Source organism: Euphorbia lathyris, chromosome 5, assembly GCF_963576675.1.
Source record: "Euphorbia lathyris chromosome 5, ddEupLath1.1, whole genome shotgun sequence".
Classification (NCBI taxonomy): domain Eukaryota; kingdom Viridiplantae; phylum Streptophyta; class Magnoliopsida; order Malpighiales; family Euphorbiaceae; genus Euphorbia; species Euphorbia lathyris.
The window spans coordinates 57,331,549-57,403,637 of record NC_088914.1 but is presented as its reverse complement, the minus strand read 5'-3'; the positions used below and the strand labels follow the sequence as shown (position 1 = coordinate 57,403,637).

Here is a 72,089-nt window from a genome sequence, read left to right as displayed (position 1 = left end):
CATTATGATAATTTCTTAATATTTTTCTAGTCATTGTTGATATTGGATGTATGGGGAAAGTATATTTTTGATGGCTTGGTGATGTTTTGCTTACTTATGCTCTTTCTTTCTCTTTTGTCGATGTGTAATTGCAAAAAGACCATCAATCTTTGACGATTGACTGTTGAAACATAGGTGTTAAGGAAAAACTTATGGAAGCTACAAAAGAGCTTCAAGATGTTTTAACTACTAGAACAGAGGTTAGTCTTACAAATAGTTGTCATTACTGTACTTGCTTAGCATATTATAACTATTTACTGTGTGTCAAAGGAGCTCCAATTGCTGCTTCTATTTCATTCTGGTTATCATTCTTTATGTTGATTGCTTATGTGATGTTTGGTAAGAAGTTTGAGCATACTTGGGATGGATTTTCCTTTGATTCTTTCCAGTACGTTCTTACTCGATTGAAACTTTCCCTTCCTTCTGCTGCAATGGTGTGGTAAGTATTCATGCTATACTTACCGATAATCTACTACACAAATTAAGACTTAATACATCACAAACCCCTGAACTTGTACAATTTATGTTGTTTTGGCAGTTTGGAATATTGGGCATTTGAAATTTTGGTGTTGTTAGCAGGAGTAAAGACTCAACCATAACTACCTCACTCGTTGCTATATGGCTCATTTCTTTCACTTCCTTTTCTTCCATAAAAAAGCTGAAATACTTGGTACAATTCATCATTTTCACTCAATTTTTTGCAACTGACAGAAAGTTCCATTCTTTTGTTTTTAATGTAAGGTATTAAAATGACATGATTGTATCAAGTATAGAAGTCAAATTTCAGCTTTTTTTCTTTGTTTTGTGTTGATTTTCAGCTATTAGACATACTGCCTTGTTCATTTGGATATGCAGTGTGAATACAGAAGCTATAGCCTTCAATTTAACTTATGGCCTAAGTGCTGCTGCAAGGTTTAATTCTACCTAATTCATACTTTCTTGAATTCATAATAATTTAAGCTAATTTATGAGTGACATTACAGCACAAGGGTGTCAAATGAGTTAGGAGCAGGCAATCCAGAGAAAGCTAAGGGAGCCATGGCAGTGAGTCTTAAGCTTTCACTGATTCTTGCTCTGTTGATGGCGTTGGGTCTAGCACTTGGTCACACCTTCTGGGTTGGTCTTTTCAGTGATAGCAATACAATAATAAAGGAATTTGCCTATTTCACACCATTTCTTGCAATTTCAATTACACTATTATCAATACTGGTCTGTTAAGTGAACTTATTCTCAATTGGCATTCTGATTGTTGCCATTCTTTTATTTCATTACATATTATTCTTATGGATATCCACAAATATTACTATATGTTTGTAGGATGCAATCAATATCAAAGAAACTTTACTGTATTCTCCCTTGATTCCGTGTTGTTTGGGCAAGTTAGAACACTAGTATTGATGTTATATATAAATGGGGTAATTAGGAGTTACAATGAGTGCAGTGAGAGTGCTAATGAGGATATGTTGATTTTCTTTTTTCAGGTGGACTTAGCAACTCGAGGTCAGGTTTGATAACCTGCTTTCAAATTTTGGTTTTCATGTGGTAGCATGAAACAGTCACCTTAAAGCACATAGCTTCTAATACTCTATCGTTTCTCTAATTTCAGAGGACCTGGTGGCCACTGCTGGCAAGCTAATGCAGGCAGCTCAATACCATTGGGTGGAACAGGTTTAAATGTCAGGTCTCTGTTGTTTTAAATTTCCCATTTAGTTATTTGCTGATTCATTATGTTGATTAGATTATATGTATAATTTACTAACAGCTTGTTGAAGTTGCAGTCCGCAATCCAAAGAAAGATGAGATTCTGGTGAAATTAGAAGCAACTAGTCTAAATCCATTTGATTGGAAAATTCAGAAGGGCACAGTGCGGCCTATCTTACCTGTAGATTCCCCTGTTCCTGGTAACTCTATTTTCTTGCTCATTACTTTCCTAAAACTTATTAAAATGCTCATTCACTTGGCTCTCTGTTCCTCTTAAATTGTTGGTTACATGTCTGATCCTGAAGTAGAGTCTGTATATGTTGTAAGGAAACTCCTCTCTAATAAAATTTCCTAATTTGGTTTCCATTTTGGCAATATACGCCCGAAACCCAGTACAACATGTTTCTAGGTATTTTCAGTACATACTGAATATAGGAACCCAGTACGACATGATTCTGGGTGTTTCTGATTGAGAAATTAAAACTATTGGAAAAGAATTCGTGATTATACTGATATTCATGTCCTCCGTGGTGGCCTAGTAAGTTGTACCCTTCATTCTTTTTGTCTATTCTTTCTTCTCACTGTTAGTGATTGGGAAGTATATACTCCTCAGTCATTAAAGTAGTTTATTATTGTTAATTACATCCACACAGGGAAACTTGAGCTGCATATATTTGATTGCGAAAACTTTAGCTATATGTAAAACATTTTAGGCTTTCAAACATAAATGAAAAGAAAGTATATATATGATAACTGGGTAGATACATTTAAATGCAAGAAATTAATATATAGTTCTGACCTCTAACAGAATACTTTTTACAATCAGGCGTTTATATGTGAAAGCCTTTGCAATCAGAACCTATTGATGAAAGAGCAGAGTCTCCATCCCCTTTGACCTTGGATGCCCACTTTGAGTTGCAACGGAGCTCACGAATGTGACAGCCCCTAATTAATTCTCCTTTTACTCGTGTTGCTAACACCTAAAAATCCCTCTTTCCCATAGACATCATCTTTTTGTTGACATGCACAATTTTTTTGGTATTTAGCTCTATTCTTCATAGATTTCCATACTTTGACTACTTAATAGAATTCTGATTTCATTTTGTAGGATTTCCTAATACTTGTTGAATGTGATTATACCTTATTTGCTAGAGTGTAAAAATTATACCTTCAATCTTTGATATGTTAATGAGATGATTTCATTGGAATTTATGTGTTCTTTTAACATGTCTGAGAGTTGAATGTATCTAATCTAGAGTAGCTCTCTTCAATCCAAATTATTATAAATATTTTTAATTAGATGATTTAACTATTATAAATATTTTTAATCATTATAAATACTTCTAATGAGTGTATTTTTAATAATTATAAATACTTCTAATGAGTATTTTTTTAATCATTATATAGTTTCTAGTAAGGGTAAATGTCCACTCACTATAAGTTAATAATGAGTGGAACTATTCCGCTCATTAATACTTTTAGTAAGAAGGGCTTTCTCAAGGGGAAAATTCCGCTCATTAAAAACCATTAATGAGTGGAACTAAAGTTTTAGTGATGGTATTTCCCATCATTAAATCCCCTTTTTCTTGTAGTGTATTTAGTTATTAATGAGAAATATTTAATAAGGGGTTTTATGTATCCACATTATATTTATAAAAGAAATGCTTTTAATGAACAATTTATTGTATCATCATTATTATTTTTCTTATTATAAAATAGTTTTGTTGTAATATTGTAATTAATTTTTTGCATAGAAACTGAAACCATGTCTATAATGTTAGTTGTTACAACTTACGGTAGACTTCCACTAATTGTGTATATAAACATATACATTAACAATAATAAACATCAGTTGAGGTTTTCACTTTTATAAAAAGAAACACATTCTTCAACATCTTCTACACGAACAAAATGTTTGATTTTGAAATTGAATTCAACAAGAAAATTGGATGTCTTGTTTACATAATTAAATTAATCGAGCAAGTTTTCCTGCATCCTTTGACTTTGGGATAGGATCATCTGCTTATCAGGTATATAACTAATTATAATATTCATTTTTTTTAAACCAAATATTCATTTTATTAAGATGTCATTATGTATTACTCCACATAAGTTTAATATTTTTTTTATTGAATAGTATGAAGATGCAACAACTAAAGACGGGAGATGACCATGCATATGGGATACCTTCATTAAAAAATCCTCAGGTTTCATATGTTTTTAATCAAACCTAAACTGCTCAAACTTTATGATTATTTAAAAAATGTATATATTTTTTTAATATAAAATTTGGATATGGTGCAGGTTCTGTAGCTAACCACAGTAATGCTAGTATTACCACGGACGAGTATCATAGATACAAGGTAGATATGTTGTTTTTATACGTCATAAATATATTTCTTAATTAATCTAATAACATACATATATATTTCACCAGGAAGATGTGCGTATACTGAAAGACATAGGTTTTGATATTTATAGATTTTCCATCTCTTGGTCTAGAGTTTTACCTAGTAAGTTTACCGTTATATATTTTTATTTATTAGCTATTTTGAAAAAAAAAGGGTTACTTTTTCTAACTTTATTTCTCTTATATTTTGTACAATAATTTAGAAGGAGGGCGACGTGGAGGAGTAAATAAAAAAGGCATCAACCACTATAATAAACTCATTAATCACATATTATCAAAAGGTTTAATAGCAATGTCTCTTTCCCTTATTAATATATTTTATTTACTTTGCAATTTTAAATAATACATTACTAATTTTAAAGTCTAATATTTTGGTTAGTTCTAGGAAACAATTTCTATTTCCAATTTGTGTATTAAAAAATCAAAATAGTTTCTTTTTCATTTCTTTTTGTAGTAATCATTATTATATATCGAATAAGTGCAAAATATTTTTTTATTAAAGATTATTATATTTCAAAATTTTATTTAAATTCAACAATATAAATACATTATTGTGATAAGAATTATTATTTATAAAATTATTAAAAACTATAAATAGTAAAATATATGAAAACCAAAAGAACATAATATATATATACATACACACGTGGGAGTGACTAAGTAAAAAACAAAAAAAAAGAATTAAAATATATGTGAATAGTGGTCGTATAAAGTATAAAATGTGTTAGAGCATAAAATATGACAAAAAAAAGTCTTATTTTCTAAATCCTCAATTGAGCAATTTATACAACTAAACAAAAAGTCATGCCTTTCGATTTCGTTGAAAATATTTCTTAGAAAATGGCCATCTTTTGCATAGCTAACAAACCTTAGACTGTGCTTTAATCTTTGATATATTTTCACTTTATTTGACAAATTTTGACACTTAAATTTTATAAATATTTTGCATAAAATATTAAGATAAACAAGAACTCATGTTTAAAGACTTTTCCATAAATTGACCTTTATTTCTTCCAGATGTCATTTAGAAGGAAACAAATATATTAAATAATGAATACTTGTTTATTTTGAAGGTATCAAACCGATTGTAACTCTATTCCATTGGGATCTTCCACAAGTTATAGAAGATCAATATCAAGGTTTTCTAAACCCTAAAATTATGTAAGTACAATTTTAAATATGTGTATGAGAAACGATGCTTTAATTATTTGTGTGAGAACTCGTAATTCATATTGTCCTATTATATGACAGTGATGATTTTCGTGATTATGATGTATGCTCAATTTTTATGTGTGGATAAATAAAAAAAGTCACTTTATGATACTTAAGTTTTATATTAATTTATAAATTATACCTCTATATGAGGACCAATTGGAATTCCATTTCGTTCACCTAAAGTAAGTAATTTCTTTGATTAGAAAATAATAAGGTAATTTTAGTGAAGAAAAAAGTTGATTTACATACTTTTAATATCGATACAAGCGTTAGTGATGTAGTTCAAATTTTGAGTTCGACAAGGAGTATCAGCAATATATCTCGCAGTATAGTAATTGATTCCGATGAAATCATAAGATCCTTTAATCGTATTGGATTCCTCCTTAGTAAAATTTGGTAATCTTTTTCCCACATTAACAATTATTTCTAGTGGGTAAGATCCAGAATATAGTGGCTCCATAAACCTTCAACAGAACAAAAAAGTAAATTCAGTTCCATTTTATTTTATTTTGATATACATATCCATATTTATATATATTCAAACATAAATAAAAAATAAATAAATACATACCTACCATATGTAAATGCAAAACCTCGATCTGTTGCCAGTTGGTCTTTTTGTGAATTTGAGTATGACACCATCCAGTTAGTATTTAGTGAAATTCCAATTTGACCTTTTTTGGAAATCTACAAAGTTTTAATTGAAAGAAATTAAATAAATTAATAAATATTTTATCATTTTATGTTTGTGAGTCTATTAAGCATGTTAGGTTTCCATAACTTAAATAATTAAGATGTTATTAGTAGAGTCTCGTACAATGGATTATTTATTTTATGATTTCTCTTTATGCTTGCATTCTAAGGATTTTTTTTGGCAAACAAGGAAATTATTATCAATTATGCTATAAAATTATAGTTTTACGAGTATTTATATTTGAAAAATGATTATTTATTTTAGTTACACATTAATATTCAGAATGAATATAGATTTCACCTGATATTTTTCTTTATATAGTTTGACCGCGACAGTATGAGCAAGGAGTAGATGGTGTGCTACTATGTATAGTTCAACACTGGAATCACCTGCAGAGCATCTTGAACGATTTGAACATCTAGCTGGAGCAAACGTTGCACTTGCATAACCTTGTTGTGCATACATCATTGGCTCATTTATAGTGACCCAAAGCTTTACTCGATCGCCAAATGTATTAAAGCACAACCCAACATAATCACGAAAATCATCACTGTCATATAATAGGACAATATGAATTACGAGTTCTCACACAAATAATTAAAGCAGATTAATATGAATAGTCGTTTCTCATACACATATTTAAAATTGTACTTACATAATTTTAGGGTTTAGAAAACCTTGATATTGATCTTCTATAACTTGTGGAAGATCCCAATGGAATAGAGTTACAATCGGTTTGATACCTTCAAAATAAACAAGTATTCATTATTTAATATATTTGTTTCATTCTAAATGACATTTGGAAGAAATAAAGGTCAATTTATGGAAAAGTCTTTAAACATGAGTTCTTGTTTATCTTAATATTTTATGCAAAATATTTATAAAATTTAAGTGTCAAAGTTTGTCAAATAAAGTGAAAATATATCAAAGATTAAAGCACAGTCTAAGGTTTGTTAGGTATGGAAAAGATGGCTATTTTCTAAGAAATTTTTTCAACGAAATCGAAAGACATGACTTTTTGTTTAGTTGTATAAATTACTCAATTGAGGATTTAGAAAATAAGACTTTTTTTGTCATATTTTATGCTCTAATACATTTTATACTTTATACGACCACTATTCACATATATTTTAATTCTTTTTCTTGTTTTTTACTTAGTCACTCCCACGTGTGTATGTATATATATATTATGTTCTTTTGGTTTTCATATATTTTACTATTTATAGTTTTTAATAATTTTATAAATAATAATTCTTATCACAATAATGTATTTATATTATTGAATTTAAATAAAATTTTAAAATATAATAATCTTTAGTAAAAAAATATTTTGCACTTATTCGATATATAATAATGATTACTACAAAAAGAAATGAAAAAGAAACTATTTTGATTTTTTAATACACAAAATGGAAATAGAAATTGTTTCCTAGAACTAACCAAAATATTGGGCTTTAAAATTAGTAATGTATTACTTATTTAAAATTGCAAAGTAAATAAAATATATTAATAAGGGAAATGGACATTGCTATTAAACCTTTTGATAATATGTGATTAATGAGTTTATTATAGTGGTTGATGCCTTTTTTATTTACTCCTCCACGTCGCCCTCCTGCTAAATTATTGTACAAAATATAAGAGAAATAAAGTTAGAAAAAGTAACTATTTTTTTTTTCAAAATAGCTAATAAATAAAAATATATAACGGTAAACTTACTAGGTAAAACTCTAGTCCAAGAGATGGAAAATCTATAAATATCAAAACCTATGTCTTTCAGTATACGCACATCTTCCTGGTGAAATATATATGTATGTTATTAGATTAATTAAGAAATATATTTATGACGTATAAAAACAACATATCTACCTTGTATCTTTGATACTGGTCAGTGGTAATACTAGCATTACTGTGGTCAGCTACAGAACCTGCACCATATCCAAATTTTATATTAAAAAAATATATACATTTTTTTTAAAATAATCATAAAGTTTGAGCAGTTTAGGTTTGATTAAAAACATATGAAACCTGAGGATTTTTTAATGAAGGTATCCCATATGCATGGTCCTCTCCTGTCTTTAGTTGTTGCACCTTCATTGTCACGTCCGTGTTCAAAAATATCACTTATAATTTATATTTTAAAATCATAATGTTAATGCCTTATATCTATATGCGCGTACATCTTTTCTTCCTAAAATGAAATTGGATCCAACTGGTGATTTACCAGTTTAATAAAAGTAAATCACCATATGCATAATTTATTCATTAAACAAGTCTTAATTAATTAAGTACTAACTACTATTTTTAACCAAATTGTTAATTATTTTCATAGATCAAAAGTAGAGCCACTGTCTATTCATATCTAAATAAGTATGGTATGAAGGAGTTCTAAAAATATCTAAAAATTAAGTTAGCTGTTCCTTATATCAATTTGAGCAAAAATGCATCAAAGAAACACTTAAAAAGCAACAAAAGAGATCCGGGTTATGATAGATATATATAATGAGATTATTAGAGGGGAGAGAAATTTAAATTTGGGGGAGAAAGGGGTGCATTTAGGAATTTGGGGGGAAATAAAAAGAAAGGAGTTTCTCTCTCTAAGAAAGGGACCGTTCATCTATCTCAACGGAAAAAGAAAAATCTTTCATTTTTAGGAGACCCTTCCCACTCATTTCCATATTCTCCATTGATGCTTACGGAACAACCAGGTTATTGGTTTTTGTGGTCACTGGCATTTGAATCTGTCTTTCTCTCACCATTGCCGAACGGTTTTGTGAGGTTTTCGCTCAAGGTTCTCTTACTTTGAAGAACTTTCAGACTATTTCACTTAGGGAAAACGGAGCAACTTACTCCGATTTACACTTCCGGCGGGGTTTGGCAGAGGTTCCAACCCTCCCAAAGGGTTAATGGTTATCGGTTATATCCTCGGGACTCCTAATGGTCAGGATTAGAACATGCAACATGATTTCCAAAGGTAAATTGTCTCCATTCGCGAGTTCTATGATTTCTTCTTTTCTAAGATCTTTGCTTACAGTTGCCTACTATGTTATTATTCTCTGAATTCTTGGTATGTGGCTGTTCCATTTGGCGTTCGGATTAAAATAGGAAGGAGGAGGAAGATGACCTCCTATACTGGTTTTAAAATTTATTCTGCAGATTTGAGCTAGTTGGGATTTTTCCCCAAATTAGAGATAAATGTGTTTTCCAATGGTTGTTTTCTTCATTTATTTAAAATTGATAAAAATGGTTTGTTGTTGTTCCTGTTGTTTAAACTGGTTTCGTTTGATAGAAATCGTTTTATATTTGAGTTATTCCGTTTGTTAAATCGTTTTAGATTTGAGTTGTTCTATATGATTAAACTTGGTAAAAATCGTTTTAAAATTGAGATATTCCGTTTGGTAAAACTCGTTTTAGATTTGAGTTTTTCCATATGATTAAACTTGGTAAAAATCGTTTTAGAATTGAGTTATTCCGTTTGGTAAAACTCGTTTTAGATTTGATTTTTTCCATATGATAAAACTTGGTAAAAATCATATCAGACTTGAGTTATTTTGTTTGATAAAAATCATATTAGGCTTAAGAGATTCATTTGGTAAAAAGAAATCGTGTTAGAGTTTTGCGGAAATCGGTTGATAAAATTATTCGTATAGTAACAAGAGTCTTCTTAGGTGTTTGAGTTAGATTCTTTTGGTAAAAGGGTCATTTTAGAACTTGAGTTGGATTGATTTGGTTAAAAGAGCTGTTTTAAACGTGTTAGGTTGTTTTGCCTGGTAAAATGAGTTTGGCTAATTGAAAAAAATTCATAAATAAATAATATGGATAAAATAAACGTAATACCTCAAGGTGATCATACTATATGATTTAATGAAAATAGAAGCTTGTTTGAATAGGTCACATGGATATTTCATTACGATAGAAGTAGGTTGTGCTGGATGAGAATTTATATTATAAGAAAATGGAAGTTTTAGAAGACTTCTAAAATGAATTAATATGAGGTATTTTAGTGCCAATTATAAGAATTCTAAAGGATAAGATATGTGAACAAAAAGGAAGGAGAAATAGGGTCATTCCGAAAATGTGAGATTTCTGTACTATAAGAATTAAACAGTATAAATTGCAAGTCGTTGAGCTTGCATTATTTGAAGGAAATCGAAATGAGGTAGAACTAATAGATTGGTTACTTAAAGATTGGCGGAAGTATATTGAATAAGAGGATGTTCTTACTAGAAATAGTTTCTATCATGAATTAAAATATTTTATCAATGTAATAATGAAGTTAAGTTGAATATGAGAAATATAACCATATTAGATCATTTAAAACTCTAGAGAACTACGTGGCTTTGATTCCCTATTTGAAAATATTGGGATACGTAGGAAGCTTGATAATGGTATATTATCATATCCAAGCCAAATAGATACTTTAATTTAGAGAATTTAAGGAAAAATATTTATTTAAGTTTATTTGATTGTTAGATTAGACTAGTAAAGATACAAGTGTTAAAATTATTGTATTCGTGCGGTGGGACTAAATTTGTGATAGAAATATAGATTTTATAACATTATAGAGAGAATTCGAGTTTGAGAATAAAAGAACGATTAGAGAGCAAAAATAAAGGAAATTAGTTATAGTTTGGTTTGCCTTCGATCATGGTATTATATTAGGTATTTGTAACTTCTCTCTATCAGACCTGATGCCGTTTAGGGTCGGGTGTGACATTCATACTATTCAATAAAAAAAATATTAAACTTACGTGGAGTAATACATAATGACATCTTAATAAAATGAATATTTGATTTAAAAAAATGAATATTATAATTAATTATATACCTGATAAGCAGATTTTCCTATCCCAAAGTCAAAGGATGCAGGAAAACTTGCTCGATTAATTGAAATATTATTTTCATTCCCACAAGCTATAGTGGAAATGTCACGTTCGTATCCAAAAATATTATTTATGATGTGAGATTAGACTATATAATATTTTCAAAATCATTGATTAACTAGTTAGGTGTTAAAAGTGTATATTGAGAGTTATTTCTATATCAAGAGTTATATCAATTATTTAAAGTCATAAGATCAATTTGGAATTTATAAATTTGGATCATTACTATATTGTATTGGTAAATTGTATTAAGTAAGATTTTAGAAATGTCAAAGTAAAATAAAAATAAAATAAACGACAACTTTCTTTTTAGTAGAAGTATAATGTCCTGAATTTTTTTATGTATTCATTATATTTTATAATGCAAAATTTATTTTGTGAATTTTTATTTTTCATGTATATAGTATAAATTTATATAATGTGCATGTGTCACTTAAGATTAAATTTATTCTACATATATATATGGTATAAATTTTATATTGTGCCAAGTAGATGGCATATGTCATTTAAGAAATCAATGATCTAACATGTGTCATTAAAACATGAAATGTTATGGCATGTGTCATTTAAGAAATCAATATTATAGCATGTGTCACTTATGGAAACATCTTCATGGAAGTAAAAAAAAAATCATTTTTAGAAAATGATTAAAAAGGAGAGATAGGGAAGTTTTTCAAAGGTTCTCTGGGAGAGGTATAAAAAAAATAGATAAATACTAGAAACCATGAATTACAAGAGGAAGAAAATTCATATCCTTCTTGCTTTTCTTCTTAAGAGGATTCTTGGTGGTGCTAAAGGATCATTCATTTTTTTTTATAAAACCCAATCTTCTTAAATCTTTGTGGGGTTTAATTCCGTGCTTGTATACGGCGGTGGAGATCCGAAGTCTTTCACGGGGTTTTTCTCGGAACTCCTAGTGGTTCGAATTGAACATGCACTACGGTGTTCAAAGGTAAAATTGTATTTAGGTTCCTGTTCTTGATTTCTCATGTTCTGAGATTTATACTGACATAGTTTCCTGATATATGATATATGTTATTATTGTCTGAGTTCTTTGATCGAACCGAGAGCGCGGGTTCTTGAGGTTTTCTGTTTGGGGTTCGGATTGAAATAGGATGAAGGAGGAAGATGACCTCCTCTACTGATTTTCTGGGATATTTTTTTTCTTTCAGATTAGGAACATGGTTTTCTTTGTTTAATAACATGAGTTGCTACAGTAATTGAGTTGGTTCTTGGTTGTGAGTTATTCTTGTGTTTGGATCTGATGCTAGCTGCAAAATACTATGTTTGTCTTGAAATTAAGTATCCTTTTTAATCCGAGTCAGCTTATTAAGAATTTTGGAGAGTAGTTTTCACGAGTAGAAAAAAATGAGAAACAGGCAACATTTCTTGTGCTTATATAATTACAATATAAGTAGTTTCACATAATTAAGTACTATAAAGAAAAATATTGTTTTTTTGACTGAAGGCTAGGACGGAGACGAGAACCCAGACATCCCAACTAGGTTGGCACCCCTAGGACTCGACTAACCCAATATTATTAAAAAAGAATAAAAGAATACAAAGAGGGAGAGTCTAAACGGAACGAAAATGAGAAACATTACAAAGGTCTTCAAAGATAAAATGTTTGCAAAAATGTGGTGTAGATGGGCACCAAATTATATCAGATGTCGTGACCCCATATCTAGCCAGACAGTCAGTGGATTGATTTCCTTCCCTGAAGATGTGCGTAATCGCGATGTCCATTGCCGAACAGCGGGCGAGACAGAGGAGCCAATCCTGTCGAAGCTCCCAGGGAATGTTCACCGATTTGATGCGGAGAAGCTGTATGGCAGTCGCAGAATCGGATTCGATCCATAGCCGATGCCAATTCTTTTCCCACGCAATTTCAATCGCGAAAGTAATGGCTTTTAGTTCTGCAAACAGCGTATAAGAGTTCTGAATTGGGAACGCAAAGCAACCCCTTGGAAATCCTCTAGGAGTTCGGAAAACTCCCCCAGTACCTGCAGCTCCTGGCGAGCCCAGGGCCGAACCATCTATGTTTACCTTTACCCACCCCGCTGGAGGGGGTATCCAGCGCACATGAATGTAGCTTGGCTCGGGCGGGGGCCTCGGTCTGTCAACCAAGAGACCAGGCCAAGCATGTCGACCTTCATTGAGTAGGCCCTGTAAGCGCGACTTCGAGTTTTGGATTGAAGGGAGTTCGCCCTTAAAAATGGCATCGTTTCTGAGGCGCCAGATGAGCCACGGGCAAGTGACGATGGCAAGATTCTAGACCCTCCCCACAGAGCGACGTGAGACCAGTCCCTGTAGGTCGCTGAAGAAGTCGTTAACAGAGCTAGCATGCGGGATTGTGATATTGAAGGCTTCTATAATAGAACCCCATAAAGTTGCACTGTATTCACAAGCTACGAACAGATGATAGACATTTTCAGAACTGATTTTACAGAGCTCGCACCTCGAGACCATAGCAAAACCTCTAGCCTGAAGGACATCTTGGGTTGCCAATTTCCCATGAACTAGCTTCCAACAGAAAATGGACCGGCTTGGCGGTATGAACTTTCGCCAAATGTAGTTTCCCCAAGATATAAGGGCGGTTGTAGGCATCAACTCCTTATAGCAATCCCTGACCGTAAATGTGCCGTTTTTTGCAGGCATCCAGACACATTTATCCTCGTCATCCAATCCCCTTTGAATAAGCATGACATTGGACCGAACCTCCGGAGGGAGATAGTCGATATTAGACCAGAGATTGTCAGCCAGAAAGTCACTGATCGGACTGACCAAGTTAGTCTGTAGCCTTGTCGGAATATGCAACTGATCTGCGATAGGTGGGTCTATCCATTTGTCAGTCCAAAAATTCAGATTGGAGTCCGGACCAATCCACCAATGAATTTGATCAAAAATTCTGTGATAGGAAGATTTGCAGGAAGACCAGATTGAGGAATTAGTGATGAAACGCTTTGCTTGGCCGGAAGGGTAAAGGAGGCGGGATCGGAGGAGAGTAATCACGAAAGACTCACCTTGAATGAGCTCCCAACAGAGCTTACCAAGCAGTGCTAAGTTGCCTTTGTCAAAATTCTTAATGCCCAGGCCGCCACTTTTCGTGTTTCTGCAGCAAACAGACCAAGGCACCGTAACCATCTTCCTTTCATCCCTGTTGCCAGTCCAAATGAAATTTCTAACTGCCTGATTGATCCTCTTAAGCAAACTCTTTGGCCACCTGTAAACCATAAAAGTGTGAATTAGAGCCCCTGTCAGAGCTGATTTCACAAGTGTTAGTCTTCCCGCCATTGACAAACTTTTGCCTTTCCAATGTGCGAATTTCCCCAGAAAATGATCCATAATTGGTGTCAGATGCCGCGCTTTGGGAGCACCTTGGAACAGAGGTACCCCAAGGTACATAAAGGGTAGCCGAGTGATTCTGATTCCCAGAGTAGAAGCCATATGGTGCGCTCGGACACTACTGATCCCATTGCCAAAATAGATTGCCGATTTTTCCCAGCTCACCTTTTGACCAGAAATTGCTCCGTAAAGCTCAAACATCTCACGAAGCGCCCTCATATTCCTTTTGGTTGCTTTCCCGAACAGAAGCATGTCATCGGCATAGAGCAAGTGAGAAGGGAAAACAGACCTGTTCGAATAAGTCATGGGGGCAAACCGTCCATCCCTCACAAGCTTGTTTAACCATCTGCTGAAGAAATCCTCAGCAATGCCGAATAAGATTGGCGAAAGTGGATCACCTTGCCTGACCCCGCCCGAGCAACCGAAGTACCCGTAGCTGCTACCACCAATGAGAATTGAAATTCTGGAGGAGGCCAGCATATTAAGGATCCAATCATGAAATTGAAGCGAGAAACCAAAGGATTCCATTACAGTCAAAAGAAAATTCCAATCAACTGTGTCGAAGGCCTTTTGAATATCTACTTTTACAGCCATGTGACCCCCAAAGCATTTTTTGTTTAGCAAGTTGATCCCTTCGGAGGCCGCAGCTATGCACTGGTGGATGCTCCTCCCTTTTATGAAGCCAAACTGATTTTCAGAAACAATTTTCCCCGATACTGTGGCCAGCCTGTTAGCTAACAGCTTTGAAATGATCTTATAAGAGAAATTACTCATCACAAGCAGTCGGAATTGTGATATCTGATTTGCTCCGTTAGTCTTAGGTATCAATGCCATAAGGTTTGAGTTTAACCCAGGTAAGATGCAGCCTGTATCAAAAAAATGGATTACCATGTTACAAACATCAGAGCCGACAATATCCTAGAAATGTTGGTAGAATAGTCCGCCAAAACCATCAGGCCCAGGTGCGCTTTCTTTATTTAGACTGAAAACAGCTTGTTTAATTTCTGAGATATCCGGCTTCTTAGTAAGGAACAGATTATCCTCATGCGAGACCAGCGCCGGGATCAGATCAGAGACCCGTCCAAGGTCGAGGTTAGCCGTATCGCTAGAGAAAAGAGTGGCGAAGTAGGCTGTGATGTGGTTGGAGATGACATTAACATCAGATGTAAGCGCGCCATCCACCAAGAGATTTTGGATGCCAGCTTGCGTTTTCCGGATTTTAGCTGTTTTGTGGAAAAAGCTAGAGTTTCTGTCACCCGCAGATAACCATTGGACCCGACTTCGCTCCTTAAAAAGTAGTTCCTGCTTGTATAGCTGTAAATCAAGATCAGACTGAGCCTCAGCTTCTCTAGCGTGACGGCTTGCGGAATTGCCCAATTCGGAAATTTCAATTTGAATCTGATGGAGAAGCTCAGTAGCAGAACTGATATTAGCTTCAACCCTGCCGAAGATGTTTATGTTCCATTCTCTGAGGAGAGGTCGTAGTGTCTTCAATTTATGACAGAGGAGTTGAGCCGGAGGCAGAGAGACGTGTGAGGAGCGCCAGTGTTCTGAGATTACCGCTTTGAGAGATGGATGAGTAGTCCACATAGTCAAAAATCTGAACAGTGATCGGATATGTGCCTAGGGAGGGCAGAGCAAGCAATACAATCCCAGAAATCTAGAATAGCTTCATTAATTAGAGCCCGATCCAGCTTGCACTCTACATGGGCGTTGCCCTGTCGGCCATTTGTCCAGGTGAAATAGTACCCCGAGGCTTCAACCTCCAGAAGACCACCCTAGGTGATGAAATTTCGAAAATCCATACAGGCACTGGCAGATGGCCTGGAGCCAGTTTTTTCATGAGCTCCCGTTACCGTGTTGAAATCCCCCACAACCAGCCACTTTGCATTTGGGAGTCGCAGCAGGCTATCCTAGAGCTCCCTCCTACCATTCACAGTATTCTTACCATAGACAAAGGATAAAGAGAAAATGGTGCTAGCCAAGTTTAAACAAATAAAGATGTGCTGCTCAGCACTGTCAATCAGAGAAACCACACCAGAAAAGCCAGTAGAAACGAAAAGCCACATAGAGTTGCACAAGTTACTATTAACAAAAGAAAAGCCCAGTGAGTGCCAAAAATTACCATGAATTCTGTCAAAGCTGACCATAGGTTCCGAAAGGCAAAGGAAATCCGGGCGGTGTATCTGACAGAGCAACCTCAGTGCTTGCTGCGTTCTTGGGTTTGCAATACCCCTGCAGTTCCAAAAGAGAGCTATCATTGATAACGGGATGGTGGACGGCTCCTTCTCTTAGAGCGGCTTAGGATGCTAGGCGGTGAGGAAGCCTTTTTTGTTTTTTTTTGACTGTGTTCCAATGTTCCTCCGTACCGGTTATCTGTAACAGTGCCTAAGCTGTTGGATCAGTACAAACAAATACGCCTTCCTCCGTATCGGATGTGAGGAAATTAAGGGGCTTGGACAAATCTGGCAACGGAACCGTGAAGTCCCTGCTGTAGCGGGTGCCATCATCCTCAGAATCACCCCATTTCGGAGCTGCTTGGTTGCTTGATTCCGGGATATCCATGGAGGCCAGGATTTCAGATTTGTGCAGGACCATTTGTAGGTCAGCGGCTAAGGGGCAAGGTTCCTTATTCTGTGATTGTTGCTGCAGGTTAGGCCGTTCTTTCCATACTGGCTGCCTAGAAACCGAACGACTTCTAGGTGGATTGGGGAGTCTTGTTTCCCGATTTGGGATACCAAAGGCCCTGTCCGTACCCATGTTTTTGTTAGGGTTATGACGACACTACGCCGCCGAGTGTTCGATAGCAGAACAGATGCTGCAGAGTGCCGGAAGGCGTTCATATTCAAGTTCAACCCAATGCATAAGTGTATCAGTGTCCACACGGAGTTTTGTTTGTAGAACTTTAGCTAATTCAACATCAATCAAGACTCTAGCATAGTGTCCGAATTCCCCATTGACTGTATTTTGATCAAATTTAATAGGAATACCCACAGCTCTCGCAATACTTGCTAGGATCCTAGGGTCCCAAAATTCCCATGGCAGGTTATAGAAACGAACCCATACCTGAGCTGATGTGGCTTTGTGCGATTCTGGGTTGAATCCCGGCGTCCATGGGGAGAAACGCATAGTGCCTAGCTTAAGATAAAGTGCTCCAGTTCCCCAGATTGCCTGTATAGAGATCGCGGACGGCATTATGATATGGTAGAATCCCTTGCCTAAGGAAATTAGTTTCCAATCCATGTTCTGTTGCCAGATTTGGTTCAATTTGATTTTCAGGTCTGAATGTTTCCAAGGGGTATCTCCTTTGGCGAGGACAAGTCGGCCGATCACTGAGTGCTGACAAGATTTAATTCTCTCATCATAGATAGATTGTTGAATCCGGATTGCTTTAAAACCCCCTTCGTCTGAAACCTTGGCAGCAGCCGGCTCCGGGATCAGAGGGATAGAGCTTGCGACTGCTGCAGCAAATGTTTTTCCTGCGGCTGCGCGTGTTTTCTCAGTTTGGGCTGGGGGTCGCCCAAATTGATGCGCAATATTGGCATCTGAAGAGGGAACAACTTTTTCGAACGATTTGCATGAGAAGAGGTGGGCGATTGCAAAATCTTCCAGTGTCGGAGAAGGCATGATCGGAGGCGGAGGAACGCGGCGGCGGCTAGGGCTCACATATTCCTTTCATTAGAAAAACAAGAAAGAAAAATATTGTTATTAAGCAAAAGGACTATAAACAATTATTTATTTATATTATAGTTTCAAAATGATATTATTAGTAAAAGGTAGGATGCTGAAAATTTATCTTAAATGCATTATTATTAATGTGGGACTACAAAATTTTAATAAAAGCGGTTCTTTGGTAAAAGAGGCGTGTTAGACCTTGGGTTAATTCGTTTTGTAAAAGAGCCGTATTAGACTTGGTTAATTCGTTTGATAAAAACAGTTCAGTGATAAAAAAAATGGTCGGGTTAGACTTGGAATTTGATTCGTTTATGAATCAATATGTATATATGGGTCATTTTAGCACGTTGGGATGATTTTGAATATAATCGGGTATATTTGATAGAATGAGTAGTTTTAGAATTTAAAATTTTGAAATTATATCCTATGGTGAAACAAAATGGTTTAAACCTTGGTTGAATTGGTTTGGTAAAAAGAGTCATTTATGGAGTAAAATGAGTTCGGTTAGTAACAAATTCTTTAAATAAATAAATTAAAATCGTATATATATATATATATCCTAGTGAACATAAGTAGTGAGAATGGGGTTAAATATGTATATACCGTGAATAATTTAATTCGAAAAATGAATTGCATAAACAATTTATCATTTCAAGTAAGTTATGGAGATATAAGGGTAAATGAAAAATAAACGGTGTGTAGTAAAATCTAAGAAGAACTACGTGGCTTTGATTCCCATTTTAAATTTTAAATGACGTTGCGTTTGGGATACGTAGGAAGCTTGAAAGAGTTATCAAGTCCAAGCCAAATAAATAATAAAATTTAGATAATTTGTGATAGAGTTTCTTACGAATTGTTAAGAAATTGGTTTAAGATATATTCCGTTCATGCCCGATGCCGTTAAGGGTCGGGTGTGACAGGAAACTAGTAAATGGGTAATTATGTAAACAAGACATCCAATTTTCTTGTTGAATTCAATTTCAAAATCAAACATTTTGTTCGTGTAGAAGATGTTGAAGAATGAGTTTCTTTTTATAACAAGTGAAAACCTCAACTGATGTTTATTATTGTTAATGTACACATTTATATACACAATTAGTGGAAGTCTATCGTAAGTTGTAACAACTAACAATATAGGACCTCTTATAACATGTGTGGGTCCATGTTACACGTGTCAAAATATGTATGGAAGGTCCTCCATTTGACATGGAGAACCCGGTGCTTCTAATAATTTGCCACAATATAGACATGGTTTCAGTTTCTATGCAAACAATTAATTACAATATTACAACAAAACTATTCTATAATAAGAAAAATTATAATGATGATACAATAAATCCTTCATTAAAAAAATGAATTTTTTTATAAATATAATGCGGATAAATAAAACCCCTTATTAAATATTTCTCATTAATAACTAAATATTTAATTTGGCAAAAACTTAAAAAAACTTTCCGCATAATGTTCTCCAAATCACTACAAAGAAAAACACACACATATACCAATAATTTTTTAGATGCATTTTTATAGATCGTCATTATTAAAAACATTAAATAATTTGTACATAATCTTATGCCCCTAACGCATATCTCTATCTATATATAAAAGTTGAGTTCAAAACGAATTATGTGAACATACCATGTCAGCAATAGATGAGTTGTAAAAATTATAAAATCTATTATAGTGAAACACACAGTTGATAACAAAATATCACACTAGATATAAAATTACAGGTAAAAAAATAAAAAAATGTTAATTTTTTTAAGTAGATTTTTACCTGTATTTTATATCTAGTGTGATATTTTTTTATTTTTTTACCTGTAATTTTATATCTAGTGTGATATTTTGTTATCAACTGTGTGTTTCACTATAATAGATTTTATAAAAATTTTACAACTCATCTATTGCTGACATGATATGTTCACATAATATGTTTTGCACTGAACTTTTATATATAGATAGAGATATGCGTTAGGGGCATAAGATTATGTACAAATTATTTAATGTTTTTAATAATGACGATCTATAAAAATGCATCTAAAAAATTGTTGGTATATGTGTGTGTGTTTTTCTTTGTAGTGATTTGGAGAACATTAATGAGGAAAGTTTTTTTTAGTTTTTGTCAAATTAAATATTTAGGTATTAATGAGAAATATTTAATAAGGGGTTTTATGTATCCACATTATATTTATAAAAGAAATGCTTTTAATGAAGAATTTATTGTATCATCATTATTATTTTTCTTATTATAGAATAGTTTTGTTGTAATATTGTAATTAATTTTTGGCATAGAAACTGAAACCATGTCTATAATGTTAGTTGTTACAACTTACGATAGACTTCCACTAATTGTGTATATAAACATATACATTAACAATAATAAACATCAGTTGAGGTTTTCATTTGTTATAAAAAGAAACACATTCTTCAACATCTTCTACACGAACAAAATGTTTGATTTTGAAATTGAATTCAACAAGAAAATTGGATGTCTTGTTTACATAATTACCCATTTACTAGTTTCCACTATAGCTTGTGGGAATGAAAATAATATTTCAATTAATCGAGCAAGTTTTCCTGCATCCTTTGACTTTGGGATAGGATCATCTGCTTATCAGGTATTTAACTAATTATAATATTCATTTTTTAAAACCAAATATTCATTTTATTAAGATGTCATTATGTATTACTCCACATAAGTTTAATATTTTTTTATTGAATAGTATGAAGGTGCAACAACTAAAGACGGGAGAGGACCATGCATATAGGATACCTTCATTAAAAAATCCTCAGGTTTCATATGTTTTTAATCAAACCTAAACTGCTCAAACTTTATGATTATTTAAAAAATGTATATATTTTTTTAATATAAAATTTGGATATGGTGCAGGTTCTGTAGCTGACCACAGTAATGCTAGTATTACCACTGACCAGTATCATAGATACAAGGTAGATATGTTGTTTTTATACGTCATAAATATATTTCTTAATTAATCTAATAACATACATATATATTTCACCAGGAAGATGTGCGTATACTGAAAGACATATGTTTTGATATTTATAGATTTTCCATCTCTTGGTCTAGAGTTTTACCTAGTAAGTTTACCGTTATATATTTTTATTTATTAGCTCTTTTGAAAAAAAAATAGTTACTTTTTCTAACTTTATTTCTCTTATATTTTGTACAATAATTTAGAAGGAGGGCGACATGGAGGAGTAAATAAAAAAGGCATCAACCACTATAATAAACTCATTAATCACCTATTATCAAAAGGTTTAATAGCAATGTCCCTTTCCCTTATTAATATATTTTATTTACTTTGCAATTTTAAATAAGTAATACATTACCAATTTTAAAGCCTAATATTTTGGTTAGTTCTAGGAAACAATTTTTATTTCCAGTTTGTGTATTAAAAAATCAAAATAGTTTCTTTTTCATTTCTTTTTGTAGTAATCATTATTATATATCGAATTAGTGCAAAATATTTTTTTACTAAAGATTATTATATTTTAAAATTTTATTTAAATTCAACAATATAAATACATTATTGTGATAAGAATTATTATTTATAAAATTATTAAAAACTATAAATAGTAAAATATATGAAAACCAAAAGAACATAATATATATATATATATATATATACATACACACGTGGGAGTGACTAAGTAAAAAGCAAGAAAAAGAATTAAAATATATGTGAATAGTGGTCGTATAAAGTATAAAATGTATTAGAGCATAAAATATGACAAAAAAAGTCTTATTTTCTAAATCCTCAATTGAGTAATTTATACAACTAAACAAAAAGTCATGTCTTTCGATTTCGTTGAAAAAATTTCTTAGAAAATGGCCATCTTTTCCATAGCTAACAAACCTTAGACTGTGCTTTAATCTTTGATATATTTTCACTTTATTTGACAAATTTTGACACTTAAATTTTATAAATATTTTACATAAAATATTAAGATAAACAAGAACTCATGTTTAAAGACTTTTCCATAAATTGACCTTTATTTCTTCCAAATGTCATTTAGAAGGAAACAAATATATTAAATAATGAATACATGTTTATTTTGAAGGTATCAAACCGATTGTAACTCTATTCCATTGGGATCTTCCACATGTCACGTCCGTGTCTAAATTTTTAGATATTATAATTATTAGGTGTGTGATTTTTATTTGGTGCTATAGGAAAAGTTTGGAGTTAATTTGATGGTTTTATGTGTAAATTAAAAGTTAGGATAATTTTTAAAAGATTATAGAAAGATGAAGGATCAAATGTGATATTTGTCAAATTATTCTCAAATGTTCCAGAGAGAGTATATCAAATACTCGATCATCATCAACAATTTCATTTCATTTCTTTTTCTTTTTCTTTCATATTTATCATCAGTTTTCTCTGAACCGTTTCTCCACCGTTTCTTTGATTTACGGATATTCGACCATCCGAATCACTCGAAATTGGAATCATAGCATCCTTATATATAGATCTAAGTCCTAACCGAAAAGTTTTTGAGTTTCGGCAGTGTTTGGAGGGAAACGTCTTAGACAGAATTTAGACGAGAATTGAACGGGTGTATTTTCTTCAATTAATAGCCAAGGTAAGTAACTATCAACTATATTTTGAGTTTTATGTATATAGATATATATACAATCAAAGAGTTTCAGAAAGTGATATTTAAAGGTTATGCAGGAATTTTGTAAATTGGGGTTTTTCATGATTTTGCTTTTTATTGTGAAATTACGGTTCAAATGAAGCTATTGATTATGCTTCTATGTGAATTTCAGATTTTACTTGATTACGTTGATTTAAGGCTTAATTTGGTTGATTTACATATATACATATATGTTTTTGGTTTCAATATATATCTATATTGAACAAAATGAATTTGATGATTTCTTACGAATTGTTTTTGGATTGAGAAATCTGTTGCGGTTATTGTTGTTATTATTTTGGATTGAAGTCCAAATATGATTTTTATGATACAAAATGGCTAATTGAAGCCTAATGATTTATGGTTATGAAATAGTTTGTGAAAGGAAATTTGAGCACGTTATGATTTTATGAATTTATATCCATCGAGAGTTATCCGGATCGGTGGTTTTATATTTGAAGACCATGTTCAGTGAGGGACATGGCATGTGTACACAGTCTGAAGACCTATTGGGTATGGCAGCGAAGTGTTGGGTAAGACCATATGGGATAGGCAATGTTAAGAGACGTCTCGACTATATATGTGATTATGGATTGATACTTAAGGGGAGAAACTCGAGGATGGATACAATGTTTTAAGTTCATTTGGATTATGTTTTCGGTTCTGATTGATTTTGATATAAGGTTTTACGTTTGCTTGATTACGAGTTGGGTTGATAAAACATTTATTTGATTACAAGTTGGTTTGATAAAAGATTTATTTGATTATGAAATGGTTTGATGAAACGTTAAGTTTTGAGTATATTTGAGAAGTTTTGATTAAATCCCTTTATAAATGTATATATACATCTATGTTAAGTAAAGTTGGTTTTTATAGTTGATAATTTCTTACTGAGATTTTTGTCTCACGTTGTTTTTAAATGTTTTAATGTTTTTAGGTAAGAAAGTACAAGATATAGAGAAAGTTACCGACCGATTAGGCGAGGTTTGGAAGTTGGCTGCTTATTGTGAGAATTATGGTTAGAACTTTGGTAGTTCAATTGTAATATAATGGCGTTGGATAATTTGGAGACTCTTAAGTATTGATTATGATCTTTCTATTTCACGTCCGATGCCGATTGAGGTCGTTTAGGGTCGGGTGTGACACCACAAGTTATAGAAGATCAATATCAAGGTTTTCTAAACCCTAAAATTATGTAAGTACAATTTTAAATATGTGTATGAGAAACGATTATTCATATTAATCTGCTTTAATTATTTGTGTGAGAACTCGTAATTCATATTGTCCTATTATATGACAGTGATGATTTTCGTGATTATGCTGAGTTGTGCTATAATACATTTGGCGATCGAGTAAAGCTTTGGGTCACTATAAATGAGCCAATGATGTATGCACGACAAGGTTATGCAAGTGCAACGTTTGCTCCAAGTAGATGTTCAAATCGTTCAAGATGCTCTGCAGGTGATTCCAGTGTTGAACCATACATAGTAGCACACCATCTACTCATTGCTCATGCTGCCGCGGTCAAACTATATAAAGAAAAATATCAGGTGAAATCTATATTCATTCTGAATATTAATGTGTAAATAAAATAAATAATCATTTTTAAAATATAAATACTCGTAAAACTATAATTTTATAGCATAATTGATAATAATTTCCTTGTTTGCAAAAAAAAAAATCCTTAGAATTCAAGCATAAAGAGAAATCATAAAATAAATAATCCATTGTACGAGATTCTACTAATAACATCTTAATTATTTAAGTTATGGAAACCTAACATGCTTAATAGACTCACAAACATAAAATGATAAAATATTTATTAATTTATTTAATTTCTTTCAATTAAAACTTTGTAAAATTCACAAAAAGACCAACTGGCAACAGATCGAGGTTTTATTTTTACATATGGTTGGTATGTATTTATTTATTTTTATTTATGTTTGAATATATATAAATAAGGATATGTATATCAAAATAAAATAAAATGGAACTCAATTTACTTTTTTGTTCTGTTGAAGGTTTATGGAGCCACTATATTCTGGATCTTACCCACTAGAAATGATTGTTAATGTGGGAAAAAGATTACCAAATTTTACTAAGGAGGAATCCAATACGATTAAATGATCTTATGATTTCATCGGAATCAATTACTATACTGCGAGATATATTGCTGATACTCCTTGTCGAACTCAAAATTTGAACTACATCACTGAGGCTTGTATCGATATTAAAAGTATGGAAATCAACTTTTTTCTTCACTAAAATTACCTTATTATTTTCTAATCAAAGAAATTACTTACTTTAGGTGAACGAAATGGAATTCCAATTGGTCGTCATATAGAGGTATACTTTATAAATTAATATAAACCTTAAGTATCATAAAGTGGCTTTTTTATTTATCATGCTACTCTTTATGATAAAAATATTTCAAGAAATAAAGAGTAGCATGATAAATAAAAGTAACCGACGATGGAGGGGATGAACATTAATCTACTTAAAAAAATTAAGATTTTTTTATTTTTTTACATGTAATTTTTATATCTAGTGTGATATTTTGTTATCAACTGTGTGTTTCACTATAATAGATTTTATAATTTTTACAACTCATCTATTGCTGACATGGTATGTTCACATAATATGTTTTGAACTCAACTTTTATATATAGATAGAGATATGCGTTAGGGGCATAAGATTATGTACAAATTATTTAATGTTTTTAATAATGACGATCTATAAAAATGCATCTAAAAAATTATTGGTATATGTGTGTGTGTTTTTCTTTGTAGTGATTTGGAGAACATTATGAGGAAAGTTTTTTTATGTTTTTGCCAAATTAAATATTTAGTTATTAATGAGAAATATTTAATAAGGGGTTTTATTTATCCGCATTATATTTATAAAAAAAATGCTTTTTTTTAATGAAGGATTTATTGTATCATCATTATAATTTTTCTTATTATAGAATACTTTTGTTGTAATATTTTAATTAATTGTTTGCATAGAAACTGAAACCATGTCTATATTGTGGCAAATTATTAGAAGCACCGGGTTCTCCATGTCAAATGGAGGACCTTCCATGCATATTTTGACACGTGTAACATGGACCCACACATGTTATAAGAGGTCCTATATTGTTAGTTGTTACAACTTACGATAGACTTCCACTAATTGTGTATATAAATGTGTACATTAACAATAATAAACATCAGTTGAGGTTTTCACTTTGTTATAAAAAGAAACACATTCTTCAACATCTTCTACACGAACAAAATGTTTGATTTTGAAATTGAATTCAACAAGAAAATTGGATGTCTTGTTTACATAATTACCCATTTACTAGTTTCCTGTCACACCCGACCCTTAACGGCATCGGGCATGAAGGGAATATATCTTAAACCAATTTCTTAACAATTCGTAAGAAACTCTATCACAAATTATCTAAATTTTATTATTTATTTGGCTTGGACTTGATAACTCTATCAAGCTTCCTACGTATCCCAAACGCAACGTCATTTAAAATTTAAAATGGGAATCAAAGCCACGTAGTTCTTCTTAGATTTTACTACACACCATTTATTTTTCATTTACCCTTGTATCTCCATAACTTACTTGAAATGATAAATTGTTTATGCAATTCATTTTTCGAATTAAATTATTCACGGTATATACATATTTAACCCCATTCTCACTACTTATGTTCACTAGAATATATATATACGATTTTAATTTATTTATTTAAAGAATTTGTTACTAACCGAACTCATTTTACTCCATAAATGACTCTTTTTACCAAACCAATTCAACCAAGGTTTAAACCATTTTGTTTTTCCATAGGATATAATTTCAAAATTTTAAATTCTAAAACTACTCATTCTATCAAATATACCCGATTATATTCAAAAATCATCCCAACGTGCTAAAATGACCCATATATATACATATCGATTCATAAACGAATCAAATTCCAAGTCTAACCCGACTATTTTTTTATCACTGAACCGTTTTTATCAAACGAATTAACCAAGTCTAATACGACTCCTTTACAAAACGAATTAACCCAAGGTCTAACACGCCTCTTTTACTAAAGAATTGTTTTTATTAAAATTTTGTAGTCTCACATTAATAATAATGCATTTAAGATAAATTTTCAGCATCCTACCTTTTACTAATAATATCATTTTGAAACTATAATATAAATAAATAATTGTTTATAGTCCTTTTGCTTAATAATAATATTTTTCTTTATAGTACTTAATTATGTGAAACTTCTTATATTGTAATTATATAAGCACAAGAAATTTTGCCTGTTTCTCATTTTTTTCTACTCGTGAAAACTACTCTCCAAAATTCTTAATAAGCTAACTCAGATTAAAAAGGATACTTAATTTCAAGACAAACATAGTATTTTGTAGCTAGCATCAGATCCAAACACAAGAATAACTCACAACCAAGAACCAACTCAATTACTGTAACAACTCATGTTATTAAACAAAGAAAACCATGTTCCTAATCTGAAAGAAAAAAAATATCCCAGAAAATCAGTATAGGAGGTCATCTTCCTCCTTCATCCTATTTCAATCCAAACCCCAAACAGAAAACCTCAAAAACCCGCGCTCTCGGTTCGATCAAAGAACTCAGACAATAATAACATATATCATATATCAGGAAACTATGTCAGTATAAATATCAGAACATGAGAAATCAAGAACAGGAACCTAAATACAATTTTACCTTTGAACACCGTAGTGCATGTTCAATTCGAACCACTAGGAGTTCCGAGAAAAACCCCGTGAAAGACTTCGGATCTCCACCGCCGTATACAAGCACGAAATTAAACCCCACAAAGATTTAAGAAGATAGGTTTTATAAAAAAAATGAATGATCCTTTAGCACCACCAAGAATCCTCTTAAGAAGAAAAGCAAGAAGGATATGAATTTTCTTCGTCTTGTAATTCATGGTTTCTAATATTTATCTTTTTTTTATACCTCTCCCAGACAACCTTTGAAAAACTTCCCTATCTCTCATTTTTAATCATTTTCTAAAAATGATTTTTTTACTTCCATGAAGATGTTTTCATAAGTGACACATGCTATAATATTGATTTCTTAAATGACACATGCCATAACATTTCATCTTTTAATGACACATGTTAGATCATTGATTTCTTAAATGACACATGCCATCTACTTGGCACAATATAAAATTTATACCATATATATATGTAGAATAAATTTAATCTTACTTAATACAATTTACCAATACAATATAGTAATCATCCAAATTTATAAATTCCAAATTGATCTTATGACTTTAAATAATTGATATAACTCTTGATATAGAAATAACTCTCAATATACACTTTTAACACCTAACTAGTTAATCAATGATTTTGAAAATATTATATAGTCTAATCTCACATCATAAATAATATTTTTGGATACGAACGTGACAATTCTCTCATCCTTAAGAAATTTTGTCCTCAAAATTCCTATATCTTATACTCAATTTTATCTATTTTAAATCCCAAATTTTCTTTTTCAAATCTCTCTAAATTGAATAGTCAATTAAATTGAATAGTCAAATATACCCATTCATCGTTCATCAACATCTTTCAAAATATCATTTCAACAAAGCATTTCTTTAAAAACATGATATTTTAATCAGTTTAACATATGTATCCATCAGAAAGTATCCCCTTTATCATATCTCTAATCATATTCATGCTCGAGATGTCTCATAACATTGCATATCCCCGTATGGTCTTACCCAACACTTCTTTGCCATATCCTGTAGGTCTTTCAACTGTGTACACATGCCATGTCCCTCACTGAACATGGTCTTCAAATATCAAAACCACCGGTCCGGACTACTCCCGATGGATACTAAACATTTTGTTATTAAAATACCAAAGATCCAACCAAACTTTGATTTATATAAATGTTTCCATGAAAGTAGCAATTTAATCAAAATTCCATAAAGACCATCAAATTCAAACATATTCAAAACATAATGATCATTATATTAACACCTTACTAAAACCAAACTTCAAATCCAATTTCAATATTGTATCCATCACCGAGTATCCCCTCATATATCGATCCATAACATATAAACATATTCGAGACATCTCTTTAACATTGCCTAATCCCGTATTGGTCTTACCCAACATTTCACCGCCTATACCCGATTAGGTCTTTAGACTGTGTACACAGGCCACATTTCTCACTAAATATGGTCTTTAGATAATAAAACCCACCTATCCGGACTACTTCTGATGGATACCGAAAATACTTTCTTTCCAACTTATATACATAAGTTCTTTTCTTATAGAAAAATCTTAAAAAGTTTCCAACATTAATTCTGACATTTTCTCTTATCAAAAGTCCAACATTTCATAACCCAAAATTCAACATAAGCTTATCAAAACCAAAAACCTAAAATATATACACAAAATACTCATAAATATACTCTTTTCTTTTCAATTTAAGCCATAAATCACAAATAAAAGTCAGTTTATGAAAATTTTGATAATTTTAATTTAACAAAGTAAATTGTAAAAGTTAAAGTTGTTCCCAATATTATACAGATAACATTTAAAACAATTTTAAATCCAAATATTCTTAGCAGCATATTTCCAATCACCGAACTAGAAACTTTTAACCAGTATAGTTAAATCGAACCGAAAATCCTACTGAATTCAGAACAATGAAGATTCTATGGAAACCCACTCTCTAAATTATTTTCCTTCCTTTTTTTTCATGCCCAATCACTATATACTTCTAAATTGAATTTTATATAAATTCTCACAAACCTCTCTTACAAATAAGAATTAAATTAGCCTTGATAATACATTTATTGTATTATAAATGAAACATAACAAACTATCAATATAGATTCTCCTAACCTTATAACTTCATAAAAATTTCCAAAACTTATAATGAAAACTTAAAATCAACCCATGAACTTTTATTAATATCATACCTCCATAACCCCCTAAATGTCCAAATTCTAGAAAACCTTTGATCATATGTTTTTACTAAGGATTCAGAAAAATATTTGATATATATCATATAATTATATATTTTGTACTTTAACAAATACAATATTGATATTAAATTTAAAATTATTCTCTATTATAGTGTCAACTCCAAAATTTCATTCCAATTTCTTTATGAACTATTATCATGAATTCATATTTCTAATATACCTTAAGTTAGGTCCGAAGAATTTAACCTAGGCTCTGATACCAAAATGTCACACCCGACCCTTAACGACATCGGGCATGAAGGGAATATATCTTAAACCAATTTCTTAACAATTCGTAAGAAACTCTATCACAAATTATCTAAATTTTATTATTTATTTGGCTTGGACTTGATAACTCTATCAAGCTTCCTACGTATCCCAAACGCAACGTCATTTAAAATTTAAAATGGGAATCAAAGCCACGTAGTTCTTCTTAGATTTTACTACACACCATTTATTTTTCATTTACCCTTGTATCTCCATAACTTACTTGAAATGATAAATTGTTTATGCAATTCATTTTTCGAATTAAATTATTCACGGTATATACATATTTAACCCCATTCTCACTACTTATGTTCATTAGAATATATATATATATATATATATATATATATATATATATATACGATTTTAATTTATTTATTTAAAGAATTTGTTACTAACCGAACTCATTTTACTCCATAAACGACTCTTTTTACCAAACCAATTCAACCAAGGTTTAAACCATTTTGTTTTACAATAGGATATAATTTCAAAATTTTAAATTCTAAAACTACTCATTCTATCAAATATACCCGATTATATTCAAAATCATCCCAACGTGCTAAAATGACCCATATATATACATATTGATTCATAAACGAATCAAATTCCAAGTCTAACCCGACTATTTTTTTTATCACTGAACCGTTTTTATAAAACGAATTAACCAAGTCTAATACGACTCTTTTACAAAACGAATTAACCCAAGGTCTAACACGCCTCTTTTACCAAAGAACCGTTTTTATTAAAATTTTGTAGTCCCACATTAATAATAATGCATTTAAGATAAATTTTCAGCATCCTACCTTTTACTAATAATATCATTTTGAAACTATAATATAAATAAATAATTGTTTATAGTCCTTTTGCTTAATAACAATATTTTTCTTTATAGTACTTAATTATGTGAAACTACTTATATTGTAATTATATAAGCACAAGAAATGTTGCCTGTTTCTCATTTTTTTCTACTCGTGAAAACTACTCTCCAAAATTCTTAATAAGCTGACTCGGATTAAAAAGGATACTTAATTTCAAGACAAACATAGTATTTTGCAGCTAGCATCAGATCCAAACACAAGAATAACTCACAACCAAGAACCAACTCAATTACTGTAGCAACTCATGTTATTAAACAAAGAAAACCATGTTCCTAATCTGAAAGAAAAAAAATATCCCAGAAAATCAGTAGAGGAGGTCATCTTCCTCCTTCATCCTATTTCAATCCGAACCCCAAACAGAAAACCTCAAGAACCCGTGCTCTCGGTTCGATCAAAGAACTCAGACAATAATAACATATATCATATATCAGGAAACTATGTCAGTATAAATCTCAGAACATGAGAAATCAAGAACACGAACCTAAATACAATTTTACCTTTGAACACCGTAGTGCATGTTCAATTCGAACCACTAGGAGTTCCAAGAAAAACCCCGTGAAAGTCTTCAGATCTCCACCGCCGTATACAAGCACGGAATTAAACCCCACAAAGATTTAAGAAGATTGGGGTTTATAAAAAAAATGAATGATCCTTTAGCACCACCAAGAATCCTCTTAAGAAGAAAAGCAAGAAGGATATGAATTTTCTTCCTCTTGTAATTCATGGTTTCTAATATTTATCTATTTTTTTTATACCTCTCCCAGACAACCTTTGAAAAACTTCCCTATCTCTCCTTTTTAATCATTTTCTAAAAATGATTTTTTTTACTTCCATGAAGATGTTTCCATAAGTGACACATTCTATAATATTGATTTCTTAAATGACACATGCCATAACATTTCATGTTTTAATGACACATGTTAGATCATTGATTTCTTAAATGACACATGCCATCTACTTGGCACAATATAAAATTTATACCATATATATATGTAGAATAAATTTAATCTTAAGTGACACATGCACATTATATAAATTTATACTATATACATGAAAAATAAAAATTCACAAAATAAATTTTGCATTATAAAATATAATGAATACATAAAAAAATTCAGGACATTATGCTTCTACTAAAAAGAAAGTTGTCATTTATTTTATTTTTATTTTACTTTGACATTTCTAAAATCTTACTTAATACAATTTACCAATACAATATAGTAATCATCCAAATTTATAAATTCCAAATTGATCTTATGACTTTAAATAATTGATATAACTCTTGATATAGAAATAACTCTCAATATACACTTTTAACACCTAACTAGTTAATCAATGATTTTGAAAATATTATATAGTCTAATCTCACATCATAAATAATATTTTTGGATACGAACGTGACATTTCCACTATAGCTTGTGGGAATGAAAATAATATTTCAATTAATCGAGCAAGTTTTCCTGCATCCTTTGACTTTGGGATAGGAAAATCTGCTTATTAGGTATATAATTAATTATAATATTCATTTTTTTAAATCAAATATTCATTTTATTAAGATGTCATTATGTATTACTCCACGTAAGTTTAATATTTTTTTATTGAATAGTATGAATGTCACACCCGACCCTAAACGGCATCAGGTCTGATAGAGAGAAGTTACAAATACCTAATATAATACCATGATCGAATGCAAACCGAACTATAACTAATTTCCTTTATTTTTGCTCTCTAATCGTTCTTTTATTCTCGAACTCCAATTCTCTCTATAATGTTATAAAATCTATATTTCTATCACAAATTTAGTCCCACCGCACGAATACGATAATTTTAACACTTGTATCTTTACTAGTCTAATCTAACAATCAAATAAACTTAATAAATATTTTTCCTTAAATTCTCTAAATTAAAGTATCTATTTGGCTTGGACTTGATAATATACCATTATCAAGCTTCCTACGTATCCCAATATTTTCAAATAGGGAATCAAAGCCACATAGTTCTCTAGAGTTTTAAATGATCTAATATGGTTATATTTCTCATATTCAACTTAACTTCATTATTACATTGATAAAATATTTTAATTCATGATAGAAACTATTTCTAGTAAGAACATCCTCTTATTCAATATACTTCCGCCAATCTTTAAGTAACCACCAATCTATTAGTTCTACCTCATTTCGATTTCCTTCAAATAATGCAAGCTCAACGACTTGCAATTTATACTGTTTAATTCTTATAGTACAGAAATCTCACATTTTCGGAATGACCCTATTTCTCATTCCTTTTTGTTCACATATCTTATCCTTTAGAATTCTTATAATTGGCACTAAAATACCTCATATTAATTCATTTTAGAAGTCTTCTAAAACTTCCATTTTCTTATAATATAAATTCTCATCCAGCACAACCTACTTCTATCGTAATGAAATATCCATGTGACCTATTCAAACAAGCTTCTATTTTCATTAAATCATATAGTATGATCACCTTGAGGTATTACGTTTATTTTATCCATATTATTTATTTATGAATTTTATGCAATTAGCCAAACTCATTTTACCAGGCAAAACAACCTAACACGTTTAAAACAGCTCTTTTAACCAAATCAATCCAACTCAAGTTCTAAAATGACCCTTTTACCAAAAGAATCTAACTCAAACACCTAAGAAGACTCTTGTTACTATACGAATAATTTTATCAACCGATTTCCGCAAAACTCTAACACGATTTCTTTTTACCAAATGAATCTCTTAAGCCTAATATGATTTTTATCAAACAAAATAACTCAAGTCTGATATGATTTTTACCAAGTTTTATCATATGGAAAAACTCAAATCTAAAACGAGTTTTACCAAACGGAATAACTCAATTCTAAAACGATTTTTACCAAGTTTAATCATATGGAAAAACTCAAATCTAAAACGAGTTTTACCAAACGGAATATCTCAATTTTAAAACGATTTTTACCAAGTTTAATCATATAGAACAACTCAAATCTAAAACGATTTAACAAACGGAATAACTCAAATATAAAACGATTTCTATCAAACGAAACCAGTTTAAACAACAGGAACAACAATGAACCATTTTTTTATCAATTTTAAATAAATGAAGAAAACAACCATTGGAAAACACATTTATCTCTAATTTGGGGAAAAATCCCAACTAGCTCAAATCTGCAGAATAAATTTTAAAACCAGTCTAGGAGGTCATCTTCCTCCTCCTTCCTATTTTAATCCGAACGCACAACCACATACCAAGAATTCAGAGAATAATGACATAGTAGGCAACTGTAAGCAAAGATCTTAGAAAAGAAGAAATCATAGAACTCGCGAATGGAGACAATTTACCTTTGGAAATCATGTTGCATGTTCTAATCGGACCATTAGGAGTCCCGAGGATATAACCGATAACCATTAACCCTTTGGGAGAATTGGAACCTCTGCCAAACCCCGCAGGAAGTGTAAATCGGAGTAAGTTGCTCCGTTTTCCCTAAGTGAAATAGTCTGAAAGTTCTTCAAAGTAAGAGAACCTTGAGCAAAAACCTCAGAAAACCGTTCGACAATGGTGAGAGAAAGACAGATTCAAACGCCAGTGACCACAAAAACCAATAACCTGGTTGTTCTGTAAGCATCAATGGAGAATATGGAAATGAGTGGGAAGGGTCTCCTAAAATCGAAAGATTTTTCTTTTTCCGTTGAGATAGATGAACGGTCCTTTTCTTAGAGAGAGAAACTCCTTTCTTTTTATTTTCCCCCAAATTCCTAAATGCACCCCTTTCTCCCCCAAATTAAAATTTCTCTCCCCTCTAATAATCCCATTATATATATCTATCATAACCCGGATCTCTTTTGTTGCTTTTTAAGTGTTTCTTTGATGCATTTTTGCTCAAATTGTTATAAGGAACAACTAACTTAATTTTTAGATATTTCTAGAACTCCTTCATACCATACTTATTTAGATATGAATAGACAGTGGCTCTACTTTTGATCTATGAAAATAATTAACAATTTGGTTAAAAACAGTAGTTAGTACTTAATTAATTAAGACTTGTTTAATAAATAAATTATGCATATGGTGATTTACTTTTATTAAACTGGTAAATCACCAGTTGGATCCAATTTCATTTTAGAAAGAAAAGATGTACGTGCATATAGATATAAGGCATTAACATTATGATTTTAAAATATAAATTATAAGTGATATTTTTGAACACGGACGTGACAATGAAGGTGCAACAACTAAAGATGGGAGAGGACCATGCATATGGGATACCTTCATTAAAAAATCCTCAGGTTTCATATGTTTTTAATCAAACCTAAACTGTTCAAACATTATGATTATTTAAAAATTGTATATATTTTTTTAATAAAATTTGGATATGGTGCAGGTTCTGTAGCTGACCACAGTAATGCTAGTATTACCACTGACCAGTATCATAGATACAAGGTAGATATGTTGTTTTTATACGTCATAAATATATTTCTTAATTAATCTAATAACATACATATATATTTCACCAGGAAGATGTGCGTATACTGAAAGACATAGGTTTTGATATTTATAGATTTTCCATCTCTTGGTCTAGAGTTTTACCTAGAAAGTTTACCATTATATATTTTTATTTATTAGCTCTTTTGAAAAAAAATAGTTACTTTTTCTAACTTTATTTCTCTTATATTTTGTACAATAATTTAGAAGGAGGGCGACGTGGAGGAGTAAATAAAAAAGCCATCAACCACTATAATAAACTCATTAATCACCTATTATCAAAAGGTTTAATAGCAATGTCCATTTCCCTTATTAATATATTTTATTTACTTTGCAATTTTAAATAAGTAATACATTACTAATTTCAAAGCCTAATATTTTGGTTAGTTTTAGGAAACAATTTCTATTTTCCATTTTGTGTATTAAAAAATCAAAATAGTTTCTTTTTCATTTCTTTTTGTAGTAATCATTATTATATATCGAATTAGTGAAAAATATATTTTTACTAAAGATTATTATATTTTAAAATTTTATTTAAATTCAATAATATAAATACATTATTGTGATAAGAATTATTATTTATAAAATTATTAAAAACTATAAATAGTAAAATATATGAAAACCAAAAGAACATAATATATATATACATACACACGTGGGAGTGACTAAGTAAAAAACAAGAAAAAGAATTAAAATATATGTGAATAGTGGTCGTATAAAGTATAAAATGTATTAGAGCATACAATATGACAAAAAAAGTCTTATTTTCTAAATTCTCGATTGAGTAATTTATACAACTAAACAAAAAAGTCATGTCTTTCGATTTCGTTGAAAAAATTTCTTAGAAAATGGCCATCTTTTCCATAGCTAACAAACCTTAGATTGTGCTTTAATCTTTGGTATATTTTCACTTTATTTGACAAATTTTGACACTTAAATTTTATAAATATTTTGCATAAAATATTAAGATAAACAAGAACTCATGTTTAAAGACTTTTCCATAAATTGACCTTTATTTCTTCCAAATGTCATTTAGAAGGAAACAAATATATTAAATAATGAATACTTGTTTATTTTGAAGGTATCAAACCGATTGTAACTCTATTCCATTGGGATCTTCCACAAGTTATAGAAGATCCATATCAAGGTTTTCTAAATCCTAAAATTATGTAAGTACAAGTTTAAATATGTGTATGAGAAACGACTATTCATATTAATCTGCTTTAATTATTTGTGTGAGAACTCGTAATTCATATTGTCCTATTATATGACAGTGATGATTTTCGTGATTATGCTGAGTTGTGCTTTAATACATTTGGGGATCGAGTAAAGCTTTGGGTCACTATAAATGAGCCAATGATGTATGCACAACAAGGTTATGCAAGTGCAACGTTTGCTCCAGGTAGATGTTCAAACCGTTCAAGATGCTCTACAAGTGATTCCAGTGTTGAACCATACATAGTAGCATACCATTTACTCCTTGCTCATGCTGCCGCGGTCAAACTATATAAAGAAAAATATCAGGTGAAATCTATATTCATTCTGAATATTAATGTGTAAATAAAATAAATAATCATTTTTAAAATATAAATACTCGTAAAACTATAATTTTATAGCATAATTGATAATAATTTCCTTGTTTGCCAAAAAAAAAATCCTTAGAATGCAAGCATAAAGAGAAATCATAAAATAAATAATCCATTGTACGAGACTCTACTAATAACATCTTAATTATTTAAGTTATGGAAACCTAACATGCTTAATAGACTCACAAACATAAAATGATATAATATTTATTAATTTATTTAATTTATTTCAATTAAAACTTTGTAGATTTCCAAAAAAGGTCAAATTGGAATTTCACTAAATACTAACTGGATGGTGCCATACTCAAATTCACAAAAAGACCAACTGGCAACAGATCGAGGTTTTGCTTTTACATATGGTAGGTATGTATTTATTTATTTTTATTTATGTTTGAATATATATAAATATGGATATGTATATCAAAATAAAATAAAATGGAACTGAATTTACTTTTTTGTTCTGTTGAAGGTTTATGGAGCCACTATATTCTGGATCTTACCCACTAGAAATAATTGTTAATGTGGGAAAAAGATTACCAAATTTTACTAAGGAGGAATCCAATACGATTAAAGGATCTTATGATTTCATCGGAATCAATTACTATACTGCGAGATATATTGCTGATACTCCTTGTCGAACTCAAAATTTGAACTACATCACTGACGCTTATATCGATATTAAAAGTATGTAAATCAACTTTTTTCTTCACTAAAATTACCTTAATATTTTCTAATCAAAGAAATTACTTACTTTAGGTGAACGAAATGGAATTCCAATTGGTCCTCATATAGAGGTATAATTTATAAATTAATATAAAACTTAAGTATCATAAAGTGACTTTTTTATTTATCATGCTACTCTTTATTTCTTGAAATATTTTTATCAGAATTTTTCGAATAAATATTGTTATAATTTAATTATGTAGAGAGTAATTAAAGTTCCTAAATCTAATTTAATTGCACAGGGTACTTGGATGTACATCTATCCAGAAGGGCTTCAATATTATCTACTTTACATTAGAAACAAGTACAATGACCCTGTAATCTATATTACAGAGAATGGTAAAAAACAACTACACACATAAGAATGATAAACAATTATTTCATATTCTTACATTTATTTTGTTTTGTATTAGGAGTTGCTGAGCATAAAGTAACACAAGTTCTATTTTCGAAGATGATAAAGTGAGAATAGAATATTTTCATAGTCATCTAAGTCGCACTCTTGAAGCAATAAGGTGAGTATTATAAATTACAAAAAAAAATAATGGTGATTTTGTTGATAAAAAAAATGAATTCATGACTTGAACAAGCTTGGAGTAAACGTAAAGGGGTACATAGTATGGTCGTTTTTAGACAATTTTGAGTGGACAGCTGGCTACACAGCCAAATCCGGAATAGTTCATGTTGACTTCAAAAATGGATTCAAAAGATACCCAAAACAATCATCATTTTGGTTCAAAAAATTTCTTACTGTTACTAGTATAGAGTAGCTTACGTGGCTCTCTTCTTTTACTTGTTCAATGTACACAATAATCATCATTCAGTTTATTTTAGCTTCTTCTAATGACAATCAACCTTCTTTTATTTCCTCATATTTCACTCAATTGAACAGATTTTGAGAAGAAATGGCCTTTACCTTCTTGTACATATGGTGAAGCTAGTTATGTCAATGAGCAATGTTTCAAAACTATTACCTATCTCAATTGGTTAAAGAGTGGTTTCAAGAAGAAAATAATTTAGCTAAAGCATGAGATTTTGTCTTTCTTATAATGAAAATAGTAATGACATATTGGAAAGATCAACTAATGGAAAACGATAATGGGGGATGTTCTAAAATGAATTGCAAGAGTACTTCAGAAGGAAATATATCAAGGATATTCAAACTAGAATATATATGGTGTGGCCGGTGTGCCAGCCACGTGTTTTGTCCAAAATTTAATTTTTTTTACTATTTAGAAAACTCTTTGCTAATACGAATTCATCTCATGGACCAAGGCTTTAAAGCATCATTTATTTTAATTTATAACCATATGAATTAGAATTGTAGTAAAATATGATAATATTATCTCTATTCGTCTATTAGTAATGTCTCTATCCACACGATGATCACGATCGGACTTGAAAAGACCTAAAACAATCAACAAACAGTCAGGGAGGGGCCGCTCAACTCAGTGATCTACTTTAAGGAAGTAAATTTGAAAACAGTATGTGTTTGAAGAATGAATGCATACCTTGTGGCGTTTGTCAATGGGCTATTTATATAGAGATCTGAAAATATACCTGAGATTGAGTACCTTTCCACGTGTAAGTAATTAATTGGCTTTAGAGCCATTCCATTTTTACTTTTTCATAAGATTCGGTGTGTTATTTGGAAAAGGAGCATATCTTTGGAGTCCATAATGCTCATTAGTTCATGCGTCCAGTTAGTTAAGCTTTATGCTAAAGTTTCTAGTTGATATGAGCCTATTTAAGGACTCTCCTCCCTAGGGATTCATTGAACTTTAAGACTACAACGTTCGGGCTTTCCTTCCTGAAAAGGTAGTTTGACCATGGACATATACTTTTTCATCACCTCCCAACGTGCTTCAAAATTCCGATGAACGGAATCCGGGTGAGCGTTTTCGGGCGAGAAAAAAAGTGCCCAGAAAATTCTCAAAAAATTTCAGAAAATGTAAAACATTATTCTGAGAAACTTTAATTCTTGGGTCGAAGCGGGATTTCTTACGATTTAGTCCCAACAAAAATTATTCTTTAAGTTTATCCATTTTACAGGTTTCAACAATATATTGGGTCAAAAGGTTTTATACTTTTTTTAACCGACAGTTATGAGAATCAAAGGGTTTTAAGTGTAACGTCCGTGTCTAAAATTCTAATCTTCAATATATTATAATCTAATTTTTATATATTAATTAATTACGAATTTAATTATACTATCGGGTTTAATTTATCGGGTTTAATTTAATATTTTTAGGTGTAAATTAAGAGAATCCAAAAACTTGTAATTTAGAAGAACCTTACTTTAAATTAATAACTAGATCATGAGTATGCATTATTAATCAGATAGTTTATTATTATTATTATTATTAGTGGTATAGAATACTAAATTGTAAAGTAAAATTAACTTTTAAGATGTTAGTTGTTAAACAAATTATAATAACGTAAAAACATGACCAATTAAATAGAAATTTTTTGATAAATTAAACATACATTTATTAAACTTCCTATTTCATGTTTTAAAATAATAATAATAATAATAATGTATATATAAATAGAAGAAAGGTTACTTCAATTTTGATGGAGGATAAATATTAAAAAGATTTAAAATAGATTAGCAATGAGTAATAAGTCATAATTTCCAATTATATATATTAATAATAATTATTATAATTGTAATATATATTGTTGGTAAAGGGGCCAATATGTGTCATGAATATAAGGATGACTAATCTAATGTGTCAATCCTTTAGTGTGAAACATGTGTCATAAGAATAAATTAGAAATATATTATATATATACATTTTTAACAAGTGTGAACCATGTGTCCTACATCATGGTATTTTTAATATAATGTTGACACATGGCTTACTAACTTGTTTTTAAATTGCCACATGTATACTTAAGGTATAGGATATTTGTTTTATGGATTGTATATGTATAGGGTAGAACACATATTAATGAAGGGGAATTTTTCTATATATATTTTTGGGGGATTTTGGGCGTATTTAAAAAAAAAAGGAATGAAAGTTTGTTTTTTTAGTGAAAATTAAAAAGATATTATGTTTTGGATATGAATTTATTTTATACAAAAATTCAATTTATATATGTTCAACTAGTTTTTGGGTTCAAATGAATTTATTTGATTTTAAGAGAGGAATAAATAGCAAATAGAGTTTTTGGTGCACAATTTTGTTAATCTTATGAATTATGGAGAGAAAGGTTTAAGAAGGAATATTTTTATCAACCTTGTCGATGCGATATTCCGATGACATTTCGGATCAGCTGTCGACGGATCATACCGAAATTGGATCAGCTATCAATGGATCGTACCGATGAATTTTCGGTAACCAACGATGATATTTCGGTAACTGTATTTTATATCTAAATAACTGTATTTTATATCTAAATTATTTTCAAGTGCTCTAAGTATGATTTTGAGTAAGTTCGGTTTCGATAGTTTCGTCAAAATTTAATAGAATTATTTAGCGTCTATCAATTATCAATAAAAATATAAATTTTAGAATAGTTGTCCTTTAGATTCAATAACGTGAAATTCGGTATTAATAGACTACGTCGGTCTAAAATAACTATACCGGTTTGAGTTACATGATACTATTCCGGTGATAACCGAAAATAATCCGATAAGAAAATTTCGATTATTTTAAATTATGGCAATAAAATATTTTAAGCAACTTTAATAGTTAGAATTAAAATATCTTGAAAATGGAAGGACTAATATGGATATTTTGCAAATAGAGTCGGTATCGAGTCGAATATAAAATTTGTATAAGAATTTGAATATAAAATTAGTTCAACTAGATTTATGATAATATAATGAGTCTAACTGAACTTTCGGTCGGAATTAACGTTGCCAATTTAAATGGTCGAAATTCGAATATTTATATTCAGACAATTACAACGAATTTGAGGATAAAAATTAGTACGAATAGACGTATGACCATATAATGTGACTAATGGTATATTCGGTCTAAAATAACGATACTCAGTTAACGATACGCGTTATAATTTCGGTAACAAACATAAACGGTTTGATAAAAGTGTTTAGTTTAAAATTATTTATATAATATTTGAGTTACTTTGAATACTTTGATTAAATTGTTTAACTATTTATATATTTTGGATTTCGATTATTTGAAATAAATGAATACTCTGAATTTTGCTTATTTGAAGAATAATTATTATTATCATGGTACTTTGAAAATTGGATTGATAAAAGGAATTTGATGATTTCTTACGAATCGTTTCTGAATTGAGAAAGTTGTTACGATTATTGTTGTTATTATTTTGGATCGAAGTCCAAATGTGATTTTTATGAGTTTGTGATATTTTGATAGAAAAATGGTTTTGTCCATCTAGGATTGCCCGGGGTAGGAGTTGTAAGTTGTAAGACCATATCTAAGGGCGGTATGGCCAGAGTGCACGGCTGGTAGTCCTAACATTAGGCAAGGCGAGATATGAATGAGATATCTCGATTATTGATATGATGGATATTATGATAAGCTACACGGGTGGAATTCGAGGATGGACACACACGTAAATTTTGTATTACGTTTTGATAATGTTTGATGATTTGAATTATAATGTTTTACGTTTGTTTAATTACGAGTTGATTTGTTTAAGCGATTTATTTGATTACGAGTTGGTTTGATAAAATGTTTATTTGATTACGAGTTGGTTTGTTATAGCGGTTTATTCGATTTGATTCGTTTTGATAAAACGTTGTTCGATTTGATTCGTTTTGATAAAACGTTATTCGATTTGATTCGTTTTGATAAAGCGTTATTCAATTTGATTCGTTTTGATAAAGTGATTTATATATATTAAATTATATAATAATAAAGTGAAATATACAATTAAGTTATTAGCGAATCAATCAACGTGTCAATAAGTTAAAACGGATTCACAAGTTAACAGAACTACCTAATTAAGAGAACTACCTAAAATAGGTAGAACTACGTGGCTTTGATTCCCAATTTAAAAGATTAAAAGACGTTCGGGATACGTAGGAAGCTTGATAGAATTATCAAGTCCAAGCCAAATAATTAATAAAACTTTAGGTAGTCCAAATAAATTTTTATCTATTAGAAAAATCGATTCGCCTTTTCGACTGTTAGAAGTTCGTTATCCTATTTTCCATTCATACCCGATGTCGTTTAGGGTCGGGTGATGACATTAAGCTTTTTGTAACCGATGATGGGTATAATGAACATTAATCTCCTTTTAATTCGAGGGTTTTAAGCTTTCTAACAGATATGAGAATCAAAAGGTTTTAAATTTTTTGTAACCGAGAAATATGTAATGAAATGATTTGAAGTTTCTTTATAACCGATAAATATGGGAAGGGTTGTATGCTTTTTGTAACCGACGATGGAGGGGATGAACATTAATCTACTTAAAAAAATTAAGATTTTTTTTTTTTTTTACCTGTAATTTTTATATCTAGTGTGATATTTTGTTATCAATTGTGTGTTTCACTATAATAGATTTTATAATTTTTACAACTCATCTATTGCTGACATGATATGTTCACATAATATGTTTTGAACTCAACTTTTATATATAGATAGAGATATGCGTTAGGGGAATAAGATTATGTACAAATTATTTAATGTTTTTAATAATGACGATCTATAAAAATGCATCTAAAAAATTGTTAGTATATGTGTGTGTGTTTTTCTTTGTAGTGATTTGGAGAACATTAATGAGGAAAGTTTTTTTAAGTTTTTGCCAAATTAAATATTTAGTTATTAATGAGAAATATTTAATAAGGGGTTTACTTTATCCAACATTATATTTATAAAAGAAATGCTTTTAATGAAGGATTTATTGTATCATCATTATTATTTTTCTTATTATAGAATAGTTTTGTTGTAATATTGTAATTAATTGTTTGCATAGAAACTGAAACCATGTCTATGTTGTTAGTTGTTACAACTTACGATAGACTTCCACTAATTGTGTATATAAACATATACATTAACAATAATAAACATCAGTTGAGGTTTTCACTTGTTATAAAAAGAAACACATTCTTCAACATCTTCTACACGAACAAAATGTTTGATTTTGAAATTGAATTCAATAAGAAAATTGGATGTCTTGTTTACATAATTACCCATTTACTAGTTTCCACTATAGCTTGTGGGAATGAAAATAATATTTCAATTAATCGAGCAAGTTTTCATGTATCCTTTGACTTTGGGATAGGATCATCTGCTTATCAGGTATATAACTAATTATAATATTCATTTTTTTAAACCAAATATTCATTTTATTAAGATGTCATTACGTATTACTCCACATAAGTTTAATATTTTTTTATTGAATAGTATGAAGGTGCAACAACTAAAGACGGGAGAGGACCATGCATATGGGATACCTTCATTAAAAAATCCTCAGGTTTCATATTTTTTAATCAAACCTAAATTGCTCAAACTTTATGATTATTTAAAAAATGTATATATTTTTTTAATAAAATTTGGATATGGTGTAGGTTCTGTAGCTGACCACTGTAATGCTAGTATTACCACTGACCAGTATCATAGATACAAGGTAAACATGTTGTTTTTATACGTCATAAATATATTTTTTAATTAATCTAATAACATACATATATATTTCACCAGGAAGATGTGCGTATACTGAAAGACATAGGTTTTGATATTTATAGATTTTCCATCTCTTGGTCTAGAGTTTTACCTAGTAAGTTTACCGTTATATATTTTTATTTATTAGCTGTTTTGAAAAAAAAATAGTTACTTTTTCTAACTTTATTTCTCTTATATTTTGTACAATAATTTAGAAGGAGGGCGACGTGGAGGAGTAAATAAAAAAGTCATCAACCACTATAATAAACTCATTAATCACCTATTATCAAAAGGTTTAGTAGCAATGTCCATTTCCTTTATTAATATATTTTATTTACTTTGCAATTTTAAATAAGTAATACATTACTAATTTTAAAGCCTAATATTTTGGTTAGTTTTAGGAAACAATTTCTATTTTCCATTTTGTGTATTAAAAAATCAAAATAGTTTCTTTTTCATTTCTTTTTGTAGTAATTTTTTTTTGAAACTATAGTAATTATTATTATATATCGAATAAGTGAAAAATATTTTTTTACTAAAGATTATTATATTTTAAAATTTTATTTAAATTCAATAATATAAATACATTATTGTGATAAGAATTATTATTTACAAAATTATTAAAAACTATAAATAGTTAAATATATGAAAACCAAAAGAACATAGTATATATATACATACACGCGTGGGAGTGACTAAGTAAAAAACAAGAAAAAGTATTAAAATATATGTGAATAGTGGTCGTATAAAGTATAAAATGTATTAGAGCATAAAATATGACAAAAAAGTCTTATTTTCTAAATTCTCGATTGAGTAATTTATACAACTAAACAAAAAGTCATGTCTTTCGATTTCGTTGAAAAAATTTCTTAGAAAATGGCCATCTTTTTCCTAGCTAACAAACCTTAGACTGTGCTTTAATCTTTGGTATATTTTCACTTTATTTGACAAACTTTGACACTTAAATTTTATAAATATTTTGCATAAAATATTAAGATAAACAAGAACTCATGTTTAAAGACTTTTCCATAAATTGACCTTTATTTCTTCCAAATGTCATTTAGAAGGAAACAAATATATTAAATACTGAATACTTGTTTATTTTGAAGGTATCAAACCGATTGTAACTCTATTCCATTGGGATCTTCCACAAGTTATAGAAGATCAATATTAAGGTTTTCTAAACCCTAAAATTATGTAAGTACAAGTTTAAATATGTGTATGAGAAACGACTATTCATATTAATCTGCTTTAATTATTTGTGTGAGAACTCGTAATTCATATTGTCCTATTATATGACAGTGATGATTTTCGTGATTATGCTGAGTTGTGCTTTAATACATTTGGCGATCGAGTAAAGCTTTGGGTCATTATAAATGAGCCAATGATGTATGCACAACAAGGTTATGCAAGTGCAACGTTTGCTCCAGGTAGATGTTCAAACCGTTCAAGATGCTCTGCAGGTGATTCCAGTGTTGAACCATACATAGTAGCACACCATCTACTCCTTTGCTCATGCTGCCGCGGTCAAACTATATAAAGAAAAATATCAGGTGAAATCTATATTCATTCTGAATATTAATGTGTAAATAAAATAAATAATCATTTTTAAAATATAAATACTCGTAAAACTATAATTTTATACCATAATTGATAATAATTTCATTGTTTGCCAAAAAAAATCCTTAGAATGCAAGCATATGGAAACCTAACATGCTTAATAGACTCACAAACATAAAATAATAAAATATTTATTAATTTCTTTAATTTCTTTCAATTAAAACTTTGTAGATTTCCCAAAAAGGTCAAATTGGAATTTCACTAAATACTAACTGGATGGTGCCATACTCAAATTCACAAAAAGACCAACTGGCAACAGATCGAGGTTTTGCTTTTACATATGGTTGGTATGTATTTATTTATTTTTATTTATGTTTGAATATATATAAATATGGATATGTATATCAAAATAAAATAAAATGGAACTGAATTTACTTTTTTGTTCTGTTGAAGGTTTATGGAGCCACTATATTCTGGATCTTACCCACTAGAAATGATTGTTAATGTGGGAAAAAGATTACCAAATTTTACTAAGGAGGAATCCAATACGATTAAAGTATCTTATGATTTCATCAGAATCAATTACTATACTGCGAGATATATTGCTGATACTCCTTGTCGAACTCAAAATTTGAACTACATCACTGACGCTTGTATCGATATTAAAAGTATGTAAATCAACTTTTTTCTTCACTACAATTACCTTATTATTCTCTAATCAAAGAAATTACTTACTTTAGGTGAACGAAATGGAATTCCAATTGGTCCCCATATAGAGGTATAATTTATAAATTAATATAAAACTTAAGTATCATAAAGTGACTTTTTTATTTATCATGCTACTCTTTATTTCTTGAAATATTTTTATTAGAATTTTTCGAATAAATATTGTTATAATTTAATTATGTAGAGAGTAATTTTAAAGTTCCAAAATCTAATTTAATTGCACAGGGTACTTGGATGTACATCTATCCAGAAGGGCTTCAATATTATCTACTTTACATTAGAAACAGGGAGAATTACAAAACTAGCACCTTTTAAGGTGTTAGTTTTCTTTTCTAACTCCTTTTGAAAAACTAACCAAAACTAACACATTTCAACAAGTAACTTCCAAGTTTACCCTCATCTTCTTCCTTGATAGAACTTCATCTCTCTAACGTATCAAACGCTGCGATAGGAAGAGGAGCAAGAACGAGAAGCGACGGCGGCACACTCAAAGAGGTGGAGAAGCGAAAGGCGGCGATAGGAAGAGGAGGAGAAGCGAACGGCGAGGAGAAAGAAGGAGAAGTGAATGGCGGCGATAGGAAGAGGAGGAGAAGAGGGCGAATGACGAACGGAAGAGGAGGAAGAAGGCGACCCTTTTCCAGCAATCTCATCCCAATATATATTGTTTCTCTTCCTTTTTCATGTTTTTTCTGGTCATGCGAACCCCAAAAACAGTGGCATTATTATCTGCAAATGGATTTTGGTTGGAATATCAATTTCAGATTTTTCCCCGACAGTGTCGATATATGTAGATATTTATCGATATCTGTAGATATTTGTAGATATTCTATTTGTAGATATCTGTAGATATTTGTCGATATGTGTTGTCGATATCGACAGATATCTACAGATATCTACAAATATCTACATATATCTACAGATAACGACAAATATCGACAAATATCTACAGATATCTACAAATATCTATAGATATCGACAAATATCTACAGATATCTACAGATATCGACAGAAATCGATAAATATCGACATTGTCGGGGAAAAATGTCTGAAATTGATATTCCAACCAAAGTGTATTTTTAGACAACAATATCATTGTTTTTGGGGTTCGCACGATCAGTAAAAACATGAAAAATGAAGAGAAACAATATACATTGAGTTGTAAAGAAACAACTTGCTAGATCTTAACGATGAATGGACTAAACTTTAAATCTTTTTAATGAAACTAAAAAACCAATGAAAAACTTATATGATTGTAGAAATTTTATTGTATGAACTGTGGGTTGAATTGATTGTTGTATTATTTGTAGTCGTTCTGTAGATTATTCTGTTTTTTAGAGAGAGAGAGCGCGAGAAAGAGAGAGAGGGGGAAAGACAAAGACACACAGTTATGTTAAGGAAGAATATGAGGGTAAACTTGGAAGTTAATTGTTAAATGTATTAGTTTTGGTGAGTTTTTAAAAAGGAGCTAGAAATGTAAACTACCCCTTTAAAAGGTGCTAGTTTAGTAATTCTCCCTTAGAAACAAGTACAATGACCCTGCAATCTATATTACAAAGAATGGTAAAAAACAACTACACACATAAGAATAATAAACAATTATTTCATATTCTTACAATTATTTTGTTTTGTATTAGGAGTTGCTGAGCATAAAGATAACACAAGTTCTATTTTCGAAGATGATAAAGTGAGAATAGAATATTTTCATAGTCATCTAAGTCGCACTCTTGAAGCAATAAGGTGAGTATTATAAATTACAAAAAAAAAACAATAATGGTGATTTTGTTGATAAAAAAATGAATTGATGACTTGAACAGGCTTGGAGTAAACGTAAAGGGGTACATAGCATGGTCGTTTTTAGACAATTTTGAGTGGACAGCTGGCTACACAGCCAAATCTAGAATAGTTCATGTTGACTTCAAAAATGGATTCAAAAGATACCCAAAACAATCATCATTTTGGTTCAAAAAATTTCTTATTGTTACTAGTATAGAGTAGCTTACATGGCTCTCTTCTTTTACTTGTTCAATGTACACAACATAAATTAATAAGCATAATAAAGTATTCCTGTTAATATGGGTTTTCCTAAGGATAATGTCTAATTGCATCATTCAGTTTATTTTAGCTTCTTCTAATGACAATTAGACCTGTCCACGGGTCCGGGTACCCGCCCAGGCCCGTGTCCTTTGGGCCGGGCTTGGACAATGAAATTTACTCTTAGGCCCAGCCCGGCTCAGGCCCGCTTATTTTTTGGGCGGGCTTGGGCCATATGAAAATATCACGGGCCGACCCAGCCCGGCCCGTCTTATTAATATTAATTAAAAATATTATATATTTATAAGTAAATATTTATTTTAAGTATAAATTTAATTTTGTATAATTAAAAATTAATAATATTTTTTTAGGTGGGCTTATATGGGTTGGGCTTGGGGTTTGATTTTTAAGCCCGAGCCCAGCCCGGCCTGAGCCCATCTAAATTAATACTGGGCTGGGCTGGGCTAGGCTTGGGACGAGCACTTTTACACAAAAGCCCGTCAGGCCCGGCCCGAACCCGGCCCAGCCCGACCCATGGACAGGTCACAATCAACCTTCTTTTATTATTTCCTCATATTTCACTCAATTGAACAAATTTTGAGAAGAAATGACCTTTACCTTCTTGTACATATGGTGAAGCTAGTTATGTCAATGAGCAATGTTTCAAAACTATTAGCTATCTAAATTGGTTAAAGAGTGGTTTCAAGAAGAAAATAATTTAGCTAAAGCATGAGATTTTGTCTTTCTTATAATGAAAATAGTAATGACATATGTGAAAGATCAACTAATGGAAAACTAGAATGGGGGATGTTCTAAAAAGAATTGCAAAAGTACTTCAGAAGGAAATATATCTAGGAGATTTGTCACACCCGACCCCAAACGGCATCGGGTATGAACGGAAAACAGAATAACAAACTTCTAACAGCTAACCAACGACTATCCGTCTAACGAACGCCTATCCGTCTGAAAATTTATTCGGACTACCTAAAGTTTCATTAATTGTTTGTAATCATACTTTCGGCCAAATTTGAATTTCTTTTTATCAAATTAATACTAATACATAAAAGTTCCTTCTTATTTATTTATTTTTTTCAATTCTTTGATTCACATATAAAATATTGAATTAGTTTCACTAATATATTTTTAACATCCAATTTGTTTAATTAGTAATCCAAAATATAATACGATCTCATATCGAGTATAAAGGTAAATTTTGGATACCGATGAATCAGTGTATATTTCGGTCACGGATGTGACAATTCTCTCCACCTTAGAGAATTTCGTCCTCGAAATTCAGATCAATTTTTACTTAATAAATTCATTGTTACAATTTCTTAATTACAATTTTATTTATTTTATTTATATTTATTTTTTTAACTCACTATCGAGCTATATAACCCTCACAATTTCTATCCCCAAATATTCATATTCCTAAATCACAACTCACACTAGGTCCAAAGAATATAACCTAGAGCTCTGATACCAAAATGTCACACCCGACCCCAAACGGCATCAGGTATGAACGAAAAACATAATAACAAACTTCTAGCAGCTAACCAACGCCTATCCGTCTAACGAACGTCTATCGGTCTGAAAATTTATTCGGACTACCTAAAGTTTCATTAATTGTTTGTAATCATACTTTCGGTCAAATTTCAATTTCTTTTTATCAAATTAATACTAATACATAAAAGGTCCTTCTTATTTATTTATTTTTTTCAATTCTTTGATTTACACATAAAATATTGAATTAGTTTCACTAATATATTTATAACATCCAATTTGTTTAATTAGTAATCCAAAATATAATACGATCTCATATCGAGTATAAAGGTAAATTTTGGATATCGATGAATCAGTGTATATTTCGATCACGGATGTGACAAGATTCAAACTAGAATATATATGGTGTGGCTGGTGTGTCAGCCACGTGTTTTGTCCAAAATTCAATTTTTTTTTACTATTTAGAAAACTCTTTGCTAATACGAATTCATCTCATGAACCAAGCCTTTAAAGCATCATTTATTTTAATTTATAACCATATGAATTAGAACTGTAGTAAAATATGATAATATTATCTCTATTAGTCTATTAGTGATGTCTCTCAATCCACACGATGATCACGATCAGACTTGAAAAGACCTAAAAAAATCAACAAACAGTCAGGGAGGGGCCGCTCAACTCAGTGATCTACTTTAAGGAAGTAAATTTGAAAACAGTATGTGTTTGAAGAATGAATGCATACCTTGTGGCGTTTGTCAATGGGCTATTTATAGAGATCTGAAAATATACCTGAGATTGAGTACCTTTCCACGTCTAAGTAATTAATTGGCTTTAGAGCCATTCCATTTTTACTTTTTCATAAGATTCGGTGTGTTATTTGGAAAAGGAGCATATCTTTGGAGTCCAGAATGCTCATTAGTTCATGTGTCTAGTTAGTTAAGCTTTATGCTAAAGTTTCTAGTTGATATGAGTCTATTTAAGGACTCTCCTCCCTAGGGATTCATTGAACTTTAATACTACAACCTTCGGGCTTTCCTTCCTGCAAAAGTAGTTTGACCATGGATATATACTTTTTCACCACCTCCCAAGGTGCTTCAAAATTCCGGTGAACGGAATCCGGGTGGGGATTTTCTGGCGAGAAAAAAAGTGCCCAGAAAATTCTCAAAAAATTCCAGAAAATGTAAAACATTATTCTGAGAAACTTTAATTCTTGGGTCGAAGCGGGATTTCTCACGATTTAGTCCCAATAAAAATTGTTCTTTAAGTTTATCCATTTTACACGCTTCAACAATATATTGGGTCAAAAGGTTTTATACTTTTTATAACCGACAGTTATGAGAATCAAAGGATTTCAAGCTTTTTGTAACCGATGATGGGTATAATGAACATTAATCTTCTTTTAATTAGAGGGTTTTAAGGTTTGTAACAGAGATGAGAATCAAAAGGTTTTAAATTTTTTGTAACCGACAAATATGGAATGAAATGATTTGAAGTTTCTTTATAACCGATAAATATGGGAAGGGTTGTATGCTTTTTGTAACCGACGATGGAGGGGATGAACATTAATCTACTTAAAAAAATTAAGATTTTTTTTATTTTTTTACCTGTAATTTTTATATCTAGTGTGATATTTTGTTATCAACTGTGTGTTTCACTATAATAGATTTTATAATTTTTACAACTCATCTATTGCTGACATAGTATGTTCACATAATATGTTTTGAACTCAACTTTTATATATAGATAGAGATATTCGTTAGGGGCATAAGATTATGTACAAATTATTTAATGTTTTTAATAATGACGATCTATAAAAATGCATCTAAAAAATTATTGGTATATGTGTGTGTGTTTTTCTTTGTAGTGATTTGGAGAACATTAATGAGGAAAGTTTTTTTAAGTTTTTGCCAAACTAAATATTTAGTTATTAATGAGAAATATTTAATAAAGGGTTTTATTTATCCACATTATATTTATAAAAGAAATACTTTTAATGAAGAATTTATTGTATCATCATTATTATTTTTCTTATTATAGAATAGTTTTGTTGTAATATTGTAATTAATTGTTTGTATAGAAACTGAAACCATGTCTATAATGTTAGTTGTTACAACTTACGATAGACTTCCACTAATTGTGTATATAAACATATACATTAACAATAATAAACATCAGTTGAGGTTTTCACTTGTTATAAAAAGAAGCACATTCTTCAACATCTTCTACGCGAACAAAATGTTTGATTTTGAAATTGAATTCAACAAGAAAATTGGATGTCTTGTTTACATAATTACCCATTTACTAGTTTCCACTATAGCTTGTGGGAATGAAAATAATATTTCAATTAATCGAGCAAGCTTTCCTGCATCATTTGACTTTGGGATAGAATCATCTGCTTATCAGATATATAACTAATTATAATATTCATTTTTTTAAACGAAATATTCATTTTATTATGATGTCATTATGTATTACTCCACATAAGTTTAATATTTTTTTTATTGAATAGTATGAAGGTGCAACAACTAAAGACGAGAGAGGACCATGCATATGGGATACCTTCATTAGAAAATCCTCAGGTTTCATATGTTTTTAATCAAACCTAAACTGCTCAAACTTTATGATTATTTAAAAAATGTATATATTTTTTAATATAAAATTTGGATATGGTGTAGATTCTGTAGCTGACCACAATAATGCTAGTATTACCACTGACCAGTATCATAGATACAAGGTAGATATGTTGTTTTTATACGTCATAAATATATTTCTTAATTAATCTAATGACATACATATATATTTCACCAGGAAGATTTCATATATTGAAAGACATAGGTTTTGATATTTATAGATTTTCCATCTCTTGGTCTAGAGTTTTACCTAGTAAGTTTACCGTTATATATTTTTATTTATTAGTTCTTTTGAAAAAAATAGTTACTTTTTCTAACTTTATTTCTCTTATATTTTGTACAATAATTTAGAAGGAGGGCAACGTGGAGGAGTAAATAAAAAAGGCATCAACCACTATAATAAACTCATTAATCACCTATTATCAAAAGGTTTAATAGCAACGTCCATTTCCCTTATTAATATATTTCATTTACTTTGCAATTTTAAATAAGTAATACATTACTAATTTTAAAGCCTAATATTTTGGTTAGTTTTAGGAAACAATTTCTATTTTCCATTTTTTGTATTAAAAAATCAAAATAGTTTCTTTTTCATTTCTTTTTGTAGTAATCATTATCATATATCGAATTAGTGAAAATATTTTTTTACTAAAGATTATTATAGTTTAAAATTTTATTTAAATTCAAAAATATAAATACATTATTGTGATAAGAATTATTATTTATAAAATTATTAAAAACTATAAATAGTAAAATATATGAAAACCAAAAGAACATAATATATATATATATATATACATACACACGTGGGAGTGACTAAGTAAAAAATAAGAAAAAGAATTAAAATATATGAATAGTGGTCGTATAAAGTATAAAATGTATTAGAGCATAAAACATGATAAAAAAAGTCTTATTTTCTAAATTCTCGATTGAGTAATTTATACAACTAAACAAAAAGTCATGTCTTTCGATTTCGTTGAAAAAATTTCTTAGAAAATGGCCATCTTTTCCATAGCTAACAAACCTTAGACTGTGCTTTAATCTTTGGTATATTTTCACTTTATTTGACAAATTTTGACACTTAAATTTTATAAATATTTTGCATAAAATATTAAGATAAACAAGAACTCATGTTTAAAGACTTTCCCATAAATTGACCTTTATTTCTTCCAAATGTCATTTAGAAGGAAACAAATATATTAAATAATGAATACTTGTTTATTTTGAAGGTATCAAACCGATTGTAACTCTATTCCATTGGGATCTTCCACAAGTTATAGAAGATCAATATCAAGGTTTTCTAAACCCTAAAATTATGTAAGTACAAGTTTAAATATGTGTATGAGAAACGACTATTCATATTAATCTGCTTTAATTATTTGTGTGAGAACTCGTAATTCATATTGTCCTATTATATGACAGTGATGATTTTCGTGATTATGCTGAGTTGTGCTTTAATACATTTGGCGATCGAGTAAAGCTTTGGGTCACTATAAATGAGCCAATGATGTATGCACAACAAGGTTATGCAAGTGCAACGTTTGCTCCAGGTAGATGTTCAAACCGTTCAAGATGCTCTGCAGGTGATTCCAGTGTTGAACCATACATAGTAGCACACCATCTACTCCTTTGCTCATGTTGACAAAATCGACCCAGCACCTACAGCCCACAATTCACAATGTACAGAAGCCCAAACAATACCATGTGATAATAACAATTCCAAGAATTCAAATAGGAAAGAAGATCACGTCACTGAAATCAAGGAGACTCCACAACAATAATATCATACAGCTGTATCTTCTGTTTTTTTGATATCCCTAGCTTTACTCTTTTACCACCCAAGTCTTTCTTGTATATATACTACTGTAAAGCACATTTTTAATCAATAAGAAATCCTTATTCGTCATCTCTTTTAGCTTTATCATGGTATCAGAGCATTATTAGCTCATCACAAATTTTTTTTCCTTTTTTTCCTTCAGCAACAAATTTTTTTTTCTCTCTATTCAACATGGCTCAAATCCCAGACACTCCCAGCAGCCCTTACTATCTACCTGCAAATGAAAACCCATCCCTCACCTTGTGTTCAACATTATTAGATGGATCTAATTACCATCAATGGTCTAGATCCGTAAAAATGGCACTCCTGTCAAAAAATAAATACAGTTTTGTTGATGGCACATTACCAGCTCCAAATTCGACAGACCAACGATTTGCCACTTGGCAAAGATGCAATAACATGGTTCTCTCATGGTTACAACACTCAGTTTCCAACTCAATTGCCCAAAGTATCATCTGGTTTGATTCTGCCACAGATGTATGGAATGACTTGAAGGACAGATTCTCACAGGGCGACAACATCAGAATCTCTGAACTTCAAAAGGAAATCCAATCACTACATCAGGGAAGTCTCTCTGTCAATGATTATTACACTAAATTGAAAATTTTATGGGATGAATTGTCAAATTACAGACCACTGCCCAAATGCACGTGCAACCCATCGTGCAATTGTGGAGCCATAAGAAAGTTCAGAGCCTACCAAGAATCTGATCAAGTTATAACCTTCCTTAGAGGCTTGAACGGAAACTTCACCACCATTTGTTCCCAAATACTCTTGCAGGAACCATTACCAGCATTAAACAGAGTCTTTGCATTAGCCATACAACACGAAAGACATATCAACACGAACACCTCACATGTCGTCCCAATTGAGCCTAATGCCTTTGTTGCTGCTTACAATTACCCGCCAAGACCACACCAAAACTCCAAAACACAACACAAAAAACCCATAAATGAAAGCAGCAACCTACCTATTTGTAGTTACTGTGGAAAGGAGGGCCATATGGAATCTTCCTGCTACAGGAAGCACGGATTCCCACCAGGGTATCGATCCAATTATCGCAAAACAACGGCTAGAACAAATCATGTTCAAACCAGAATAGATGATGATCATTACATATTGACCAAAACTCAGTACCAACAGCTTATAAGCCTTCTCCCACCCACATCTCATGGCGCAGACACCACACACACCACCACAGCCAACTGTTGTCAGAAACTGAATCATACTGGTATTTTGCTATCTCACTCCTCTGCTCCTATTTTGCACAAGTCTAGTTGGATATTAGACACGGGTGCGACAGATCACGTTGTCTGTGATCTCAAACTTTTTCAATCTTACAAATCTGTCACTCATTATAATGTTCAACTTCCAAACGGACAAATCGTCCCTGTGACTCATATAGGAACGGTGAAAATCATCCTGAACTTATTTTGCCAGATACACTCTTTGTGCCCCAATTCTAGTACAATTTAATCTCTGGGAGCAAATTAACTAATGACTCAAATATTTGTCTCACTTTTACTTCTCAGAACTGTATGATCCAGAATGTGACATTGAACAAGAAGATTGGATATGCTAAAGTTGTTGACGGCTTGTACCAATTGATTCAACCAAAAGTCCAAACACCACTCATCTCATCCATTCAAGTTCACAAAAACTTTCCGCTGTGGCACTCTAGATTGGGACACATCTCACCTCATCGCAGCAAAGTCCTGCAACAGTTTTTACCTTCAGTCTCTTTGAATTGTCAATTTCCTTGTGATGTTTGTCACCTTGCAAAACAAAAGAAAAAGAGTTTTCCTTCAAGTAATTCTCATTCTAAGACTATATTTGAGTTGGTACATGTTGACATTTGGGGTCCTGTGACTCAATCTGTTAATGGATTTCATTACTTCCTAACAATTGTCGATGATTACACTCGCTTTGTTTGGTTATACTTAATGCGAAATAAATCTGAAACTAGAGCTGCCATTAATACCTTCTACAAATATGTGTCTAACAACTTCAATACCTCCATCAAAAATATTCGTTCTGACAATGGTCAGGAATTTAATATGCATCACTTTTGTGCTGAACATGGCATCACTCACCAATTAAGCTGTCCTGAAACCCCTCAACAAAATGGTATAGTCGAACGCAAACACCAAGACATTCTTCGCATTGCAAGAGCCCTTTTAATGCAAAGCAACCTACCCCCTTCTTACTGGTCTGAGGCAGTATCTCATGCTGTCTACTTACTCAATAGAATCCCAACCAATGCCACAGCCAATGTCATACCCTACACCAATTTATTTGGATCACCTCCTGATTGGCACTCCCTCAAAGTCTTCGGGTGCCTTTGCTTCGCCTCCAAACTCGACCACAATAAAACAAAATTTTCACCCAGAGCCACCAAATGTATCTTCCTTGGATACAAAACTGGAGTTAAAGGTTATAAAGTCATGAATTTGAAAACTAACCATATTTTTTTGAGCAGGAATGTGTACTTTTACGAGGATTCCTTTCCTTACTCCATGCCACAAGCTGAGTTCCAACAGTCACTCCCTTCCCCCACAACCATAACTGATCCCATCAGCGAATTAGAAGAAGAAATTCTTCCTCACCCACAAAACACTCAGACACCCCCTTTACCACCTCAAACAGACACTTCCCCATCCCCCAACCCTGCCCCTCGACGGTCTACGCGCCCAAAACAACCTCCACAATACCTTACTGAATACCAAACCAACTCCATTCGCTCAATTCCAACATCACATACCCACCCACACCACATCTCCAAATTCATATCTTACCACAACCTATCTACACCCAAACGCATTTTCTCACTCAACATTCTTAATGGCACAACACCATCCTCTTTTAAAGAAGCCATGAAATCACCCAATTGGCAAGATGCTGTACACAATGAACTTGCTGCTCTCGATGCAAACCATACCTGGACCCTCACCCCATTACCACCCAACAAAGTCCCAATTGCTTGTCGCTGGCTCTTTCGGATAAAGTACAAGGCTGATGGTTCGCTTGATCGGTATAAGGCACGCCTTGTGGCAAAAGGTTTCACCCAACAGCTCGGCATTGATTTCACCGACACATTTGCCCCTGTTGCCAAAATCACCACCATCCGCATGTTCCTTACATTGGCAGCCCAGAACAATTGGCACCTTGAACAACTCGACACCAACAATGCATATTTGCACGGTGACCTCATCGAGGATGTGTACATGAAAATCCCTCCTGGTTACTCTGTTCCTAATTCTAGCCAACCGCTTGTGTGCAAGCTTCAGAAATCTTTATACGACCTCCGTCAAGCCGGCCGCCAGTGGAACACAAAACTGAAGGAAGCTCTATTTCAATTCGGCATGAAACAAAGCACTGCTGATCCATCTTTATTCATATACTCCGCAGGCAACATCTTTTTAGCAGTACTAGTCTATGTTGATGACTTGCTCGTGACCAGCAACAATCAATCACACATCAGAAAATTAAAGGTACATCTTGATGAACTCTTCAAAATTAAAGACTTGGGCCCTCTCAAGTACTTCTTGGGCTTCGAAGTTGCTCGGTCCAAATCAGGTATCCACTTTTGCCAACGGAAATACACACTTGAATTACTCGAAGAAATGGGCTTCTCTAATGCCAAACCCGCCCCCACCCCCGCTATCCCAAACTTCAAACCCAATCCCCATGCCACACCACTAGCTAACATTACCTCATACAGACAACTAATTGGAAAATTAATTTATCTCACCCACTCTCGCCCCGACATTAGCTACATCGTCAATCAGCTTTCCCAACACTTATCTTCCCCAAATTCCGATGACCTTCTCCGTGCCCATCGTGTCCTTCTCTATCTTAAAAACACCCCTGGTCAAGGCCTCTTCTTCCCAGCACACAATGACACCCAACTCAAGGCCTTTTCCGACTCTGATTGGGCAACTTGCCCCGAAACTCGAAAGTCTCTCACTGGCTTTTGTGTTTTCCTTGGTTCTGCCCTCATCTCCTGGAAGTCCAAGAAACAAAACACCATTTCCCGCAGCTCATCCGAGGCCGAATATCGTGCCATGGCCCATTGCTCTTGTGAACTCCAATGGCTATTATACTTACTATAAGACTTCCGCATCCCCCACAAACAACCTGCCCTCCTTTACTGTGATAACCAATCTGCCCTCCACATAGCCCACAACCCTGTATTCCATGAACGCACCAAACACATCGAAATTGACTGTCACCTAATTCGCCAAAAGGTCATTCAGAACATCATTCACTTACTGCCAATCCGCACTCACAATCAAATTGCTGATTTATTCACAAAACCACAACACCAACCAACCTTTGCTGACTTCAAATCCAAGCTTGGACTGCCCAACCTTTACCAGCCCAGCTTGAGGGGGGGTGACAAAATCGACCCATCACCTACAGCCCATAATTCACAATGTACAGAAGCCCAAACAATACCATGTGATAATAACAATTCCAAGAATTCAAATAGGAAAGAAGATCACGTCACTGTTGGCACTCCCTCAAAGTCTTCGGGTGCCTTTGCTTCGCCTCCAAACTCGACCACAATAAAACAAAATTTTCACCCAGAGCCACCAAATGTATCTTCCTTGGATACAAAACTGGAGTTAAAGGTTATAAAGCCATGAATTTGAAAACTAACCATATTTTTTTGAGCAGGAATGTGTACTTTTACGAGGATTCCTTTCCTTACTCCATGCCACAAGCTGAGTTCCAACAGTCACTCCCTTCCCCCACAACCATAACTGATCCCATCAGCGAATTAGAAGAAGAAATTCTTCCTCACCCACAAAACACTCAGACACCCCCTTTACCACCTCAAACAGACACTTCCCCATCCCCCAACCCTGCCCCTCGACGGTCTACGCGCCCAAAACAACCTCCACAATACCTTACTGAATACCAAACCAACTCCATTCGCTCAATTCCAACATCACATACCCACCCACACCACATCTCCAAATTCATATCTTACCACAACCTATCTACACCCAAACGCATTTTCTCACTCAACATTCTTAATGGCACAACACCATCCTCTTTTAAAGAAGCCATGAAATCACCCAATTGGCAAGATGCTGTACACAATGAACTTGCTGCTCTCGATGCAAACCATACCTGGACCCTCACCCCATTACCACCCAACAAAGTCCCAATTGCTTGTCGCTGGCTCTTTCGGATAAAGTACAAGGCTGATGGTTCGCTTGATCGGTATAAGGCACGCCTTGTGGCAAAAGGTTTCACCCAACAGCTCGGCATTGATTTCACCGACACATTTGCCCCTGTTGCCAAAATCACCACCATCCGCATGTTCCTTACATTGGCAGCCCAGAACAATTGGCACCTTGAACAACTCGACACCAACAATGCATATTTGCACGGTGACCTCATCGAGGATGTGTACATGAAAATCCCTCCTGGTTACTCTGTTCCTAATTCTAGCCAACCGCTTGTGTGCAAGCTTCAGAAATCTTTATACGACCTCCGTCAAGCCGGCCGCCAGTGGAACACAAAACTGAAGGAAGCTCTATTTCAATTCGGCATGAAACAAAGCACTGCTGATCCATCTTTATTCATATACTCCGCAGGCAACATCTTTTTAGCAGTACTAGTCTATGTTGATGACTTGCTCGTGACCAGCAACAATCAATCACACATCAGAAAATTAAAGGTACATCTTGATGAACTCTTCAAAATTAAAGACTTGGGCCCTCTCAAGTACTTCTTGGGCTTCGAAGTTGCTCGGTCCAAATCAGGTATCCACTTTTGCCAACGGAAATACACACTTGAATTACTCGAAGAAATGGGCTTCTCTAATGCCAAACCCGCCCCCACCCCCGCTATCCCAAACTTCAAACCCAATCCCCATGCCACACCACTAGCTAACATTACCTCATACAGACAACTAATTGGAAAATTAATTTATCTCACCCACTCTCGCCCCGACATTAGCTACATCGTCAATCAGCTTTCCCAACACTTATCTTCCCCAAATTCCGATGACCTTCTCCGTGCCCATCGTGTCCTTCGCTATCTTAAAAACACCCCTGGTCAAGGCCTCTTCTTCCCAGCACACAATGACACCCAACTCAAGGCCTTTTCCGACTCTGATTGGGCAACTTGCCCCGAAACTCGAAAGTCTCTCACTGGCTTTTGTGTTTTCCTTGGTTCTGCCCTCATCTCCTGGAAGTCCAAGAAACAAAACACCATTTCCCGCAGCTCATCCGAGGCCGAATATCGTGCCATGGCCCATTGCTCTTGTGAACTCCAATGGCTATTATACTTACTATAAGACTTCCGCATCCCCCACAAACAACCTGCCCTCCTTTACTGTGATAACCAATCTGCCCTCCACATAGCCCACAACCCTGTATTCCATGAACGCACCAAACACATCGAAATTGACTGTCACCTAATTCGCCAAAAGGTCATTCAGAACATCATTCACTTACTGCCAATCCGCACTCACAATCAAATTGCTGATTTATTCACAAAACCACAACACCAACCAACCTTTGCTGACTTCAAATCCAAGCTTGGACTGCCCAACCTTTACCAGCCCAGCTTGAGGGGGGGTGACAAAATCGACCCATCACCTACAGCCCATAATTCACAATGTACAGAAGCCCAAACAATACCATGTGATAATAACAATTCCAAGAATTCAAATAGGAAAGAAGATCACGTCACTGTTGGCACTCCCTCAAAGTCTTCGGGTGCCTTTGCTTCGCCTCCAAACTCGACCACAATAAAACAAAATTTTCACCCAGAGCCACCAAATGTATCTTCCTTGGATACAAAACTGGAGTTAAAGGTTATAAAGCCATGAATTTGAAAACTAACCATATTTTTTTGAGCAGGAATGTGTACTTTTACGAGGATTCCTTTCCTTACTCCATGCCACAAGCTGAGTTCCAACAGTCACTCCCTTCCCCCACAACCATAACTGATCCCATCAGCGAATTAGAAGAAGAAATTCTTCCTCACCCACAAAACACTCAGACACCCCCTTTACCACCTCAAACAGACACTTCCCCATCCCCCAACCCTGCCCCTCGACGGTCTACGCGCCCAAAACAACCTCCACAATACCTTACTGAATACCAAACCAACTCCATTCGCTCAATTCCAACATCACATACCCACCCACACCACATCTCCAAATTCATATCTTACCACAACCTATCTACACCCAAACGCATTTTCTCACTCAACATTCTTAATGGCACAACACCATCCTCTTTTAAAGAAGCCATGAAATCACCCAATTGGCAAGATGCTGTACACAATGAACTTGCTGCTCTCGATGCAAACCATACCTGGACCCTCACCCCATTACCACCCAACAAAGTCCCAATTGCTTGTCGCTGGCTCTTTCGGATAAAGTACAAGGCTGATGGTTCGCTTGATCGGTATAAGGCACGCCTTGTGGCAAAAGGTTTCACCCAACATCTCGGCATTGATTTCACCGACACATTTGCCCCTGTTGCCAAAATCACCACCATCCGCATGTTCCTTACATTGGCAGCCCAGAACAATTGGCACCTTGAACAACTCGACACCAACAATGCATATTTGCACGGTGACCTCATCGAGGATGTGTACATGAAAATCCCTCCTGGTTACTCTGTTCCTAATTCTAGCCAACCGCTTGTGTGCAAGCTTCAGAAATCTTTATACGGCCTCCGTCAAGCCGGCCGCCAGTGGAACACAAAACTGAAGGAAGCTCTATTTCAATTCGGCATGAAACAAAGCACTGCTGATCCATCTTTATTCATATACTCCGCAGGCAACATCTTTTTAGCAGTACTAGTCTATGTTGATGACTTGCTCGTGACCAGCAACAATCAATCACACATCAGAAAATTAAAGGTACATCTTGATGAACTCTTCAAAATTAAAGACTTGGGCCCTCTCAAGTACTTCTTGGGCTTCGAAGTTGCTCGGTCCAAATCAGGTATCCACTTTTGCCAACGGAAATACACACTTGAATTACTCGAAGAAATGGGCTTCTCTAATGCCAAACCCGCCCCCACCCCCGCTATCCCAAACTTCAAACCCAATCCCCATGCCACACCACTAGCTAACATTACCTCATACAGACAACTAATTGGAAAATTAATTTATCTCACCCACTCTCGCCCCGACATTAGCTACATCGTCAATCAGCTTTCCCAACACTTATCTTCCCCAAATTCCGATGACCTTCTCCGTGCCCATCGTGTCCTTCGCTATCTTAAAAACACCCCTGGTCAAGGCCTCTTCTTCCCAGCACACAATGACACCCAACTCAAGGCCTTTTCCGACTCTGATTGGGCAACTTGCCCCGAAACTCGAAAGTCTCTCACTGGCTTTTGTGTTTTCCTTGGTTCTGCCCTCATCTCCTGGAAGTCCAAGAAACAAAACACCATTTCCCGCAGCTCATCCGAGGCCGAATATCGTGCCATGGCCCATTGCTCTTGTGAACTCCAATGGCTATTATACTTACTATAAGACTTCCGCATCCCCCACAAACAACCTGCCCTCCTTTACTGTGATAACCAATCTGCCCTCCACATAGCCCACAACCCTGTATTCCATGAACGCACCAAACACATCGAAATTGACTGTCACCTAATTCGCCAAAAGGTCATTCAGAACATCATTCACTTACTGCCAATCCGCACTCACAATCAAATTGCTGATTTATTCACAAAACCACAACACCAACCAACCTTTGCTGACTTCAAATCCAAGCTTGGACTGCCCAACCTTTACCAGCCCAGCTTGAGGGGGGGTGACAAAATCGACCCATCACCTACAGCCCATAATTCACAATGTACAGAAGCCCAAACAATACCATGTGATAATAACAATTCCAAGAATTCAAATAGGAAAGAAGATCACGTCACTGTTGGCACTCCCTCAAAGTCTTCGGGTGCCTTTGCTTCGCCTCCAAACTCGACCACAATAAAACAAAATTTTCACCCAGAGCCACCAAATGTATCTTCCTTGGATACAAAACTGGAGTTAAAGGTTATAAAGTCATGAATTTGAAAACTAACCATATTTTTTTGAGCAGGAATGTGTACTTTTACGAGGATTCCTTTCCTTACTCCATGCCACAAGCTGAGTTCCAACAGTCACTCCCTTCCCCCACAACCATAACTGATCCCATCAGCGAATTAGAAGAAGAAATTCTTCCTCACCCACAAAACACTCAGACACCCCCTTTACCACCTCAAACAGACACTTCCCCATCCCCCAACCCTGCCCCTCGACGGTCTACGCGCCCAAAACAACCTCCACAATACCTTACTGAATACCAAACCAACTCCATTCGCTCAATTCCAACATCACATACCCACCCACACCACATCTCCAAATTCATATCTTACCACAACCTATCTACACCCAAAAGCATTTTCTCACTCAACATTCTTAATGGCACAACACCATCCTCTTTTAAAGAAGCCATGAAATCACCCAATTGGCAAGATGCTGTACACAATGAACTTGCTGCTCTCGATGCAAACCATACCTGGACCCTCACCCCATTACCACCCAACAAAGTCCCAATTGCTTGTCGCTGGCTCTTTCGGATAAAGTACAAGGCTGATGGTTCGCTTGATCGGTATAAGGCACGCCTTGTGGCAAAAGGTTTCACCCAACATCTCGGCATTGATTTCACCGACACATTTGCCCCTGTTGCCAAAATCACCACCATCCGCATGTTCCTTACATTGGCAGCCCAGAACAATTGGCACCTTGAACAACTCGACACCAACAATGCATATTTGCACGGTGACCTCATCGAGGATGTGTACATGAAAATCCCTCCTGGTTACTCTGTTCCTAATTCTAGCCAACCGCTTGTGTGCAAGCTTCAGAAATCTTTATACGGCCTCCGTCAAGCCGGCCGCCAGTGGAACACAAAACTGAAGGAAGCTCTATTTCAATTCGGCATGAAACAAAGCACTGCTGATCCATCTTTATTCATATACTCCGCAGGCAACATCTTTTTAGCAGTACTAGTCTATGTTGATGACTTGCTCGTGACCAGCAACAATCAATCACACATCAGAAAATTAAAGGTACATCTTGATGAACTCTTCAAAATTAAAGACTTGGGCCCTCTCAAGTACTTCTTGGGCTTCGAAGTTGCTCGGTCCAAATCAGGTATCCACTTTTGCCAACGGAAATACACACTTGAATTACTCGAAGAAATGGGCTTCTCTAATGCCAAACCCGCCCCCACCCCCGCTATCCCAAACTTCAAACCCAATCCCCATGCCACACCACTAGCTAACATTACCTCATACAGACAACTAATTGGAAAATTAATTTATCTCACCCACTCTCGCCCCGACATTAGCTACATCGTCAATCAGCTTTCCCAACACTTATCTTCCCCAAATTCCGATGACCTTCTCCGTGCCCATCGTGTCCTTCGCTATCTTAAAAACACCCCTGGTCAAGGCCTCTTCTTCCCAGCACACAATGACACCCAACTCAAGGCCTTTTCCGACTCTGATTGGGCAACTTGCCCCGAAACTCGAAAGTCTCTCACTGGCTTTTGTGTTTTCCTTGGTTCTGCCCTCATCTCCTGGAAGTCCAAGAAACAAAACACCATTTCCCGCAGCTCATCCGAGGCCGAATATCGTGCCATGGCCCATTGCTCTTGTGAACTCCAATGGCTATTATACTTACTATAAGACTTCCGCATCCCCCACAAACAACCTGCCCTCCTTTACTGTGATAACCAATCTGCCCTCCACATAGCCCACAACCCTGTATTCCATGAACGCACCAAACACATCGAAATTGACTGTCACCTAATTCGCCAAAAGGTCATTCAGAACATCATTCACTTACTGCCAATCCGCACTCACAATCAAATTGCTGATTTATTCACAAAACCACAACACCAACCAACCTTTGCTGACTTCAAATCCAAGCTTGGACTGCCCAACCTTTACCAGCCCAGCTTGAGGGGGGTGACAAAATCGACCCATCACCTACAGCCCATAATTCACAATGTACAGAAGCCCAAACAATACCATGTGATAATAACAATTCCAAGAATTCAAATAGGAAAGAAGATCACCCAAGAATTCAAAAGATACCCAAAACAATCATCATTTTGGTTCAAAAAATTTCTTACTGTTATACTAGTATAGAGTAGTTTACATGGCTCTCTTCTTTTACTTGTTCAATGTACACAACATAAATTAATAAGCATAATAAAGTATTCCTATTAATATGGGTTTTCCTAAGGATAATGTCTAATTGCATCATTCAGTTTATTTTAGCTTCTTCTAATGACAATCAACCTTCTTTTATTTCCTCATATTTCACTCAATTGAACAAATTTTGAGAAGAAATTGCCTTTACCTTCTTGTACATATGGTGAAGCTAGTTATGTCAATGAGCAATGTTTCAAAACTATTACCTATCTAAATTGTTAAAGAGTGGTTTCAAGAAGAAAATAATTTAGCTAAAGCATGAGATTTTGTCTTTCTTATAATGAAAATAGTAATGACATATGTGAAAGATCAACTAATGGAAAGCGAGAATGGGGGATGTTCTAAAAAGAATTGCAAAAGTACTTCAGAAGGAAATATGTCTAGGAGATTCAAACTAGAATATATATGGTGTGGCCGGTGTGTCAGCCACGTGTTTTGTCCAAAAATCAATTTTGTTTTTACTATTTAGAAAACTCTTTGCTAATACGAATTCATCTCATGGACCAAGCCTTTAAAGCATCATTTATTTTAATTTATAACCATATGAATTAGAACTGTAGTAAAATATGATAATATTATCTCTATTAGTCTATTAGTGATGTCTCTCAATCCACACGATGATCACGATCGGACTTGAAAAGACCTAAAACAATCAACAAACAGTTAGGGAGGGGCCGCTCAACTCAGTGATCTACTTTAAGGAAGTAAATTGGAAAACAGTATTTGTTTGAAGAATGAATGCATACCTTGTGGCGTTTGTCAATGGGCTATTTATAGAGATCTGAAAATATACTTGAGATTGAGTACCTTTCCACGTCTAGGTAATTAATTGGCTTTAGAGCCATTCCATTTTTACTTTTTCATAAGATTCCGTGTGTTATTTGGAAAAGGAGCATATCTTTGGAGTCCAGAATGCTCATTAGTTCATGTGTCCAGTTAGTTAAGCTTTATGCTAAAGTTTCTAGTTGATATGAGCCTATTTAAGGACTCTCCTCCCTAGGGATTCATTGAACTTTAAGACTACAACCTTCAGGCTTTCCTTCCTGCAAAGGTAGTTTGACCATGGAGATATACTTTTTCATCACCTCCCAACGTGCTTCAAAATTCCGGTGAACGGAATCCGGGTGGGCGTTTTCTGGCGAGAAAACAAGTGCCCGGAAAATTCTAAAAAAATTCCAGAAAATGTAAACATTATTCCGAGAAACTTTAATTCTTGGGTCGAACCGGGATTTCTTACGATTTAGTCCCAATAAAAATTGTTCTTTAAGTTTATACATTTTACAGGCTTCAACGATATATTGGGTCACAAGGTTTTATACTTTTTATAACCGACAGTTATGAGAATCAAAGTGTTTTAAGCTTTTTGTAACCTAATCGACGATGGAGGGGATGAACATTAATCTACTTAAAAAAATTAAGATTTTTTTATTTTTTTACCTGTAATTTTATATCTAGTGTGATATTTTGTTATCAACTGTGTGTTTCACTATAATAGATTTTATAATTTTTACAACTCATCTATTGCTGACATGATATGTTCACATAATATGTTTTGCACTGAACTTTTATATATAGATAGAGATATGCGTTAGGGGCATAAGATTATGTACAAATTATTTAATGTTTTTAATAATGACGATCTATAAAACTGCATCTAAAAAATTGTTGGTATATGTGTGTGTGTTTTTCTTTGTAGTGATTTGGAGAACATTAATGAGGAAAGTTTTTTTAAGTTTTTGCCAAATTAAATATTTAGTTATTAATGAGAAATTTTTAATAAGGGGTTTTATGTATCCACATTATATTTATAAAAGAAATGCTTTTAATGAAGAATTTATTGTATCATCATTATTATTTTTCTTATTATAGAATAGTTTTGTTGTAATATTGTAATTAATTTTTTGCATAGAAACTGAAACCATGTCTATAATGTTAGTTGTTACAACTTACGGTAGACTTCCACTAATTGTGTATATAAACATATACATTAACAATAATAAATATCAGTTGAGGTTTTCACTTGTTATAAAAAGAAACACATTCTTCAACATCTTCTACACGAACAAAATGTTTGATTTTGAAATTGAATTCAACAAGAAAATTGGATGTCTTGTTACATAATTACCCATTTACTAGTTTCCACTATAGCTTGTGGGAATGAAAATAATATTTCAATTAATCGAGCAAGTTTTCCTGCATTCTTTGACTTTGGGATAGGATCATATGCTTATCAGGTATATAACTAATTATAATATTCATTTTTTTAAACCAAATATTCATTTTATTAAGATGTCATTATGTATTACTCCACATAAGTTTAATATTTTTTTATTGAATAGTATGAAGGTGCAACAACCAAAGACAGGAGAGGACCATGCATATGGGATACCTTCATTAAAAAATCCTCAGGTTTCATATGTTTTTCATCAAACCTAAACTGCTCAAACTTTATGATTATTTAAAAAATGTATATATTTTTTTAATATAAAATTTGGATATGGTGCAGGTTCTGTAGCTGACCACAGTAATGCTAGTATTACCACTGACCAGTATCATAGATACAAGGTAGATATGTTGTTTTTATACGTCATAAATATATTTCTTAATTAATCTAATAACATACATATATATTTCACCAGGAAGATGTGCGTATACTGAAAGACATAGGTTTTGATATTTATAGATTTTCCATCTCTTGGTCTAGAGTTTTACCTAGTAAGTTTACCGTTATATATTTTTATTTATTAGCTCTTTTGAAAAAAAAAATAGTTACTTTTTCTAACTTTATTTCTCTTATATTTTGTACAATAATTTAGAAGGAGGGCGACGTGGAGGAGTAAATAAAAAAGGCATTAACCACTATAATAAACTCATTAATCACCTATTATCAAAAGGTTTAATAGCAATGTCCCTTTCCCTTATTAATATATTTTATTTACTTTGCAATTTTAAATAAGTAATACATTACCAATTTTAAATCCTAATATTTTGGTTAGTTCTAGGAAACAATTTCTATTTCCAGTTTGTGTATTAAAAAATCAAAATAGTTTCTTTTTCATTTCTTTTTGTAGTAATCATTATTATATATCGAATTAGTGCAAAATATTTTTTTACTAAAGATTATTATATTTTAAAATTTTATTTAAATTCAACAATATAAATGCATTATTGTGATAAGAATTGTTATTTATAAAATTATTAAAAACTATAAATAGTAAAATATATGAAAACCAAAAGAACATAATATATATATATATACATACACACGTGGGAGTGACTAAGTAAAAAGCAAGAAAAAGAATTAAAATATATGTGAATAGTGGTCGTATAAAGTATAAAATGTATTAGAGCATAAAATATGACAAAAAAAAGTCTTATTTTCTAAATCCTCAATTGAGTAATTTATACAACTAAACAAAAAGTCATGTCTTTCGATTTCGTTGAAAAAATTTCTTAGAAAATGGTCATCTTTTCCATAGCTAACAAACCTTAGACTGTGCTTTAATCTTTGATATATTTTCACTTTATTTGACAAATTTTGACACTTAAATTTTATAAATATTTTGCATAAAATATTAAGATAAACAAGAACTCATGTTTAAAGACTTTTCCATAAATTGACCTTTATTTCTTCCAAATGTCATTTAGAAGGAAACAAATATATTAAATAATGAATACTTGTTTATTTTGAAGGTATCAAACCGATTGTAACTCTATTCCATTGGGATCTTCCACAAGTTATAGAAGATCAATATCAAGGTTTTCTAAACCCTAAAATTATGTAAGTACAATTTTAAATATGTGTATGAGAAACGACTATTCATATTAATCTGCTTTAATTATTTGTGTGAGAACTCGTAATTCATTGTCCTATGATATGACAGTGATGATTTTCGTGATTATGCTGAGTTGTGCTTTAATACATTTGGCGATCGAGTAAAGCTTTGGGTCACTATAAATGAGCCAATGATGTATGCACAACAAGGTTATGCAAGTGCAACATTTGCTCCAGGTAGATGTTCAAATCGTTCAAGATACTCTGCAGGTGATTCCAGTGTTGAACCATACATAGTAGCACACTATCTACTCCTTGCTCATGCTGCCACGGTCAAACTATATAAAGAAAAATATCAGGTGAAATCTATATTCATTCTGAATATAATGTGTAAATAAAATTAATAATAATTTTTAAAATATAAATACTCGTAAAACTATAATTTTATAGCATAATTGATAATAATTTCCTTGTTTGCCAAAAAAAATCCTTAGAATGCAAGCATAAAGAGAAATCATAAAATAAATAATCCATTGTACGAGACTCTACTAATAACATCTTAATTAGTTAAGTTATGGAAACCTAACATGCTTAATAGACTCACAAACATAAAATGATAAAATAGTAACTGGATGGTGCCATACTCAAATTCACAAAAAAGACCAACTAGTAACAGATCGAGGTTTTGCTTTTACATATGGTTGGTATGTATTTATTTATTTTTATTTATGTTTGAATTTATATAAATATGGATATGTATATCAAAATAAAATAAAATGGAACTGAATTTACTTTTTTGTTCTGTTGAAGGTTTATGGAGCCACTATATTCTGGATCTTACCCACTAGAAATGATTGTTAATGTGGGAAAAAGATTACCAAATTTTACTAAGGAGGAAACCAATACGATTAAAGGATCTTATGATTTCATCCGAATCAATTACTATACTGCGAGATATATTGCTGATACTCCTTGTCGAACTCAAAATTTGAACTACATCACTGACTCTTGTATCGATATTAAAAGTATGTAATCAATTTTTTTCTTCACTAAAATTACCTTATTATTTTCTAATCAAAGAAATTACTTACTTTAGGTGAACAAATGGAATTCCAATTGGTCCTCATATAGAGGTATAATTTATAAATTAATATAAAACTTAAGTATCATAAAGTGACTTTTTTATTTATCATGCCACTCTTTATTTCTTGAAATATTTTTATTAGAATTTTAAATATTGTTATCATTTAATTATGTAGAGAGTAATTAAAGTTCCTAAATCTAATTTAATTGAACAGGGTACTTGGATGTATATCTATCCAGAAGGGCTTCAATATTATCTACTTTACATCAGAAACAAGTACAATGACCATGTAATCTATATTACAGAGAATGGTAAAAAACAACTACACACATAAGAATAATAAACAATTATTTCATATTCTTACATTTATTTTGTTTTGTATTAGGAGTTGCTGAGCATAAAGATAACACAAGTTCTATTTTGGAAGATGATAAAGTGAGAATAGAATATTTTCATAGTCATCTAAGTCGCACTCTTGAAGCAATAAGGTGAGTATTATAAATTACAAAAAAAAAAACAATAATGGTGATTTTGTTGATAAAAAAATGAATTGATGACTTGAACAGGCTTGGAGTAAATGTAAAGGGGTACATAGCATGGTCGTTTTTAGACAATTTTGAGTGGACAGCTGGCTACACAGCCAAATCTGGAATAGTTCATGTTGACTTCAAAAATGGAGTCAAAAGATACCAAAAATAATCATAATTTTGGATCAAAAAATTTCTTACTGTTACTAGTATAGATTAACTTACGTGGCTCTCTTCTTTTACTTGTTCAATGTACACAACATAAATTACTAAGCATAATAAAGTATTCCTGTTAATATGGGTTTTCCTAAGGATAATGTCTAATTGCATCATTCAGTTTATTTTAGCTTCTTCTAATGACAATCAACCTTCTTTTATTTCCTCATATTTCACTCAATTGAACAAATTTTGAGAAGAAATGGCCTTTACCTTCTTGTACATATGGTGAAGCTAGTTATGTCAATGAGCAATGTTTCAAAACTATTACCTATCTAAATTGGTTAATGAGTGGTTTCAAGAAGAAAATAATTTAGCTAAAGCATGAGATTTTGTCTTTCTTATAATAAAAATAGTAATGACATATGTGAAAGATCAACTAATGGAAAACAAGAATGGGGGATGTTCTAAAAAGAATTGCAAAAGTACTTCAGAAGGAAATATGTCTAGGAGATTCAAACTAGAATATATATGGTGTGATTGAAGAATGAATGCATACCTTGTGGCGTTTGTCAATGTGCTGTTTATAGAGATCTGAAAATATACCTGAGATTGAGTACCTTGTGGAGTTTTCTAAATATTTATTAATTTATTTAAAATGAAAAAGTAAAAATGGAAGGGCTATAAAGCCAATTAATTACTTAGACGTGGAAAGGTACTCAATCTCAGGTATATTTTCAGATCTCTATAAACAGCCAATTGACAAACGCCACAAGGTATGCATTCATTCTTCAAACACACCATATATATTCTACT

The 72,089-nt window shown here is 32.4% G+C and overlaps 2 protein-coding genes across 4 annotated transcripts in view; both read left to right on the top strand.

Annotated features, from left to right (window-relative positions):
• The window catches only part of LOC136229990 (protein DETOXIFICATION 19-like), a 2,732-nt gene extending 797 nt beyond the window's left edge, over positions 1 to 1,935 (top strand). For 2 of the 3 annotated variants that reach the window (XM_066018889.1, XM_066018890.1), the window contains exons 3-7: positions 175 to 239; positions 429 to 478; positions 578 to 709; positions 858 to 951; positions 1,023 to 1,257. In XM_066018889.1, the coding sequence (XP_065874961.1) occupies positions 658 to 709; positions 858 to 951; positions 1,023 to 1,257 (381 nt within the window). In that variant the 5' untranslated portion in view covers positions 175 to 239; positions 429 to 478; positions 578 to 657. Of the gene's footprint in view, positions 1 to 174; positions 240 to 428; positions 479 to 577; positions 710 to 857; positions 952 to 1,022; positions 1,258 to 1,520; positions 1,545 to 1,645; positions 1,708 to 1,801 lie in introns of those variants that run through there. The other variant, XM_066018891.1, reaches the window with a different exon arrangement.
• Positions 1,936 to 24,003: 22,068 nt separating this feature from the next.
• On the top strand, positions 24,004 to 37,955 carry LOC136229828 (beta-glucosidase 16-like). Its single transcript, XM_066018713.1, has 10 exons — positions 24,004 to 24,079; positions 35,184 to 35,242; positions 35,317 to 35,393; positions 35,493 to 35,569; positions 36,366 to 36,453; positions 36,559 to 36,808; positions 37,118 to 37,233; positions 37,340 to 37,554; positions 37,627 to 37,664; positions 37,836 to 37,955. Exons 1-10 carry the CDS (start codon positions 24,004 to 24,006, stop codon positions 37,953 to 37,955), a joined length of 1,116 nt encoding a protein of 371 aa, XP_065874785.1.
• Positions 37,956 to 72,089: the final 34,134 nt, after the last annotated feature.

What these genes read in the sequence shown, in the direction of transcription:
- LOC136229828 (XM_066018713.1), top strand. Translation starts at nt 24,004, where the DNA reads ATGTATGCACGACAAGGTTATGCAAGTGCAACGTTTGCTCCAAGTAGA. An exon ending in TGGTCTAGAGTTTTACCTAG is followed by an intron (nt 35,394 to 35,492) that starts AAAGTTTACCAT and finishes CAATAATTTAGA; the next exon opens with AGGAGGGCGACGTGGAGGAG. An exon ending in CAATTGGTCCTCATATAGAG is followed by an intron (nt 37,665 to 37,835) that starts GTATAATTTATA and finishes TTAATTGCACAG; the next exon opens with GGTACTTGGATGTACATCTA.